The sequence below is a fragment of the Triturus cristatus genome, chromosome 2_2 (genome assembly GCF_964204655.1).
Source record: "Triturus cristatus chromosome 2_2, aTriCri1.1, whole genome shotgun sequence".
NCBI lineage: Eukaryota > Metazoa > Chordata > Amphibia > Caudata > Salamandridae > Triturus > Triturus cristatus.
Window position 1 is genome coordinate 158,067,919 of NC_140582.1, and position 72,089 is coordinate 158,140,007.

Sequence of the window (72,089 nt, forward strand, 5' to 3'; positions counted from 1 at the left end):
GGAGGACCTGGCTTGGCAGTTCGGGTTGGACTGTTCCCATGAGGCACAGGGTCAAGAATGATTTGCATATGGCTGGGTTCAAACTGGAATGGCATGGTGAGCAAAAAAACGATGGATGTAGGCCCAGATCTCTGTACTGGGGTGAATGTATGACATTGTTCTGCATTCTGTCCATCAATTGTTGTTTTTGCATTTGTCACCCTGAGTGGGACGGGAATGCTCAGACATGAGTCCCGTGCTCTCCATGCCACTGGAATCAAGCTGTCCTGGCTGAAGAGGGGTGAAACCCCGAAACCGGTCCTAAAATTCTTGTTTCCAGTCTAGGGAGGACCTGGCTTGGCAGTTCGGCCTGGACTGTCCCCATGAGGCACAGGGTCAAGACTGATTTGCATATAGCTGGGTTCAAACTGGAATGGCATGGTGAGTAAAAAAAAAACGATGGATTTAGGCCCAGATCTCTGTACTGGGGTGAATGTATGACATTGTTCTGCATTCTGTCCATCAATTGTTGTTTTTGCATTTGTCACCCCGAGTGGGAAGGGTATACTCAGACGTGAGTCCCGTGCTCTCCATGCCACTGGAATCAAGCTATCCTGGCTGAAGAGGGGTGAAACCCCGAAACCGGTCCTTGGATGCTTGTTTCCAGTCCAGGGAGGACCTGGCTTGGCAGTTTGGGCTGGACTGTTCCCACGAGGCACAGGGCCAAGACTGATTTGCATATGGTTGGGTTCAAACTTGAATGGCATGGTGAGCAAAAGAACGATGGATTTAGGCCCAGATCTCTGTACTGGGGTGAATGTATGGCATTGTTCTGCATTCTGTCCATCAATTGTTGTTTTTGCATTTGTCACCCCGAGTGAGACGGGTATGCTCAGACGTGAGTCCCGTGCTCTCCATGCCACTGGAATAAAGCTATCCTGGCTGAAGAGGGGTGAAACCCCGAAACCGGTCCTAGGATGCTTGTTTCCTGTCCAGGGAGGGACTGGCGTGGCAGTTCGGGCTGGACTGTTCCCATGAGGCACAGGGTCAAGACTGATTTGCAGATGGCTGGGTTCAAACTGGAATGGCATGGTGAGCAAAAGAACGATGGATTTAGGCCCAGATCTCTGTACTGGGGTGAATGTATGGCATTGTTGTGCATTCTGTCCATAAATTGTTGTTTTTGCTTGTGTCACCCTGAGTGGGATGGGTATGCTCAGACGTGAGCCCCGTGCTCTCCATGCCACTGGAATCAAGCTATCCTGGCTGAAGAGGGGTGAAACCCCGAAACCGGTCCTAGGATGCTTGTTTCCAGTCCAGGGAGGACCTGGCTTGGCAGTTCGGGCTAGACTGTTCCCATGAGGCACAGGGTCAAGACTGATTTGCATATGGCTGGGTTCAAACTGGAATGGCATGGTGAGCAAAAAAACGATGGATTTAGGCCCAAATCTCTGTACTGGGGTGAATGTATGACATTGTTCTGCATTCTGTCCATCAATTGTTGTTTTTGCATTTGTCACCCGAGTGGGACAGGTATGCTCAGACTTGAGTCCTGTGCTCTCCATGCCACTGGAATCAAGCTATCCTGGCTAAAGAGGGGTGAAACCCCGAAACCGGTCCTAGGATGCTTGTTTCCTGTCCAGGGAGGACCTGGCTTGGCAGTTCGGGCTGGACTGTTCCCATGAGGCACAGGGTCAAGACTGATTTGCATATGGCTGGGTTCAAACTGGAATGGCATGGTGAGCAAAAAAACAATGGATTTAGGCCCAGATCTCTGTACTGGGGTGAATGTATGACATTGTTCTGCATTCTGTCCATCAATTGTTGTTTTTGCATCTGTCACCCCGAGTGGGACGGGTATGCTCAGACGTGAGTCCCGTGCTCTCCATGTCACTGGAATCAAGCTATCCTGGCTGAAGAGGGGTGAAACCCCGAAACCGGTCCTAGGATGCTTGTTTCCAGTCCAGGGAGGACCTGGCTTGGCAGTTCGGGCTGGACTGTTCCCATTAGGCACAGGGTCAAGATTGATTTGCATATGGCTGGGTTCAAACTGGAATGGCATGGTGAGCAAAAAAACGATGGATTAAGGCCCAGATCGCTGTACTGGGGTGAATGTATGACATTGTTCTGCATTCTGTCCATCAATTTGTAGTTTTTGCATTTGTCACCCCGAGTGGGACGGGTACGCTCAGACGTGAGTCCCGTGCTCTCCATGCCACTGGAATCAAGCTATCCTGGCTGAAAAGGGGTGAAACCCTGAAACCAGTCCTAGGATGCTTGTTTCCAGTCCAGGGAGTACCTGGCTTGGCAGTTCCGGCTGGACTGTTCCCATGAGGCACAGGGTCAAGACTGATTTGCATAAGGCTGGGTTCAAACTGGAATGGCATGGTGAGCAAAAAAACGATGGATTTAGGCCCAGATGTCTGTACTGGGGTGAATGTATGACATTGTTCTGCATTCTGTCCATCAATTGTTGTTTTTGCATTTGTCACCCGAGTGGGACAGGTATGCTCAGACTTGAGTCCCGTGCTCTCCATGCCACTGGAATCAAGCTATCCTGGCTGAAGAGGGGTGAAACCCCGAAACCGGTCCTAGGATGCTTGTTTCCTGTCCAGGGAGGACCTGGCTTGGCAGTTCGGGCTGGACTGTTCCCATGAGGCACAGGGTCAAGACTGATTTGCCTATGGCTGGGTTCAAACTGGAACGGCATGGTGAGCAAAAAAACGATGGATTTAGGCCCAGATCTCTGTACCGGGGTGAATGTATGGCATTGTTCTGCATTCTGTCCATCAATTGTTGTTTTTGCATTTGTAACCCCGAATGGGACGGGTATGCTCAGACGTGAGTCCTGTGCTCTCCATGCCACTGGAATCAAGCTATACTGACTGAAGAGGGGTGAAACCCCGAAACCGGTCCTAGGATGCTTGTTTCCAGTCCAGGGAGGACCTGGCTTGGCAGTTCGGGCTGGACTGTTCCCATGAGGCACAGGGTCAAGACTGATTTGCATATGGCTGGTTTCAAACTGGAATGGCATGGTGAGACAAAAAAACAATGGATTTAGGCCCAGATCTCTGTACTGGGGTGAATGTATGACATTGTTCTGCATTCTGTCCATCATTTGTTGTTTTGCATTTGTCACCCCGAGTGGGACGGGTATGTTCAGACGTGAGTCCCATGCTCTCCATGCCACTGGAATCAAGCTATCCTGGCTGAAGAGGGGTGAAACCCCGAAACCGGTCCTAGGATGCTGGTTTCCAGTCCAGGGAGGACCTGGCTTGGCAGTTCGGGCTGGATTGTTCCCATGAGGCACATGGTCAAGACTGACTTGCATATGGCTGGGTTCAAACTGGAATGGCATGGTGAGCAAAACAAACAATGGATTTAGGCCCAGATCTTTCTGCTGGGGTGAATGTATGACATTGTTCTGCATTCTGTCCATGAATTGTTGTCTTTGCATTTGTCACCCCGAGTGGGACAGGTATGCTCAGACGTGAGTCCCATGCTCTCCATGCCACTGGAATCAACCTATCCTGGCTGAAGAGGGGTGAATCCCCGAAACCGGTCCTAGGATGCCTGTTTCCAGTCCAGGGAGGAACTGGCTTGGCAGTTCGGGTTGGACTGTTCCCATGAGGGACAGGGTCAAGAATGATTTGCATATGGCTGGGTTCAAACTGGAATGGCATGGTGAGCAAAAAAACGATGGATGTAGGCCCAGATCTCTGTACTGGGGTGAATGTATGACATTGTTCTGCATTCTGTCCATCAATTGTTGTTTTTGCATTTGTCACCCCGAGTGGGACGGGAATGCTCAGACATGAGTCCCGTGCTCTCCATGCCACTGGAATCAAGCTGTCCTGGCTGAAGAGGGGTGAAACCCCGAAACCGGTCCTAAAATTCTTGTTTCCAGTCCAGGGAGGACCTGGCTTGGCAGTTCGGCCTGGACTGTTCCCGCGAGGCACAGGGTCATGACTGATTTGCATATAGCTGGGTTCAAACTGGAATGGCATGGTGAGTAAAAAAAACCGATGGATTTAGGCCCAGATCTCTGTACTGGGGTGAATGTATGACATTGTTCTGCATTCTGTCCATCAATTGTTGTTTTTGCATTTGTCACCCCGAGTGGGAAGGGTATGCTCAGACGTGAGTCCCGTGCTCTCCATGCCACTGGAATCAAGCTATCCTGGCTGAAGAGGGGTGAAACCCCGAAACCGGTCCAAGGATGCTTGTTTCCAGTCCAGGGAGGACCTGGCTTGGCAGTTTGGGCTGGACTGTTCCCACGAGGCACAGGGCCAAGACTGATTTGCATATGGCTGGGTTCAAACTTGAATGGCATGGTGAGCAAAAGAACGATGGATTTAGGCCCAGATCTCTGTACTGGGGTGAATGTATGGCATTGTTCTGCATTCTGTCCATCAATTGTTGTTTTTGCATTTGTCACCCCGAGTGAGACGTGTATGCTCAGACGTGAGTCCCGTGCTCTCCATGCCACTGGAATCAAGCTATCCTGGCTGAAGAGGGGTGAAACCCCGAAACCGGTCCTAAAATGCTTGTTTCCTGTCCAGGAAGGACCTGGCTTGGCAGTTCCGGCTGGACTGTTCCCATGAGGCACAGGGTCAAGACTGATTTGCATATGGCTGGGTTCAAACTGGAATGGCATGGTGAGCAAAAAAACGATGGATTTAGGCCCAGATCTCTATACTGGGGTGAATGTATGACATTGTTCTGCATTCGGTCCATCAATTGTTGTTTTTGCATTTGTCACCCGAGTGGGACAGGTATGCTCAGACTTGAGTCCCGTGCTCTCCATGCCACTGGAATCAAGCTATCCTGGCTGAAGAGGGGTGAAACCCCAAAACCGGTCCTAGGATGCTTGTTTCCAGTCCAGGGAGGACCTGGCTTGGCAGTTCGGGCTGGACTGTTCCCATGAGGCACAGGGTCAAGACTGATTTGCATATGGCTGGGTTCACACTGGAATGGCATGGTGAGCAAAAAAACAATGGATTTAGGCCCAGATCTCTGTACTGGGGTGAATGTATGACATTGTTCTGCATTCTGTCCATCAATTGTTGTTTTTGCATCTGTCACCCCGAGTGGGACGGGTATGCTCAGACGTGAGTCCTGTGCTCTCCATGCCACTGGAATCAACCTATCCTGGCTGAAGAGGGGTGAAACCCCGAAACCGGTCCTAGGATGCCTGTTTCCAGTCCAGGGAGGACCTGGCTTGGCAGTTCGGGTTGGACTGTTCTCATGAGGCACAGGGTCAAGAATGATTTGCATATGGCTGGATTCAAACTGGAATGGCATGGTGAGCGAAAAAACCGATGGATGTAGGCCCAGATCTCTGTACTGGGGTGAATGTATGACATTGTTCTGCATTCTGTCCATCAATTGTTGTTTTTGCATTTGTCACCCGAGTGGGACAGGTATGCTCAGACTTGAGTCCCGTGCTCTCCATGCCACTGGAATCAAGCTATCCTGGCTGAAGAGGGGTGAAACCCCGACACCGGTCCTAGGATGCTTGTTTCTAGTCCAGGGAGGACCTGGCTTGGCCGTTCCGGCTGGACTGTTCCATGAGGCACAGGGTCAAGACTGATTTGCATATAGCTGGGTTCAAACTGGAATGGCATGGTGAGTAAAAAAAACCGATGGATTTAGGCCCAGATCTCTGTACTGGGGTGAATGTATGACATTGTTCTGCATTCGGTCCATCAATTGTTGTTTTTGCATTTGTCACCCCGAATGGGACGGGTATGCTCAGATGTGAGTCCCATGCTCTCCATGCCACTGGAATCAAGCTATCCTGGCCGAAAAGGGGTGAAACCCCGAAACCGGTCCTAGGATGCTTGTTTCCAGTCCAGGGAGGACCTGGCTTGGCAGTTTGGGCTGGACTGTTCCCACGAGGCACAGGGTCAAGACTGATTTGCATATGGCTGGGTTCAAACTGGAATGGCATGGTGAGAAAAAAAAAGATGGATTTAGGCCCAGATCTCTGTACTGGGGTGAATGTATGGCATTGTTCTGCATTCTGTCCATCAATTGTTGTTTTTGCATTTGTCACCCCGAGTGGGATGGGTATGCTCAGACGTGAGTCCCGTGCTCTCCATGCCACTGGAATCAAGCTATCCTGGCTGAAGAGGGGTAAAACCCCGAAACTGGTCCTAGGATGCTTGTTTCCAGTCCACGGAGGACCTGGCTTGGCAGTTCGGGCTGGACTGTTCCCATGAGGCACAGGGTCAGGACTGATTTGCATATGGTTGGGTTCAAACTGGAATGGCATGGTGAGCAAAACAACGATGGATTTAGGCCCAGATCTCTGTACTGGGGTGAATGTATGACATTGTTCTGCATTCTGTCCATCAATTGTTGTTTTTGCATTTGTCACACCGAGTGGGGCGGGTATGCTCAGACGTGAGTCCCGTGCTCTCCATGCCACTGGAATCAAGCTACCCTAGCTGAAGAGGGGTGAAACCCCGAAACCGGTCCTAGGGTGCTTGTTTCCAGTCCAGGGAGGACCTGGCTTGGCAGTTCGGGCTGGACTGTTCCTATTAGGCACAGGGTCAAGACAGATTTGCATATGGCTGGGTTCAAAGTTGAATGGCATGGTGAGCAAAAAAACGATGGATTAAGGCCCAGATCACTGTACTGGGGTGAATGTATGACATTGTTCTGCATTCTGTCCATCAATTTGTAGTTTTTGCATTTGTCACCCCGAGTGGGACGGGTACGCTCAGACGTGAGTCCCGTGCTCTCCATGCCACTGGAATCAAGCTATCCTGGCTGAAGAGGGGTGAAACCCCGAAACCGGTCATAGGATGCTTGTTTCCAGTCTAGGGAGGACCTGGCTTGGCAGTTCCGGCTGGACTGTTCCCATGAGGCACAGGGTCAAGACTGATTTGCATATGGCTGGGTTCAAACTGGAATGGCATGGTGAGCAAAAAAACGATGGATTTAGGCCCAGATCTCTGTACTGGGGTGAATGTATGACATTGTTCTGCATTCTGTCCATCAATTGTTGTTTTTGCATTTGTCACCCGAGTGGGACAGGTATGCTCAGACTTGAGTCCTGTGCTCTCCATGCCACTGGAATCAAGCTATCCTGGCTGAAGAGGGGTGAAACCCCAAAACTGGTCCTAGGATGCTTGTTTCCAGTCCAGGGAGGACCTGGCTTGGCAGTTCGGGCTGGACTGTTCCCATGAGGCACAGGGTCAAGACTGATTTGCCTATGGCTGGGTTCAAACTGGAATGGCATGGTGAGCAAAAAAACGATGGATTTTGGCCCAGATCTCTGTACCGGGGTGAATGTATGGCATTGTTCTGCATTCTGTCCATCAATTGTTGTTTTGCATTTGTCACCCCAAGTGGGACGGCTATGTTCAGACGTGAGTTCCGTGCTCTCCATGCCACTGGAATCAAGCTATCCTGGCTGAAGAGGGGTGAAACCCCAAAAATGGTCCTAGGATGCTTGTTTCCAGTCCAGGGAGGACCTGGCTTGGCAGTTCGGGCTGGACTGTTCCCATGAGGCACATGGTCAAGACTGACTTGCATATGGCTGGGTTCAAACTGGAATGGCATGGTGAGCAAAACAAACAATGGATTTAGGCCCAGATCTTTCTGCTGGGGTGAATGTATGACATTGTTCTGCATTCTGTCCATCAATTGTTGTTTTTGCATTTGTCACCCCGAGTGGGACGGGTATGCTCAGACGTGAGTCCCGTGCTCTTCATGCCACTGGAATCAACCTATCCTGGCTGAAGAGGGGTAAAACCCCGAAACCGGTCCTAGAATGCCTGTTTCCAGTCCAGGGAGGACCTGGCTTGGCAGTTCGGGTTGGACTGTTCCCATGAGGCACAGGGTCAAGAATGATTTGCATATGGCTGGGTTCAAACTGGAATGGCATGGTGAGCAAAAAAACGATGGATGTAGGCCCAGATCTCTGTACTGGGGTGAATGTATGACATTGTTCTGCATTCTGTCCATCAATTGTTGTTTTTGCATTTGTCACCCTGAGTGGGACGGGAATGCTCAGACATGAGTCCCGTGCTCTCCATGCCACTGGAATCAAGCTGTCCTGGCTGAAGAGGGGTGAAACCCCGAAACCGGTCCTAAAATTCTTGTTTCCAGTCTAGGGAGGACCTGGCTTGGCAGTTCGGCCTGGACTGTCCCCATGAGGCACAGGGTCAAGACTGATTTGCATATAGCTGGGTTCAAACTGGAATGGCATGGTGAGTAAAAAAAAACGATGGATTTAGGCCCAGATCTCTTTACTGGGGTGAATGTATGACATTGTTCTGCATTCTGTCCATCAATTGTTGTTTTTGCTTGTGTCACCCCGAGTGGGATGGGTATGCTCAGACGTGAGTCCCGTGCTCTCCATGCCACTGGAATCAAGCTATCCTGGCTGAAGAGGGGTGAAACCCCGAAACCGGTCCTTGGATGCTTGTTTCCAGTCCAGGGAGGACCTGGCTTGGCAGTTTGGGCTGGACTGTTCCCACGAGGCACAGGGCCAAGACTGATTTGCATATGGTTGGGTTCAAACTTGAATGGCATGGTGAGCAAAAGAACGATGGATTTAGGCCCAGATCTCTGTACTGGGGTGAATGTATGGCATTGTTCTGCATTCTGTCCATCAATTGTTGTTTTTGCTTGTGTCACCCTGAGTGAGACGGGTATGCTCAGACGTGAGTCCCGTGCTCTCCATGCCACTGGAATCAAGCTATCCTGGCTGAAGAGGGGTGAAACCCCGAAACCGGTCCTAGGATGCTTGTTTCCAGTCCAGGGAGGACCTGGCTTGGCAGTTCGGGCTAGACTGTTCCCATGAGGCACAGGGTCAAGACTGATTTGCATATGGTTGGGTTCAAACTGGAATGGCATGGTGAGCAAAATACCGATCGATTTAGGCCCAGATCTCTGTACTGGGGTGAATGTATGACATTGTTCTGCATTCTGTCCATCAATTGTTGTTTTTGCATTTGTCACCCCGAGTGGGGCGGGTATGCTCAGACGTGAGTCCCGTGCTCTCCATGCCACTGGAATCAAGCTATCCTGGCTGAAGAGGGGTGAAACCCCGAAACCGGTCCAAGGATCCTTGTTTCCAGTCCAGGGAGGACCTGGCTTGGCCGTTCCGGCTGGACTGTTCCCATGAGGCACAGGGTCAAGACTGATTTGCATATGGCTGGGTTCAAACTGGAATGGCATGGTGAGCAAAAAAACGATGGATTTAGGCCCAAATCTCTGTACTGGGGTGAATGTATGACATTGTTCTGCATTCGGTCCATTAATTGTTGTTTTTGCATTTGTCACCCGAGTGGGACAGGTATGCTCAGACTTGAGTCCTGTGCTCTCCATGCCACTGGAATCAAGCTATCCTGGCTGAAGAGGGGTGAAACCCCGAAACCGGTCCTAGGATGCTTGTTTCCTGTCCAGGGAGGACCTGGCTTGGCAGTTCGGGCTGGACTGTTCCCATGAGGCACAGGGTCAAGACTGATTTGCATATGGCTGGGTTCAAACTGGAATGGCATGGTGAGCAAAAAAACAATGGATTTAGGCCCAGATCTCTGTACTGGGGTGAATGTATGACATTGTTCTGCATTCTGTCCATCAATTGTTGTTTTTGCATCTGTCACCCCGAGTGGGACGGGTATGCTCAGACGTGAGTCCCGTGCTCTCCATGTCACTGGAATCAAGCTATCCTGGCTGAAGAGGGGTGAAACCCCGAAACCGGTCCTAGGATGCTTGTTTCCAGTCCAGGGAGGACCTGGCTTGGCAGTTCGGGCTGGACTGTTCCCATTAGGCACAGGGTCAAGATTGATTTGCATATGGCTGGGTTCAAACTGGAATGGCATGGTGAGCAAAAAAACGATGGATTAAGGCCCAGATCGCTGTACTGGGGTGAATGTATGACATTGTTCTGCATTCTGTCCATCAATTTGTAGTTTTTGCATTTGTCACCCCGAGTGGGACGGGTACGCTCAGACGTGAGTCCCGTGCTCTCCATGCCACTGGAATCAAGCTATCCTGGCTGAAGAGGGGTGAAACCCTGAAACCAGTCCTAGGATGCTTGTACCAGGCCAGGGAGTACCTGCCTTGCAAGTTCGGGCTGGACTGTTCCCATGAGGCACAGGGTCAAGACTGATTTGCATAAGGCTGGGTTCAAACTGGAATGGCATGGTGAGCAAAAAAACGATGGATTTAGGCCCAGATGTCTGTACTGGGGTGAATGTATGACATTGTTCTGCATTCTGTCCATCAATTGTTGTTTTTGCATTTGTCACCCGAGTGGGACAGGTATGCTCAGACTTGAGTCCCGTGCTCTCCATGCCACTGGAATCAAGCTATCCTGGCTGAAGAGGGGTGAAACCCCGAAACCGGTCCTAGGATGCTTGTTTCCAGTCCAGGGAGGACCTGGCTTGGCAGTTCGGGCTGGACTGTTCCCATGAGGCACAGGGTCAAGACTGATTTGCCTATGGCTGGGTTCAAACTGGAATGGCATGGTGAGCAAAAAAACGATGGATTTAGGCCCAGATCTCTGTACCGGGGTGAATGTATAGCATTGTTCTGCATTCTGTCCATCAATTGTTGTTTTTGCATTTGTCACCCCGAATGGGACGGGTATGCTCAGACGTTAGTCCTGTGCTCTCCATGCCACTGGAATCAAGCTATCCTGACTGAAGAGGGGTGAAACCCCGAAACCGGTCCTAGGATGCTTGTTTCCAGTCCAGGGAGGACCTGGCTTGGCAGTTCGGGCTGGACTGTTCCCATGAGGCACAGGGTCAAGACTGATTTGCATATGGCTGGTTTCAAACTGGAATGGCATGGTGAGACAAAAAAACAATGGATTTAGGCCCAGATCTCTGTACTGGGGTGAATGTATGACATTGTTCTGCATTCTGTCCATCATTTGTTGTTTTGCATTTGTCACCCCGAGTGGGACGGGTATGTTCAGACGTGAGTCCCGTGCTCTCCATGCCACTTGAATCAAGCTATCCTGGCTGAAGAGGGGTGAAACCCCGAAACCGGTCCTAGGATGCTTGTTTCCAGTCCAGGGAGGACCTGGCTTGGCAGTTCGGGCTGGATTGTTCCCATGAGGCACATGGTCAAGACTGACTTGCATATGGCTGGGTTCAAACTGGAATGGCATGGTGAGCAAAACAAACAATGGATTTAGGCCCAGATCTTTCTGCTGGGGTGAATGTATGACATTGTTCTGCATTCTGTCCATGAATTGTTGTCTTTGCATTTGTCACCCCGAGTGGGACAGGTATGCTCAGACGTGAGTCCCATGCTCTCCATGCCACTGGAATCAACCTATCCTGTCTGAAGAGGGGTGAATCCCCGAAACCGGTCCTAGGATGCCTGTTTCCAGTCCAGGGAGGAACTGGCTTGGCAGTTCGGGTTGGACTGTTCCAATGAGGCACAGGGTCAAGAATGATTTGCATATGGCTGGGTTCAAACTGGAATGGCATGGTGAGCAAAAAAACGATGGATGTAGGCCCAGATCTCTGTACTGGGGTGAATGTATGACATTGTTCTGCATTCTGTCCATCAATTGTTGTTTTTGCATTTGTCACCCCGAGTGGGACGGGAATGCTCAGACATGAGTCCCGTGCTCTCCATGCCACTGGAATCAAGCTGTCCTGGCTGAAGAGGGGTGAAACCCCGAAACCGGTCCTAAAATTCTTGTTTCCAGTCCAGGGAGGACCTGGCTTGGCAGTTCAGCCTGGACTGTTCCCATGAGGCACAGGGTCATGACTGATTTGCATATAGCTGGGTTCAAACTGGAATGGCATGGTGAGTAAAAAAAAACGATGGATTTAGGCCCAGATCTCTGTACTGGGGTGAATGTATGACATTGTTCTGCATTCTGTCCATCAATTGTTGTTTTTGCATTTGTCACCCCGAGTGGGAAGGGTATGCTCAGACGTGAGTCCCGTGCTCTCCATGCCACTGGAATCAAGCTATCCTGGCTGAAGAGGGGTGAAACCCCGAAACCGGTCCAAGGATGCTTGTTTCCAGTCCAGGGAGGACCTGGCTTGGCAGTTTGGGCTGGACTGTTCCCACGAGGCACAGGGCCAAGACTGATTTGCATATGGCTGGGTTCAAACTTGAATGGCATGGTGAGCAAAAGAACGATGGATTTAGGCCCAGATCTCTGTACTGGGGTGAATGTATGGCATTGTTCTGCATTCTGTCCATCAATTGTTGTTTTTGCATTTGTCACCCCGAGTGAGACGTGTATGCTCAGACGTGAGTCCCGTGCTCTCCATGCCACTGGAATCAAGCTATCCTGGCTGAAGAGGGGTGAAACCCCGAAACCGGTCCTAGGATGCTTGTTTCCTGTCCAGGAAGGACCTGGCTTGGCAGTTCCGGCTGGACTGTTCCCATGAGGCACAGGGTCAAGACTGATTTGCATATGGCTGGGTTCAAACTGGAATGGCATGGTGAGCAAAAAAACGATGGATTTAGGCCCAGATCTCTGTACTGGGGTGAATGTATGACATTGTTCTGCATTCGGTCCATCAATTGTTGTTTTTGCATTTGTCACCCGAGTGGGACAGGTATGCTCAGACTTGAGTCCCGTGCTCTCCATGCCACTGGAATCAAGCTATCCTGGCTGAAGAGGGGTGAAACCCCAAAACCGGTCCTAGGATGCTTGTTTCCTGTCCAGGGATGACCTGGCGTGGCAGTTCGGGCTGGACTGTTCCCATGAGGCACAGGGTCAAGACTGATTTGCATATGGCTGGGTTCAAACTGGAATGGCATGGTGAGCAAAAGAACGATGGATTTAGGCCCAGATCTCTGTACTGGGGTGAATGTATGGCACTGTTGTGCATTCTGTCCATCAATTGTTGTTTTTGCTTGTGTCACCCCGAGTGGGATGGGTATGCTCAGACGTGAGTCCCGTGCTCTCCATGCCACTGGAATCAAGCTATCCTGGCTGAAGAGGGGTGAAACCCCGAAACCGGTCCTAGGATGCTTGTTTCCAGTCCAGGGAGGACCTGACTTGGCAGTTCCGGCTGGACTGTTCCCATGAGGCACAGGGTCAGGACTGATTTGCATATGGTTGGGTTCAAACTGGAATGGCATGGTGAGCAAAAGAACGATGGATTTAGGCCCAGATCTCTGTACTGGGGTGAATGTATGGCATTGTTCTGCATTCTGTCCATCAATTGTTGTTTTTGCATTTGTCACCCCGAGTGAGACAGGTATGCTCAGACGTGAGTCCCGTGCTCTCCATGCCACTGGAATAAAGCTATCCTGGCTGAAGAGGGGTGAAACCCCGAAACCGGTCCTAGGATGCTTGTTTCCTGTTCAGGGAGGGACTGGCGTGGCAGTTCGGGCTGGACTGTTCCCATGAGGCACAGGGTCAAGACTGATTTGCAGATGGCTGGGTTCAAACTGGAATGGCATGGTGAGCAAAAGAACGATGGATTTAGGCCCAGATCTCTGTACTGGGGAAAATGTATGGCATTGTTGTGCATTCTGTCCATCAATTGTTGTTTTTGCTTGTGTCACCCCGAGTGGGATGGGTATGCTCAGACGTGAGTCCCGTGCTCTCCATGCCACTGGAATCAAGCTATCCTGGCTGAAGAGGGGTGAAACCCCGAAACCGGTCCTAGGATGCTTGTTTCCAGTCCAGGGAGGACCTGGCTTGGCAGTTCGGGCTGGACTGTTCCCATTAGGCACAGGGTCAAGATTGATTTGCATATGGCTGGGTTCAAACTGGAATGGCATGGTGAGCAAAAAAACGATGGATTAAGGCCCAGATCGCTGTACTGGGGTGAATGTATGACATTGTTCTGCATTCTGTCCATCAATTTGTAGTTTTTGCATTTGTCACCCCGAGTGGGACGGGTACGCTCAGACGTGAGTCCCGTGCTCTCCATGCCACTGGAATCAAGCTATCCTGGCTGAAGAGGGGTGAAATCCCGAAACCAGTCCTAGGATGCTTGTTTCCAGTCCAGGGAGTACCTGGCTTGGCAGTTCCGGCTGGACTGTTCCCATGAGGCACAGGGTCAAGACTGATTTGCATAAGGCTGGGTTCAAACTGGAATGGCATGGTGAGCAAAAAAACGATGGATTTAGGCCCAGATCTCTGTACTGGGGTGAATGTATGACATTGTTCTGCATTCTGTCCATCAATTGTTGTTTTTGCATTTGTCACCCGAGTGGGACAGGTATGCTCAGACTTGAGTCCCGTGCTCTCCATGCCACTGGAATCAAGCTATCCTGGCTGAAGAGGGGTGAAACCCCGAAACCGGTCCTAGGATGCTTGTTTCCTGTCCAGGGAGGACCTGGCTTGGCAGTTCGGAATGGACTGTTCCCATGAGGCACAGGGTCAAGACTTATTTGCCTATGGCTGGGTTCAAAGTGGAATGGCATGGTGAGCAAAAAAATGATGGATTTAGGCCCAGATCTCTGTACCGGGGTGAATGTATGGCATTGTTCTGCATTCTGTCCATCAATTGTTGTTTTTGCATTTGTCACCCCGAATGGGACGGGTATGCTCAGACGTGAGTCCTGTGCTCTCCATGCCACTGGAATCAAGCTATCCTGACTGAAGAGGGGTGAAACCCCGAAACCGGTCCTAGGATGCTTGTTTCCAGTCCAGGGAGGACCTGGCTTGGCAGTTCGGGCTGGACTGTTCCCATGAGGCACAGGGTCAAGACTGATTTGCATATGGCTGGGTTCAAACTGGAATGGCATGGTGAGACAAAAAAACAATGGATTTAGGCCCAGATCTCTGTACTGGGGTGAATGTATGACATTGTTCTGCATTCTGTCCATCATTTGTTGTTTTGCATTTGTCACCCCGAGTGGGACGGGTATGTTCAGACGTGAGTCCCGTGCTCCCCATGCCACTGGAATCAAGCTATCCTGGCTGAAGAGGGGTGAAACCCCGAAACCGGTCCTAGGATACTTGTTTCCAGTCCAGGGAGGACCTGGCTTGGCAGTTCGGGCTGGAATGTTCCCATTAGGCACATGGTCAAGACTGACTTGCATATGGCTGGGTTCAAATTGGAATGGCATGGTGAGCAAAACAAACAATGGATTTAGGCCCAGATCGTTCTGCTGGGGTGAATGTACGACATTGTTCTGCATTCTGTCCATGAATTGTTGTCTTTGCATTTGTCACCCCGAGTGGGACGGGTATGCTCAGACGTGAGTCCCATGCTCTCCATGCCACTGGAATCAACCTATCCTGGCTGAAAAGGGGTGAAACCCCGAAACCGGTCCTAGGATGCCTGTTTCCAGTCCAGGGAGGAACTGGCTTGGCAGTTCGGGTTGGACTGTTCCCATGAGGCACAGGGTCAAGAATGATTTGCATATGGCTGGGTTCAAACTGGAATGGCATGGTGAGCAAAAAAACGATGGATGTAGGCCCAGATCTCTGTACTGGGGTGAATGTATGACATTGTTCTGCATTCTGTCCATCAATTGTTGTTTTTGCATTTGTCACCCCGAGTGGGACGGGAATGCTCAGACATGAGTCCCGTGCTCTCCATGCCACTGGAATCAAGCTGTCCTGGCTGAAGAGGGGTGAAACCCCGAAACCGGTCCTAAAATTCTTGTTTCCAGTCCAGGGAGGACCTGGCTTGGCAGTTCGGCCTGGACTGTTCCCATGAGGCACAGGGTCAAGACTGATTTGCATATAGCTGGGTTCAAACTGGAATGGCATGGTGAGTAAAAAAAAAACGATGGATTTAGGCCCAGATCTCTGTACTGGGGTGAATGTATGACATTGTTCTGCATTCTGTCCATCAATTGTTGTTTTTGCATTTGTCACCCCGAGTGGGAAGGGTATGCTCAGACGTGAGTCCCGTGCTCTCCATGCCACTGGAATCAAGCTATCCTGGCTGAAGAGGGGTGAAACCCCGAAACCGGTCCAAGGATGCTTGTTTCCAGTCCAGGGAGGACCTGGCTTGGCAGTTTGGGCTGGACTGTTCCCACGAGGCACAGGGCCAAGACTGATTTGCATATGGCTGGGTTCAAACTTGAATGGCATGGTGAGCAAAAGAACGATGGATTTAGGCCCAGATCTCTGTACTGGGGTGAATGTATGGCATTGTTCTGCATTCTGTCCATCAATTGTTGTTTTTGCATTTGTCACCCCGAGTTGGATGGGTATGCTCAGACGTGAGTCCCGTGCTCTCCATGCCACTGGAATCAAGCTATCCTGGCTGAAGAGGGGTGAAACCCTGAAACCGGTCCTAGGATGCTTGTTTCCAGTCCAGGGAGGACCTGGCTTGGCAGTTCGGGCTGGACTGTTCCCATGAGGCACAGGGTCAAGACTGATTTGCATATGGTTGGGTTCAAACTGGAATGGCATGGTGAGCAAAACAACGATGGATTTAGGCCCAGATCTCTGTACTGGGGTGAATGTATGACATTCTTCTGCATTCTGTCCATCAATTGTTGTTTTTGCATTTGTCACCCCGAGTGAGACGTGTATGCTCAGACGTGAGTCCCGTGCTCTCCATGCCACTGGAATCAAGCTATCCTGGCTGAAGAGGGGTGAAACCCCTAAACCGGTCCTAGGATGCTTGTTTCCTGTCCAGGAAGGACCTGGCTTGGCAGTTCCGGCTGGACTGTTCCCATGAGGCACAGGGTCAAGACTGATTTGCATATGGCTGGGTTCAAACTGGAATGGCATGGTGAGCAAAAAAACGATGGATTTAGGCCCAGATCTCTGTACTGGGGTGAATGTATGACATTGTTCTGCATTCGGTCCATCAATTGTTGTTTTTGCATTTGTCACCCGAGTGGGACAGGTATGCTCAGACTTGAGTCCCGTGCTCTCCATGCCACTGGAATCAAGCTATCCTGGCTGAAGAGGGGTGAAACCCCAAAACCGGTCCTAGGATGCTTGTTTCCTGTCCAGGGAGGACCTGGCGTGGCAGTTCGGGCTGGACTGTTCCCATGAGGCACAGGGTCAAGACTGATTTGCATATGGCTGGGTTCAAACTGGAATGGCATGGTGAGCAAAAGAACGATGGATTTAGGCCCAGATCTCTGTACTGGGGTGAATGTATGGCATTGTTGTGCATTCTGTCCATCAATTGTTGATTTTGCTTGTGTCACCCCGAGTGGGATGGGTGTGCTCAGACGTGAGTCCCGTGCTCTCCATGCCACTGGAATCAAGCTATCCTGGCTGAAGAGGGGTGAAACCCCGAAACCGCTCCTAGGGTGCTTGTTTCCAGTCCAGGGAGGACCTGGCTTGGCAGTTCGGGCTGGACTGTTCCCATTAGGCACAGGGTCAAGATTGATTTGCATATGGCTGGGTTCAAACTGGAATGGCATGGTGAGCAAAAAAACGATGGATTACGGCCCAGATTGTTGTACTGGGGTGAATGTATGACATTGTTCTGCATTCTGTCCATCAATTTGTAGTTTTTGCATTTGTCACCCCCAGTGGGACGGGTACGTCAGACGTGAGTCCCGTGCTCTCCATGCCACTGGAATCAAGCTATCCTGGCTGAAGAGGGGTGAAACCCCGAAACCGGTCCTAGGATGCTTGTTTCCAGTCCAGGGAGGACCTGACTTGGCAGTTCGGGCTGGACTGTTCCCATGAGGCACAGGGTCAGGACTGATTTGCATATGGTTGAGTTCAAACTGGAATGGCATGGTGAGCAATACAACGATGGATTTAGGCCCAGATCTCTGTACTGGGGTGAATGTATGACATTGTTCTGCATTCTGTCCATCAATTGTTGTTTTTGCATTTGTCACCCCGAGTGGGACGGGTACGCTCAGACGTGAGTCCCATGCTCTCCATGCCATTGGAATCAAGCTATCCTGGCTGAAGAGGGGTGAAACCCCGAAACCGGTCCTAGGATGCTTGTTTCCAGTCCCGGGAGGACCTGGCTTGGCCGTTCCGGCTGGACTGTTCCCATGAGGCACAGGGTCAAGACTGATTTGCATATGGCTGGGTTCAAACTGGAATGGCATGGTGAGCAAAAAAACGATGGATTTAGGCCCAAATCTCTGTACTGGGGTGAATGTATGACATTGTTCTGCATTCTGTCCATCAATTGTTGTTTTTGCATTTGTCACCCGAGTGGGACAGGTATGCTCAGACTTGAGTCCTGTGCTCTCCATGCCACTGGAATCAAGCTATCCTGGCTGAAGAGGGGTGAAACCCCGAAACCGGTCCTAGGATGCTTGTTTCCTGTCCAGGGAGGACCTGGCTTGGCAGTTCGGGCTGGACTGTTCCCATGAGGCACAGGGTCAAGACTGATTTGCATATGGCTGGGTTCAAACTGGAATGGCATGGTGAGCAAAAAAACGATGGATTTAGGCCCAGATCTCTGTACTGGGGTGAATGTATGACATTGTTCTGCATTCTGTCCATCAATTGTTGTTTTTGCATCTGTCACCCCGAGTGGGACGGGTATGCTCAGACTTGAGTCCCGTGCTCTCCATGCCACTGGAATCAAGCTATCCTGGCTGAAGAGGGGTGAAACCCCGAAACCGGTCCTAGGATGCCTGTTTCCAGTCCAGGGAGGACCTGGCTTGGCAGTTCGGGTTGGACTGTTCTTATGAGGCACAGGGTCAAGAATGATTTGCATATGGCTGGGTTCAAACTGGAATGGCATGGTGAGCGAAAAAAACGATGGATGTAGGCCCAGATCTCTGTACTGGGGTGAATGTATGACATTGTTCTGCATTCTGTCCATCAATTGTTGTTTTTGCATTTGTCACCCGAGTGGGACAGGTATGCTCAGACTTGAGTCCCGTGCTCTCCATGCCACTGGAATCAAGCTATCCTGGCCGAAAAGGGGTGAAACCCCGAAACCGGTCCTAGGATGCTTGTTTCCAGTCCAGGGAGGACCTGGCTTGGCAGTTTGGGCTGGACTGTTCCCACGAGGCACAGGGTCAAGACTGATTTGCATATGGCTGGGTTCAAACTGGAATGGCATGGTGAGCAAAAGAACGATGGATTTAGGCCCAGATCTCTGTACTGGGGTGAATGTATGGCATTGTTTTGCATTCTGTCCATCAATTGTTGTTTTTGCATTTGTCACCCCGAGTGGGATGGGTATGCTCAGACGTGAGTCCCGTGCTCTCCATGCCACTGGAATCAATCTATCCTGGCTGAAGAGGGGTAAAACCCCGAAACCGGTCCTAGGATGCTTGTTTCCAGTCCACGGAGGACCTGGCTTGGCAGTTCGGGCTGGACTGTTCCCATGAGGCACAGGGTCAGGACTGATTTGCATATGGTTGGGTTCAAACTGGAATGGCATGGTGAGCAAAACAATGATGGATTTAGGCCCAGATCTCTGTACTGGGGTGAATGTATGACATTGTTCTGCATTCTGTCCATCAATTGTTGTTTTTGCATTTGTCACACCGTGTGGGGCGGGTATGCTCAGACGTGAGTCCCGTGCTCTCCATAACACTGGAATCAAGCTACCCTAGCTGAAGAGGGGTGAAACCCCGAAACCGGTCCTAGGGTGCTTGTTTCCAGTCCAGGGAGGACCTGGCTTGGCAGTTCGGGCTGGACTGTTCCCATTAGGCACAGGGTCAAGACAGATTTGCATATGGCTGGGTTCAAACTGGAATGGCATGGTGAGCAAAAAAACGATGGATTAAGGCCTAGATCACTGTACTGGGGTGAGTGTATGACATTGTTCTGCATTCTGTCCATCAATTTGTAGTTTTTGCATTTGTCACCCCTAGTGGGACGGGTACGCTCAGACGTGAGTCCCGTGCTCTCCATGCCACTGGAATCAAGCTATCCTGGCTGAAGAGGGGTGAAACCCCGAAACCGGTCCTAGGATGCTTATTTCCTGTCCAGGGAGGACCTGGCTTGGCAGTTCGGGCTGGACTGTTCCCATGAGGCACAGGGTCAAGACTGATTTGCCTATGGCTGGGTTCAAACTGGAATGGCATGGTGAGCAAAAAAACGATGGATTTAGGCCCAGATTTCTGTACCGGGGTGAATGTATGGCATTGTTCTGCATTCTGTCCATCAATTGTTGTTTTTGCATTTGTCACCCCGAATGGGACGGGTATGCTCAGACGTGAGTCCTGTGCTCTCCATGCCACTGGAATCAAGCTATCCTGACTGAAGAGGGGTGAAACCCCGAAACCGGTCCTAGGATGCTTGTTTCCGGTCCAGGGAGGACCTGGCTTGGCAGTTCCGGCTGGACTGTTCCCATGAGGCACAGGGTCAAGACTGATTTGCATATGGCTGGGTTCAAACTGGAATGGCATGGTGAGCAAAAAAACGATGGATTTAGGCCCAGATCTCTGTACTGGGGTGAATGTATGACATTGTTCTACATTCTGTCCATCAATTGTTGTTTTGCATTTGTCACCCCGAGTGGGACGGGTATGTTCAGACGTGAGTCCCGTGCTCTCCATGCCACTGGAATCAAGCTATCCTGGCTGAAGAGGGGTGAAACCCCGAAACCGGTCCTAGGAGGCTTGTTTCCAGTCCAGGGAGGACCTGGCTTGGCAGTTCGGGCTGGACTGTTCCCATGAGGCACATGGTCAAGACTGACTTGCATATGGCTGGGTTCAAACTGGAATGGCATGGTGAGCAAAACAAACAATGGATTTAGGCCCAGATCTTTCTGCTGGGGTGAATGTATGACATTGTTCTGCATTCTGTCCATTAATTGTTGTTTTTGCATTTGTCACCCCGAGTGGGACGGGTATGCTCAGACGTGAGTCCCGTGCTCTCCATGCCACTGGAATCAACCTATCCTGGCTTAAGAGGGGTGAAACCCCAAAACCGGTCCTAGGATGCCTGTTTCCAGTCCAGGGAGGACCTGGCTTGGCAGTTCGGGTTGGACTGTTCCCATGAGGCACAGGGTCAAGAATGATTTGCATATGGCTGGGTTCAAACTGGAATGGCATGGTGAGCAAAACAACGATGGATGTAGGCCCAGATCTCTGTACTGGGGTGAATGTATGACATTGTTCTGCATTCTGTCCATCAATTGTTGTTTTTGCATTTGTCACCCCGAGTGGGACGGGAATGCTCAGACATGAGTCCCGTGCTCTCCATGCCACTGGAATCAAGCTGTCCTGGCTGAAGAGGGGTGAAACCTCGAAACCGGTCCTAAAATTCTTGTTTCCAGTCCAGGGAGGACCTGGCTTGGCAGTTCGGCCTGGACTGTTCCCATGAGGCACAGGGTCAAGACTGATTTGCATATAGCTGGGTTCAAACTGGAATGGCATGGTGAGTAAAAAAAAAAACGATGGATTTAGGCCCAGATCTCTGCACTGGGGTGAATGTATGACATTGTTCTGCATTCTGTCCATCAATTGTTGTTTTTGCATTTGTCACCCCGAGTGGGAAGGGTATGCTCAGATGTGAGTCCCGTGCTCTCCATGCCACTGGAATCAAGCTATCCTGGCTGAAGAGGGGTGAAACCCCGAAACCGGTCCAAGGATGCTTGTTTCCAGTCCAGGGAGGACCTGGCTTGGCAGTTTGGGCTGGACTGTTCCCACGAGGCACAGGGCCAAGACTGATTTGCATATGGCTGGGTTCAAACTTGAATGGCATGGTGAGCAAAAGAACGATGGATTTAGGCCCAGATCTCTGTACTGGGGTGAATGTATGGCATTGTTCTGCATTCTGTCCATCAATTGTTGTTTTTGCATTTGTCACCCCGAGTTGGATGGGTATGCTCAGACGTGAGTCCCGTGCTCTCCATGCCACTGGAATCAAGCTATCCTGGCTGAAGAGGGGTGAAACCCTGAAACCGGTCCTAGGATGCTTGTTTCCAGTCCAGGGAGGACCTGGCTTGGCAGTTCGGGCTGGACTGTTCCCATGAGGCACAGGGTCAAGACTGATTTGCATATGGTTGGGTTCAAACTGGAATGGCATGGTGAGCAAAACAACGATGGATTTAGGCCCAGATCTCTGTACTGGGGTGAATGTATGACATTCTTCTGCATTCTGTCCATCAATTGTTGTTTTTGCATTTGTCACCCCGAGTGAGACGTGTATGCTCAGACGTGAGTCCCGTGCTCTCCATGCCACTGGAATCAAGCTATCCTGGCTGAAGAGGGGTGAAACCCCTAAACCGGTCCTAGGATGCTTGTTTCCTGTCCAGGAAGGACCTGGCTTGGCAGTTCCGGCTGGACTGTTCCCATGAGGCACAGGGTCAAGACTGATTTGCATATGGCTGGGTTCAAACTGGAATGGCATGGTGAGCAAAAAAACGATGGATTTAGGCCCAGATCTCTGTACTGGGGTGAATGTATGACATTGTTCTGCATTCGGTCCATCAATTGTTGTTTTTGCATTTGTCACCCGAGTGGGACACGTATGCTCAGACTTGAGTCCCGTGCTCTCCATGCCACTGGAATCAAGCTATCCTGGCTGAAGAGGGGTGAAACCCCAAAACCGGTCCTAGGATGCTTGTTTCCTGTCCAGGGAGGACCTGGCGTGGCAGTTCGGGCTGGACTGTTCCCATGAGGCACAGGGTCAAGACTGATTTGCATATGGCTGGGTTCAAACTGGAATGGCATGGTGAGCAAAAGAACGATGGATTTAGGCCCAGATCTCTGTACTGGGGTGAATGTATGGCATTGTTGTGCATTCTGTCCATCAATTGTTGATTTTGCTTGTGTCACCCCGAGTGGGATGGGTGTGCTCAGACGTGAGTCCCGTGCTCTCCATGCCACTGGAATCAAGCTATCCTGGCTGAAAAGGGGTGAAACCCCGAAACCGCTCCTAGGGTGCTTGTTTCCAGTCCAGGGAGGACCTGGCTTGGCAGTTCGGGCTGGACTGTTCCCATTAGGCACAGGGTCAAGATTGATTTGCATATGGCTGGGTTCAAACTGGAATGGCATGGTGAGCAAAAAAACGATGGATTACGGCCCAGATTGCTGTACTGGGGTGAATGTATGACATTGTTCTGCATTCTGTCCATCAATTTGTAGTTTTTGCATTTGTCACCCCCAGTGGGACGGGTACGTCAGACGTGAGTCCCGTGCTCTCCATGCCACTGGAATCAAGCTATCCTGGCTGAAGAGGGGTGAAACCCCGAAACCGGTCCTAGGATGCTTGTTTCCAGTCCAGGGAGGACCTGACTTGGCAGTTCGGGCTGGACTGTTCCCATGAGGCACAGGGTCAGGACTGATTTGCATATGGTTGAGTTCAAACTGGAATGGCATGGTGAGCAATACAACGATGGATTTAGGCCCAGATCTCTGTACTGGGGTGAATGTATGACATTGTTCTGCATTCTGTCCATCAATTGTTGTTTTTGCATTTGTCACCCCGAGTGGGACGGGTACGCTCAGACGTGAGTCCCATGCTCTCCATGCCATTGGAATCAAGCTATCCTGGCTGAAGAGGGGTGAAACCCCGAAACCGGTCCTAGGATGCTTGTTTCCAGTCCCGGGAGGACCTGGCTTGGCCGTTCCGGCTGGACTGTTCCCATGAGGCACAGGGTCAAGACTGATTTGCATATGGCTGGGTTCAAACTGGAATGGCATGGTGAGCAAAAAAACGATGGATTTAGGCCCAAATCTCTGTACTGGGGTGAATGTATGACATTGTTCTGCATTCTGTCCATCAATTGTTGTTTTTGCATTTGTCACCCGAGTGGGACAGGTATGCTCAGACTTGAGTCCTGTGCTCTCCATGCCACTGGAATCAAGCTATCCTGGCTGAAGAGGGGTGAAACCCCGAAACCGGTCCTAGGATGCTTGTTTCCTGTCCAGGGAGGACCTGGCTTGGCAGTTCGGGCTGGACTGTTCCCATGAGGCACAAGGTCAAGACTGATTTGCATATGGCTGGGTTCAAACTGGAATGGCATGGTGAGCAAAAAAACGATGGATTTAGGCCCAGATCTCTGTACTGGGGTGAATGTATGACATTGTTCTGCATTCTGTCCATCAATTGTTGTTTTTGCATCTGTCACCCCGAGTGGGACGGGTATGCTCAGACTTGAGTCCCGTGCTCTCCATGCCACTGGAATCAAGCTATCCTGGCTGAAGAGGGGTGAAACCCCGAAACCGGTCCTAGGATGCCTGTTTCCAGTCCAGGGAGGACCTGGCTTGGCAGTTCGGGTTGGACTGTTCTTATGAGGCACAGGGTCAAGAATGATTTGCATATGGCTGGGTTCAAACTGGAATGGCATGGTGAGCGAAAAAAACGATGGATGTAGGCCCAGATCTCTGTACTGGGGTGAATGTATGACATTGTTCTGCATTCTGTCCATCAATTGTTGTTTTTGCATTTGTCACCCGAGTGGGACAGGTATGCTCAGACTTGAGCCCCGTGCTCTCCATGCCACTGGAATCAAGCTATCCTGGCCGAAAAGGGGTGAAACCCCGAAACCGGTCCTAGGATGCTTGTTTCCAGTCCAGGGAGGACCTGGCTTGGCAGTTTGGGCTGGACTGTTCCCACGAGGCACAGGGTCAAGACTGATTTGCATATGGCTGGGTTCAAACTGGAATGGCATGGTGAGCAAAAGAACGATGGATTTAGGCCCAGATCTCTGTACTGGGGTGAATGTATGGCATTGTTTTGCATTCTGTCCATCAATTGTTTTTGCATTTGTCACCCCGAGTGGGATGGGTATGCTCAGACGTGAGTCCCGTGCTCTCCATGCCACTGGAATCAATCTATCCTGGCTGAAGAGGGGTAAAACCCCGAAACCGGTCCTAGGATGCTTGTTTCCAGTCCACGGAGGACCTGGCTTGGCAGTTCGGGCTGGACTGTTCCCATGAGGCACAGGGTCAGGACTGATTTGCATATGGTTGGGTTCAAACTGGAATGGCATGGTGAGCAAAACAATGATGGATTTAGGCCCAGATCTCTGTACTGGGGTGAATGTATGACATTGTTCTGCATTCTGTCCATCAATTGTTGTTTTTGCATTTGTCACACCGTGTGGGGCGGGTATGCTCAGACGTGAGTCCCGTGCTCTCCATAACACTGGAATCAAGCTACCCTAGCTGAAGAGGGGTGAAACCCCGAAACCGGTCCTAGGGTGCTTGTTTCCAGTCCAGGGAGGACCTGGCTTGGCAGTTCGGGCTGGACTGTTCCCATTAGGCACAGGGTCAAGACAGATTTGCATATGGCTGGGTTCAAACTGGAATGGCATGGTGAGCAAAAAAACGATGGATTAAGGCCTAGATCACTGTACTGGGGTGAGTGTATGACATTGTTCTGCATTCTGTCCATCAATTTGTAGTTTTTGCATTTGTCACCCCTAGTGGGACGGGTACGCTCAGACGTGAGTCCCGTGCTCTCCATGCCACTGGAATCAAGCTATCCTGGCTGAAGAGGGGTGAAACCCCGAAACCGGTCCTAGGATGCTTATTTCCTGTCCAGGGAGGACCTGGCTTGGCAGTTCGGGCTGGACTGTTCCCATGAGGCACAGGGTCAAGACTGATTTGCCTATGGCTGGGTTCAAACTGGAATGGCATGGTGAGCAAAAAAACGATGGATTTAGGCCCAGATTTCTGTACCGGGGTGAATGTATGGCATTGTTCTGCATTCTGTCCATCAATTGTTGTTTTTGCATTTGTCACCCCGAATGGGACGGGTATGCTCAGACGTGAGTCCTGTGCTCTCCATGCCACTGGAATCAAGCTATCCTGACTGAAGAGGGGTGAAACCCCGAAACCGGTCCTAGGATGCTTGTTTCCGGTCCAGGGAGGACCTGGCTTGGCAGTTCCGGCTGGACTGTTCCCATGAGGCACAGGGTCAAGACTGATTTGCATATGGCTGGGTTCAAACTGGAATGGCATGGTGAGCAAAAAAACGATGGATTTAGGCCCAGATCTCTGTACTGGGGTGAATGTATGACATTGTTCTACATTCTGTCCATCAATTGTTGTTTTGCATTTGTCACCCCGAGTGGGACGGGTATGTTCAGACGTGAGTCCCGTGCTCTCCATGCCACTGGAATCAAGCTATCCTGGCTGAAGAGGGGTGAAACCCCGAAACCGGTCCTAGGATGCCTGTTTCCAGTCCAGGGAGGACCTGGCTTGGCAGTTCGGGTTGGACTGTTCTTATGAGGCACAGGGTCAAGAATGATTTGCATATGGCTGGGTTCAAACTGGAATGGCATGGTGAGCGAAAAAAACGATGGATGTAGGCCCAGATCTCTGTACTGGGGTGAATGTATGACATTGTTCTGCATTCTGTCCATCAATTGTTGTTTTTGCATTTGTCACCCGAGTGGGACAGGTATGCTCAGACTTGAGTCCCGTGCTCTCCATGCCACTGGAATCAAGCTATCCTGGCCGAAAAGGGGTGAAACCCCGAAACCGGTCCTAGGATGCTTGTTTCCAGTCCAGGGAGGACCTGGCTTGGCAGTTTGGGCTGGACTGTTCCCACGAGGCACAGGGTCAAGACTGATTTGCATATGGCTGGGTTCAAACTGGAATGGCATGGTGAGCAATACAACGATGGATTTAGGCCCAGATCTCTGTACTGGGGTGAATGTATGGCATTGTTCTTCATTCTGTCCATCAATTGTTGTTTTTGCATTTGTCACCCCGAGTGGGACAGGTATGCTCAGACGTGAGTCCCATGCTCTCCATGCCACTGGAATCAACCTATCCTGTCTGAAGAGGGGTGAATCCCCGAAACCGGTCCTAGGATGCCTGTTTCCAGTCCAGGGAGGAACTGGCTTGGCAGTTCGGGTTGGACTGTTCCAATGAGGCACAGGGTCAAGAATGATTTGCATATGGCTGGGTTCAAACTGGAATGGCATGGTGAGCAAAAAAACGATGGATGTAGGCCCAGATCTCTGTACTGGGGTGAATGTATGACATTGTTCTGCATTCTGTCCATCAATTGTTGTTTTTGCATTTGTCACCCCGAGTGGGACGGGAATGCTCAGACATGAGTCCCGTGCTCTCCATGCCACTGGAATCAAGCTGTCCTGGCTAAAGAGTGGTGAAACCCCGAAACCGGTCCTAAAATTCTTGTTTCCAGTCCAGGGAGGACCTGGCTTGGCAGTTCGGCCTGGACTGTTCCCATGAGGCACAGGGTCATGACTGATTTGCATATAGCTGGGTTCAAACTGGAATGGCATGGTGAGTAAAAAAAAACGATGGATTTAGGCCCAGATCTCTGTACTGGGGTGAATGTATGACATTGTTCTGCATTCTGTCCATCAATTGTTGTTTTTGCATTTGTCACCCCGAGTGGGAAGGGTATGCTCAGACGTGAGTCCCGTGCTCTCCATGCCACTGGAATCAAGCTATCCTGGCTGAAGAGGGGTGAAACCCCGAAACCGGTCCAAGGATGCTTGTTTCCAGTCCAGGGAGGACCTGGCTTGGCAGTTTGGGCTGGACTGTTCCCACGAGGCACAGGGCCAAGACTGATTTGCATATGGCTGGGTTCAAACTTGAATGGCATGGTGAGCAAAAGAACGATGGATTTAGGCCCAGATCTCTGTACTGGGGTGAATGTATGGCACTGTTGTGCATTCTGTCCATCAATTGTTGTTTTTGCTTGTGTCACCCCGAGTGGGATGGGTATGCTCAGACGTGAGTCCCGTGCTCTCCATGCCACTGGAATCAAGCTATCCTGGCTGAAGAGGGGTGAAACCCCGAAACCGGTCCTAGGATGCTTGTTTCCAGTCCAGGGAGGACCTGACTTGGCAGTTCCGGCTGGACTGTTCCCATGAGGCACAGGGTCAGGACTGATTTGCATATGGTTGGGTTCAAACTGGAATGGCATGGTGAGCAAAAGAACGATGGATTTAGGCCCAGATCTCTGTACTGGGGTGAATGTATGGCATTGTTCTGCATTCTGTCCATCAATTGTTGTTTTTGCATTTGTCACCCCGAGTGAGACAGGTATGCTCAGACGTGAGTCCCGTGCTCTCCATGCCACTGGAATAAAGCTATCCTGGCTGAAGAGGGGTGAAACCCCGAAACCGGTCCTAGGATGCTTGTTTCCTGTTCAGGGAGGGACTGGCGTGGCAGTTCGGGCTGGACTGTTCCCATGAGGCACAGGGTCAAGACTGATTTGCAGATGGCTGGGTTCAAACTGGAATGGCATGGTGAGCAAAAGAACGATGGATTTAGGCCCAGATCTCTGTACTGGGGAAAATGTATGGCATTGTTGTGCATTCTGTCCATCAATTGTTGTTTTTGCTTGTGTCACCCCAAGTGGGATGGGTATGCTCAGACGTGAGTCCCGTGCTCTCCATGCCACTGGAATCAAGCTATCCTGGCTGAAGAGGGGTGAAACCCCGAAACCGGTCCTAGGATGCTTGTTTCCAGTCCAGGGAGGACCTGGCTTGGCAGTTCGGGCTGGACTGTTCCCATTAGGCACAGGGTCAAGATTGATTTGCATATGGCTGGGTTCAAACTGGAATGGCATGGTGAGCAAAAAAACGATGGATTAAGGCCCAGATCGCTGTACTGGGGTGAATGTATGACATTGTTCTGCATTCTGTCCATCAATTTGTAGTTTTTGCATTTGTCACCCCGAGTGGGACGGGTACGCTCAGACGTGAGTCCCGTGCTCTCCATGCCACTGGAATCAAGCTATCCTGGCTGAAGAGGGGTGAAATCCCGAAACCAGTCCTAGGATGCTTGTTTCCAGTCCAGGGAGTACCTGGCTTGGCAGTTCCGGCTGGACTGTTCCCATGAGGCACAGGGTCAAGACTGATTTGCATAAGGCTGGGTTCAAACTGGAATGGCATGTTGAGCAAAAAAACGATGGATTTAGGCCCAGATCTCTGTACTGGGGTGAATGTATGACATTGTTCTGCATTCTGTCCATCAATTGTTGTTTTTGCATTTGTCACCCGAGTGGGACAGGTATGCTCAGACTTGAGTCCCGTGCTCTCCATGCCACTGGAATCAAGCTATCCTGGCTGAAGAGGGGTGAAACCCCGAAACCGGTCCTAGGATGCTTGTTTCCTGTCCAGGGAGGACCTGGCTTGGCAGTTCGGAATGGACTGTTCCCATGAGGCACAGGGTCAAGACTTATTTGCCTATGGCTGGGTTCAAAGTGGAATGGCATGGTGAGCAAAAAAATGATGGATTTAGGCCCAGATCTCTGTACCGGGGTGAATGTATGGCATTGTTCTGCATTCTGTCCATCAATTGTTGTTTTTGCATTTGTCACCCACGAATGGGACGGGTATGCTCAGACGTGAGTCCTGTGCTCTCCATGCCACTGGAATCAAGCTATCCTGACTGAAGAGGGGTGAAACCCCGAAACCGGTCCTAGGATGCTTGTTTCCAGTCCAGGGAGGACCTGGCTTGGCAGTTCGGGCTGGACTGTTCCCATGAGGCACAGGGTCAAGACTGATTTGCATATGGCTGGGTTCAAACTGGAATGGCATGGTGAGACAAAAAAACAATGGATTTAGGCCCAGATCTCTGTACTGGGGTGAATGTATGACATTGTTCTGCATTCTGTCCATCATTTGTTGTTTTGCATTTGTCACCCCGAGTGGGACGGGTATGTTCAGACGTGAGTCCCGTGCTCCCCATGCCACTGGAATCAAGCTATCCTGGCTGAAGAGGGGTGAAACCCCGAAACCGGTCCTAGGATACTTGTTTCCAGTCCAGGGAGGACCTGGCTTGGCAGTTCGGGCTGGACTGTTCCCATTAGGCACATGGTCAAGACTGACTTGCATATGGCTGGGTTCAAATTGGAATGGCATGGTGAGCAAAACAAACAATGGATTTAGGCCCAGATCGTTCTGCTGGGGTGAATGTACGACATTGTTCTGCATTCTGTCCATGAATTGTTGTCTTTGCATTTGTCACCCCGAGTGGGACGGGTATGCTCAGACGTGAGTCCCATGCTCTCCATGCCACTGGAATCAACCTATCCTGGCTGAAAAGGGGTGAAACCCCGAAACCGGTCCTAGGATGCCTGTTTCCAGTCCAGGGAGGAACTGGCTTGGCAGTTCGGGTTGGACTGTTCCCATGAGGCACAGGGTCAAGAATGATTTGCATATGGCTGGGTTCAAACTGGAATGGCATGGTGAGCAAAAAAACGATGGATGTAGGCCCAGATCTCTGTACTGGGGTGAATGTATGACATTGTTCTGCATTCTGTCCATCAATTGTTGTTTTTGCATTTGTCACCCCGAGTGGGACGGGAATGCTCAGACATGAGTCCCGTGCTCTCCATGCCACTGGAATCAAGCTGTCCTGGCTGAAGAGGGGTGAAACCCCGAAACCGGTCCTAAAATTCTTGTTTCCAGTCCAGGGAGGACCTGGCTTGGCAGTTCGGCCTGGACTGTTCCCATGAGGCACAGGGTCAAGACTGATTTGCATATAGCTGGGTTCAAACTGGAATGGCATGGTGAGTAAAAAAAAAACGATGGATTTAGGCCCAGATCTCTGTACTGGGGTGAATGTATGACATTGTTCTGCATTCTGTCCATCAATTGTTGTTTTTGCATTTGTCACCCCGAGTGGGAAGGGTATGCTCAGACGTGAGTCCCGTGCTCTCCATGCCACTGGAATCAAGCTATCCTGGCTGAAGAGGGGTGAAACCCCGAAACCGGTCCAAGGATGCTTGTTTCCAGTCCAGGGAGGACCTGGCTTGGCAGTTTGGGCTGGACTGTTCCCACGAGGCACAGGGCCAAGACTGATTTGCATATGGCTGGGTTCAAACTTGAATGGCATGGTGAGCAAAAGAACGATGGATTTAGGCCCAGATCTCTGTACTGGGGTGAATGTATGGCATTGTTCTGCATTCTGTCCATCAATTGTTGTTTTTGCATTTGTCACCCCGAGTTGGATGGGTATGCTCAGACGTGAGTCCCGTGCTCTCCATGCCACTGGAATCAAGCTATCCTGGCTGAAGAGGGGTGAAACCCTGAAACCGGTCCTAGGATGCTTGTTTCCAGTCCAGGGAGGACCTGGCTTGGCAGTTCGGGCTGGACTGTTCCCATGAGGCACAGGGTCAAGACTGATTTGCATATGGCTGGGTTCAAACTGGAATGGCATGGTGAGCAAAAAAACGATGGATTACGGCCCAGATTGCTGTACTGGGGTGAATGTATGACATTGTTCTGCATTCTGTCCATCAATTTGTAGTTTTTGCATTTGTCACCCCCAGTGGGACGGGTACGTCAGACGTGAGTCCCGTGCTCTCCATGCCACTGGAATCAAGCTATCCTGGCTGAAGAGGGGTGAAACCCCGAAACCGGTCCTAGGATGCTTGTTTCCAGTCCAGGGAGGACCTGACTTGGCAGTTCGGGCTGGACTGTTCCCATGAGGCACAGGGTCAGGACTGATTTGCATATGGTTGAGTTCAAACTGGAATGGCATGGTGAGCAATACAACGATGGATTTAGGCCCAGATCTCTGTACTGGGGTGAATGTATGACATTGTTCTGCATTCTGTCCATCAATTGTTGTTTTTGCATTTGTCACCCCGAGTGGGACGGGTACGCTCAGACGTGAGTCCCATGCTCTCCATGCCATTGGAATCAAGCTATCCTGGCTGAAGAGGGGTGAAACCCCGAAACCGGTCCTAGGATGCTTGTTTCCAGTCCCGGGAGGACCTGGCTTGGCCGTTCCGGCTGGACTGTTCCCATGAGGCACAGGGTCAAGACTGATTTGCATATGGCTGGGTTCAAACTGGAATGGCATGGTGAGCAAAAAAACGATGGATTTAGGCCCAAATCTCTGTACTGGGGTGAATGTATGACATTGTTCTGCATTCTGTCCATCAATTGTTGTTTTTGCATTTGTCACCCGAGTGGGACAGGTATGCTCAGACTTGAGTCCTGTGCTCTCCATGCCACTGGAATCAAGCTATCCTGGCTGAAGAGGGGTGAAACCCCGAAACCGGTCCTAGGATGCTTGTTTCCTGTCCAGGGAGGACCTGGCTTGGCAGTTCGGGCTGGACTGTTCCCATGAGGCACAGGGTCAAGACTGATTTGCATATGGCTGGGTTCAAACTGGAATGGCATGGTGAGCAAAAAAACGATGGATTTAGGCCCAGATCTCTGTACTGGGGTGAATGTATGACATTGTTCTGCATTCTGTCCATCAATTGTTGTTTTTGCATCTGTCACCCCGAGTGGGACGGGTATGCTCAGACTTGAGTCCCGTGCTCTCCATGCCACTGGAATCAAGCTATCCTGGCTGAAGAGGGGTGAAACCCCGAAACCGGTCCTAGGATGCCTGTTTCCAGTCCAGGGAGGACCTGGCTTGGCAGTTCGGGTTGGACTGTTCTTATGAGGCACAGGGTCAAGAATGATTTGCATATGGCTGGGTTCAAACTGGAATGGCATGGTGAGCGAAAAAAACGATGGATGAAGGCCCAGATCTCTGTACTGGGGTGAATGTATGACATTGTTCTGCATTCTGTCCATCAATTGTTGTTTTTGCATTTGTCACCCGAGTGGGACAGGTATGCTCAGACTTGAGTCCCGTGCTCTCCATGCCACTGCAATCAAGCTATCCTGGCCGAAAAGGGGTGAAACCCCGAAACCGGTCCTAGGATGCTTGTTTCCAGTCCAGGGAGGACCTGGCTTGGCAGTTTGGGCTGGACTGTTCCCACGAGGCACAGGGTCAAGACTGATTTGCATATGGCTGGGTTCAAACTGGAATGGCATGGTGAGCAAAAGAACGATGGATTTAGGCCCAGATCTCTGTACTGGGGTGAATGTATGGCATTGTTTTGCATTCTGTCCATCAATTGTTGTTTTTGCATTTGTCACCCCGAGTGGGATGGGTATGCTCAGACGTGAGTCCCGTGCTCTCCATGCCACTGGAATCAATCTATCCTGGCTGAAGAGGGGTAAAACCCCGAAACCGGTCCTAGGATGCTTGTTTCCAGTCCACGGAGGACCTGGCTTGGCAGTTCGGGCTGGACTGTTCCCATGAGGCACAGGGTCAGGACTGATTTGCATATGGTTGGGTTCAAACTGGAATGGCATGGTGAGCAAAACAATGATGGATTTAGGCCCAGATCTCTGTACTGGGATGAATGTATGACATTGTTCTGCATTCTGTCCATCAATTGTTGTTTTTGCATTTGTCACACCGTGTGGGGCGGGTATGCTCAGACGTGAGTCCCGTGCTCTCCATAACACTGGAATCAAGCTACCCTAGCTGAAGAGGGGTGAAACCCCGAAACCGGTCCTAGGGTGCTTGTTTCCAGTCCAGGGAGGACCTGGCTTGGCAGTTCGGGCTGGACTGTTCCCATTAGGCACAGGGTCAAGACAGATTTGCATATGGCTGGGTTCAAACTGGAATGGCATGGTGAGCAAAAAAACGATGGATTAAGGCCTAGATCACTGTACTGGGGTGAGTGTATGACATTGTTCTGCATTCTGTCCATCAATTTGTAGTTTTTGCATTTGTCACCCCTAGTGGGACGGGTACGCTCAGACGTGAGTCCCGTGCTCTCCATGCCACTGGAATCAAGCTATCCTGGCTGAAGAGGGGTGAAACCCCGAAACCGGTCCTAGGATGCTTATTTCCTGTCCAGGGAGGACCTGGCTTGGCAGTTCGGGCTGGACTGTTCCCATGAGGCACAGGGTCAAGACTGATTTGCCTATGGCTGGGTTCAAACTGGAATGGCATGGTGAGCAAAAAAACGATGGATTTAGGCCCAGATTTCTGTACCGGGGTGAATGTATGGCATTGTTCTGCATTCTGTCCATCAATTGTTGTTTTTGCATTTGTCACCCCGAATGGGACGGGTATGCTCAGACGTGAGTCCTGTGCTCTCCATGCCACTGGAATCAAGCTATCCTGACTGAAGAGGGGTGAAACCCCGAAACCGGTCCTAGGATGCTTGTTTCCGGTCCAGGGAGGACCTGGCTTGGCAGTTCCGGCTGGACTGTTCCCATGAGGCACAGGGTCAAGACTGATTTGCATATGGCTGGGTTCAAACTGGAATGGCATGGTGAGCAAAAAAACGATGGATTTAGGCCCAGATCTCTGTACTGGGGTGAATGTATGACATTGTTCTACATTCTGTCCATCAATTGTTGTTTTGCATTTGTCACCCCGAGTGGGACGGGTATGTTCAGACGTGAGTCCCATGCTCTCCATGCCACTGGAATCAAGCTATCCTGGCTGAAGAGGGGTGAAACCCCGAAACCGGTCCTAGGAGGCTTGTTTCCAGTCCAGGGAGGACCTGGCTTGGCAGTTCGGGCTGGACTGTTCCCATGAGGCACATGGTCAAGACTGACTTGCATATGGCTGGGTTCAAACTGGAATGGCATGGTGAGCAAAACAAACAATGGATTTAGGCCCAGATCTTTCTGCTGGGGTGAATGTATGACATTGTTCTGCATTCTGTCCATTAATTGTTGTTTTTGCATTTGTCACCCCGAGTGGGACGGGTATGCTCAGACGTGAGTCCCGTGCTCTCCATGCCACTGGAATCAACCTATCCTGGCTTAAGAGGGGTGAAACCCCAAAACCGGTCCTAGGATGCCTGTTTCCAGTCCAGGGAGGACCTGGCTTGGCAGTTCGGGTTGGACTGTTCCCATGAGGCACAGGGTCAAGAATGATTTGCATATGGCTGGGTTCAAACTGGAATGGCATGGTGAGCAAAAAAACGATGGATTAAGGCCCAGATTGCTGTACTGGGGTGAATGTATGACATTGTTCTGCATTCTGTCCATCAATTTGTCGTTTTTGCATTTGTCACCCCGAGTGGGACGGGTATGCTCAGACGTGAGTCCCGTGCTCTCCATGCCACTGGAATCAAGCTATCCTGGCTGAAGAGGGGTAAAACCCCGAAACCGGTCCTAGGATGCTTGTTTCCAGTCCCGGGAGGACCCGGCTTGGCCGTTCCGGCTGGACTGTTCCCATGAGGCACAGGGTCAAGACTGATTTGCATATGGCTGGGTTCAAACTGGAATGGCATGGTGAGCAAAAAAACGATGGATTTAGGCCCAAATCTCTGTACTGGGGTGAATGTATGACATTGTTCTGCATTCTGTCCATCAATTGTTGTTTTTGCATTTGTCACCCCGAGTGGGACGGGAATGCTCAGACATGAGTCCCGTGCTCTCCATGCCACTGGAATCAAGCTGTCCTGGCTGAAGAGGGGTGAAACCCCGAAACCGGTCCTAAAATGCTTGTTTCCAGTCCAGGGAGGACCTGGCTTGGCAGTTCGGCCTGGACTATTCCCATGAGGCACAGGTTCAAGACTGATTTGCATATAGCTGGGTTCAAACTGGAATGGCATGGTGAGTAAAAAAAAACGATGGATTTAGGCCCAGATCTCTGTACTGGGGTGAATGTATGACATTGTTCTGCATTCGGTCCATCAATTGTTGTTTTTGCATTTGTCACCCCGAATGGGATGGGTATGCTCAGATGTGAGTCCCGTGCTCTCCATGCCACTGAAATCAAGCTATCCTGGCCGAAAAGGGGTGAAACCCCGAAACCGGTCCTAGGATGCTTGTTTCCAGTCCAGGGAGGACCTGGCTTGGCAGTTTGGGCTGGACTGTTCCCACGAGGCACAGGGTCAAGACTGATTTGCATATGGCTGGGTTCAAACTGGAATGGCATGGTGAGCAAAAGAACGATGGATTTAGGCCCAGATCTCTGTACTGGGGTGAATGTATGGCATTGTTCTGCATTCTGTCCATCAATTGTTGTTTTTGCATTTGTCACCCCGAGTGGGATGGGTATGCTCAGACGTGAGTCCCGTGCTCTCCATGCCACTGGAATCAAGCTATCCTGGCTGAAGAGGGGTAAAACCCCGAAACCGGTCCTAGGATGCTTGTTTCCAGTCCACGGAGGACCTGGCTTGGCAGTTCGGGCTGGACTGTTCCCATGAGGCACAGGGTCAGGACTGATTTGCATATGGTTGAGTTCAAACTGGAATGGCATGGTGAGCAAAACAACGATGGATTTAGGCCCAGATCCCTGTACTGGGGTGAATGTATGACATTGTTCTGCATTCTGTCCATCAATTGTTGTTTTTGCATTTGTCACACCGAGTGGAGCGGGTATGCTCAGACGTGAGTCCCGTGCTCTCCATGCCACTGGAATCAAGCTACCCTAGCTGAAGAGGGGTGAAACCCCGAAACCGGTCCTAGGGTGCTTGTTTCCAGTCCGGGGAGGACCTGGCTTGGCAGTTCGGGCTGGACTGTTCCCATGAGGCACAGGGTCAAGACTGATTTGCCTATGGCGGGGTTCAAACTGGAATGGCATGGTGAGCAAAAAAACGATGGATTTAGGCCCAGATCTCTGTACCGGGGTGAATGTATGGCATTGTTCTGCATTGTGTCCATCAATTGTTGTTTTGCATTTGTCACCCCGAGTGGGACGGGTATGTTCAGACGTGAGTCCTGTGCTCTCCATGCCACTGGAATAAAGCTATCCTGGCTGAAGAGGGGTGAAACCCCAAAACCGGTCCTAAAATTCTTGTTTCCAGTCCAGGGAGGACCTGGCTTGGCAGTTCGGGCTGGACTGTTCCCATGAGGCACAGGGTCAAGACTGATTTGCCTATGGCTGGGTTCAAACTGGAATGGCATGGTGAGCAAAAAAACGATGGATTTAGGCCCAGATCTCTGTACTGGGGTGAATGTATGACATTGTTCTGCATTCTGTCCATCAATTGTTGTTTTTGCATTTGTCACCCGAGTGGGACAGGTATGCTCAGACTTGAGTCCCGTGCTCTCCATGCCACTGGACTCAAGCTATCCTGGCTGAAGAGGGGTGAAACCCCGAAACCGGTCCTAGGATGCTTGTTTCCTGTCCAGGGAGGACCTGGCTTGGCAGTTCGGGCTGGACTGTTCCCATGAGGCACAGGGTCAAGACTGATTTGCCTATGGCTGGGTTCAAACTGGAATGGCATGGTGAGCAAAACAAACAATGGATTTAGGCCCAGATCTTTCTGCTGGGGTGAATGTATGACATTGTTCTGCATTCTGTCCATCAATTGTTGTTTTTGCATTTGTCACCCCGAGTGGGACGGGTATGCTCAGACGTGAGTCCCTGTGCTCTTCATGCCACTGGAATCAACCTATCCTAGCTGAAGAGGGGTAAAACCCCGAAACCGGTCCTAGGATGCCTGTTTCCAGTCCAGGGAGGACCTGGCTTGGCAGTTCGGCCTGGACTGTTCCAATGAGGCACAGGGTCAAGACTGATTTGCATATAGCTGGGTTAAAACTGGAATGGCATGGTGAGTAAAAAAAAACTATGGATTAAGGCCCAGATCTCTGTACTGGGGTGAATGTATGACATTGTTCTGCATTCTGTCCATCAATTGTTGTTTTTGCATTTGTCACCCTGAGTGGGATGGGAATGCTCAGACATGAGTCCCGTGCTCTCCATGCCACTGGAATCAAGCTGTCCTGGCTGAAGAGGGGTGAAACCCCAAAACCGGTCCTAAAATTCTTGTTTCCAGTCCAGGGAGGACCTGGCTTGGCAGTTCGGCCTGGACTGTTCCAATGAGGCACAGGGTCAAGACTGATTTGCATATAGCTGGGTTAAAACTGGAATGGCATGGTGAGTAAAAAAAAACGATGGATTTAGGCCCAGATCTCTGTACTGGGGTGAATGTATGACATTGTTCTGCATTCTGTCCATCAATTGTTGTTTTTGCATTTGTCACCCCGAGTGGGAAGGGTATACTCAGACGTGAGTCCCGTGCTCTCCATGCCACTGGAATCAAGCTATCCTGGCTGAAGAGGGGTGAAACCCCGAAACCGGTCCTAGGATGCTTGTTTCCAGTCCAGGGAGGACCAGGCTTGGCAGTTTGGGCTGGACTGTTCCCAAGAGGCACCTGGGCCAAGACTGATTTGCATATGGTTGGGTTCAAACTTGAATGGCATGGTGAGCAAAAGAACGATGGATTTAGGCCCAGATCTCTGTACTGGGGTGAATGTATGGCATTGTTCTGCATTCTGTCCATCAATTGTTGTTTTTGCATTTGTCACCCCGAGTGAGACGGGTATGCTCAGACGTGAGTCCCGTGCTCTCCATGCCACTGGAATAAAGCTATCCTGGCTGAAAGTGGTGAAACCCCGAAACCGGTCCTAGGATGCTTGTTTCCTGTCCAGGGAGGGACTGGCGTGGCAGTTCGGGCAGGACTGTTCCCATGAGGCACAGGGTCAAGACTGATTTGCATATGGCTGGGTTCAAACTGGAATGGCATGGTGAGCAAAAGAACGATGGATTTAGGCCCAGATCTCTGTACTGGGGTGAATGTATGGCATTGTTGTGCATTCTGTCCATCAATTGTTGTTTTTGCTTGTGTCACCCCGAGTGGGATGGGTATGCTCAGACGTGAGTCCCGTGCTCTCCATGCCACTGGAATCAAGCTATCCTGGCTGAAGAGGGGTGAAACCCCGAAACCGGTCCTAGGATGCTTGTTTCCAGTCCAGGGAGGACCTGGCTTGGCAGTTCGGGCTGGACTGTTCCCATGAGGCACAGGGTCAAGACTGATTTGCATATGGCTGGGTTCAAACTGGAATGGCATGGTGAGCAAAAAAACAATGGATTTAGGCCCAGATCTCTGTACTGGGGTGAATGTATGACATTGTTCTGCATTCTGTCCATCAATTGTTGTTTTTGCATCTGTCACCCCGAGTGGGACGGGTATGCTCAGACGTGAGTCCCGTGCTCTCCATGTCACTGGAATCAAGCTATCCTGGCTGAAGAGGGGTGAAACCCCGAAACCGGTCCTAGGATGCTTGTTTCCAGTCCAGGGAGGACCTGGCTTGGCAGTTCGGGCTGGACTGTTCCCATTAGGCACAGGGTCAAGATTGATTTGCATATGGCTGGGTTCAAACTGGAATGGCATGGTGAGCAAAAAAACGATGGATTAAGGCCCAGATCGCTGTACTGGGGTGAATGTATGACATTGTTCTGCATTCTGTCCATCAATTTGTAGTTTTTGCATTTGTCACCCCGAGTGGGACGGGTACGCTCAGACGTGAGTCCCGTGCTCTCCATGCCACTGGAATCAAGCTATCCTGGCTGAAGAGGGGTGAAACCCTGAAACCAGTCCTAGGATGCTTGTACCAGGCCAGGGAGTACCTGCCTTGCAAGTTCGGGCTGGACTGTTCCCATGAGGCACAGGGTCAAGACTGATTTGCATAAGGCTGGGTTCAAACTGGAATGGCATGGTGAGCAAAAAAACGATGGATTTAGGCCCAGATGTCTGTACTGGGGTGAATGTATGACATTGTTCTGCATTCTGTCCATCAATTGTTGTTTTTGCATTTGTCACCCGAGTGGGACAGGTATGCTCAGACTTGAGTCCCGTGCTCTCCATGCCACTGGAATCAAGCTATCCTGGCTGAAGAGGGGTGAAACCCCGAAACCGGTCCTAGGATGCTTGTTTCCAGTCCAGGGAGGACCTGGCTTGGCAGTTCGGGCTGGACTGTTCCCATGAGGCACAGGGTCAAGACTGATTTGCCTATGGCTGGGTTCAAACTGGAATGGCATGGTGAGCAAAAAAACGATGGATTTAGGCCCAGATCTCTGTACCGGGGTGAATGTATAGCATTGTTCTGCATTCTGTCCATCAATTGTTGTTTTTGCATTTGTCACCCCGAATGGGACGGGTATGCTCAGACGTTAGTCCTGTGCTCTCCATGCCACTGGAATCAAGCTATCCTGACTGAAGAGGGGTGAAACCCCGAAACCGGTCCTAGGATGCTTGTTTCCAGTCCAGGGAGGACCTGGCTTGGCAGTTCGGGCTGGACTGTTCCCATGAGGCACAGGGTCAAGACTGATTTGCATATGGCTGGTTTCAAACTGGAATGGCATGGTGAGACAAAAAAACAATGGATTTAGGCCCAGATCTCTGTACTGGGGTGAATGTATGACATTGTTCTGCATTCTGTCCATCATTTGTTGTTTTGCATTTGTCACCCCGAGTGGGACGGGTATGTTCAGACGTGAGTCCCGTGCTCTCCATGCCACTTGAATCAAGCTATCCTGGCTGAAGAGGGGTGAAACCCCGAAACCGGTCCTAGGATGCTTGTTTCCAGTCCAGGGAGGACCTGGCTTGGCAGTTCGGGCTGGATTGTTCCCATGAGGCACATGGTCAAGACTGACTTGCATATGGCTGGGTTCAAACTGGAATGGCATGGTGAGCAAAACAAACAATGGATTTAGGCCCAGATCTTTCTGCTGGGGTGAATGTATGACATTGTTCTGCATTCTGTCCATGAATTGTTGTCTTTGCATTTGTCACCCCGAGTGGGACAGGTATGCTCAGACGTGAGTCCCATGCTCTCCATGCCACTGGAATCAACCTATCCTGTCTGAAGAGGGGTGAATCCCCGAAACCGGTCCTAGGATGCCTGTTTCCAGTCCAGGGAGGAACTGGCTTGGCAGTTCGGGTTGGACTGTTCCAATGAGGCACAGGGTCAAGAATGATTTGCATATGGCTGGGTTCAAACTGGAATGGCATGGTGAGCAAAAAAACGATGGATGTAGGCCCAGATCTCTGTACTGGGGTGAATGTATGACATTGTTCTGCATTCTGTCCATCAATTGTTGTTTTTGCATTTGTCACCCCGAGTGGGACGGGAATGCTCAGACATGAGTCCCGTGCTCTCCATGCCACTGGAATCAAGCTGTCCTGGCTGAAGAGGGGTGAAACCCCGAAACCGGTCCTAAAATTCTTGTTTTCAGTCCAGGGAGGACCTGGCTTGGCAGTTCGGCCTGGACTGTTCCCATGAGGCACAGGGTCATGACTGATTTGCATATAGCTGGGTTCAAACTGGAATGGCATGGTGAGTAAAAAAAAACGATGGATTTAGGCCCAGATCTCTGTACTGGGGTGAATGTATGACATTGTTCTGCATTCTGTCCATCAATTGTTGTTTTTGCATTTGTCACCCCGAGTGGGAAGGGTATGCTCAGACGTGAGTCCCGTGCTCTCCATGCCACTGGAATCAAGCTATCCTGGCTGAAGAGGGGTGAAACCCCGAAACCGGTCCAAGGATGCTTGTTTCCAGTCCAGGGAGGACCTGGCTTGGCAGTTTGGGCTGGACTGTTCCCACGAGGCACAGGGCCAAGACTGATTTGCATATGGCTGGGTTCAAACTTGAATGGCATGGTGAGCAAAAGAACGATGGATTTAGGCCCAGATCTCTGTACTGGGGTGAATGTATGGCATTGTTCTGCATTCTGTCCATCAATTGTTGTTTTTGCATTTGTCACCCCGAGTGAGACGTGTATGCTCAGACGTGAGTCCCGTGCTCTCCATGCCACTGGAATCAAGCTATCCTGGCTGAAGAGGGGTGAAACCCCGAAACCGGTCCTAGGATGCTTGTTTCCTGTCCAGGAAGGACCTGGCTTGGCAGTTCCGGCTGGACTGTTCCCATGAGGCACAGGGTCAAGACTGATTTGCATATGGCTGGGTTCAAACTGGAATGGCATGGTGAGCAAAAAAACGATGGATTTAGGCCCAGATCTCTGTACTGGGGTGAATGTATGACATTGTTCTGCATTCGGTCCATCAATTGTTGTTTTTGCATTTGTCACCCGAGTGGGACAGGTATGCTCAGACTTGAGTCCCGTGCTCTCCATGCCACTGGAATCAAGCTATCCTGGCTGAAGAGGGGTGAAACCCCAAAACCGGTCCTAGGATGCTTGTTTCCTGTCCAGGGATGACCTGGCGTGGCAGTTCGGGCTGGAGTGTTCCCATGAGGCACAGGGTCAAGACTGATTTGCATATGGCTGGGTTCAAACTGGAATGGCATGGTGAGCAAAAGAACGATGGATTTAGGCCCAGATCTCTGTACTGGGGTGAATGTATGGCACTGTTGTGCATTCTGTCCATCAATTGTTGTTTTTGCTTGTGTCACCCCGAGTGGGATGGGTATGCTCAGACGTGAGTCCCGTGCTCTCCATGCCACTGGAATCAAGCTATCCTGGCTGAAGAGGGGTGAAACCCCGAAACCGGTCCTAGGATGCTTGTTTCCAGTCCAGGGAGGACCTGACTTGGCAGTTCCGGCTGGACTGTTCCCATGAGGCACAGGGTCAGGACTGATTTGCATATGGTTGGGTTCAAACTGGAATGGCATGGTGAGCAAAAGAACGATGGATTTAGGCCCAGATCTCTGTACTGGGGTGAATGTATGGCATTGTTCTGCATTCTGTCCATCAATTGTTGTTTTTGCATTTGTCACCCCGAGTGAGACAGGTATGCTCAGACGTGAGTCCCGTGCTCTCCATGCCACTGGAATAAAGCTATCCTGGCTGAAGAGGGGTGAAACCCCGAAACCGGTCCTAGGATGCTTGTTTCCTGTTCAGGGAGGGACTGGCGTGGCAGTTCGGGCTGGACTGTTCCCATGAGGCACAGGGTCAAGACTGATTTGCAGATGGCTGGGTTCAAACTGGAATGGCATGGTGAGCAAAAGAACGATGGATTTAGGCCCAGATCTCTGTACTGGGGAAAATGTATGGCATTGTTGTGCATTCTGTCCATCAATTGTTGTTTTTGCTTGTGTCACCCCGAGTGGGATGGGTATGCTCAGACGTGAGTCCCGTGCTCTCCATGCCACTGGAATCAAGCTATCCTGGCTGAAGAGGGGTGAAACCCCGAAACCGGTCCTAGGATGCTTGTTTCCAGTCCAGGGAGGACCTGGCTTGGCAGTTCGGGCTGGACTGTTCCCATTAGGCACAGGGTCAAGATTGATTTGCATATGGCTGGGTTCAAACTGGAATGGCATGGTGAGCAAAAAAACGATGGATTAAGGCCCAGATCGCTGTACTGGGGTGAATGTATGACATTGTTCTGCATTCTGTCCATCAATTTGTAGTTTTTGCATTTGTCACCCCGAGTGGGACGGGTACGCTCAGACGTGAGTCCCGTGCTCTCCATGCCACTGGAATCAAGCTATCCTGGCTGAAGAGGGGTGAAATCCCGAAACCAGTCCTAGGATGCTTGTTTCCAGTCCAGGGAGTACCTGGCTTGGCAGTTCCGGCTGGACTGTTCCCATGAGGCACAGGGTCAAGACTGATTTGCATAAGGCTGGGTTCAAACTGGAATGGCATGGTGAGCAAAAAAACGATGGATTTAGGCCCAGATCTCTGTACTGGGGTGAATGTATGACATTGTTCTGCATTCTGTCCATCAATTGTTGTTTTTGCATTTGTCACCCGAGTGGGACAGGTATGCTCAGACTTGAGTCCCGTGCTCTCCATGCCACTGGAATCAAGCTATCCTGGCTGAAGAGGGGTGAAACCCCGAAACCGGTCCTAGGATGCTTGTTTCCTGTCCAGGGAGGACCTGGCTTGGCAGTTCGGAATGGACTGTTCCCATGAGGCACAGGGTCAAGACTTATTTGCCTATGGCTGGGTTCAAAGTGGAATGGCATGGTGAGCAAAAAAATGATGGATTTAGGCCCAGATCTCTGTACCGGGGTGAATGTATGGCATTGTTCTGCATTCTGTCCATCAATTGTTGTTTTTGCATTTGTCACCCCGAATGGGACGGGTATGCTCAGACGTGAGTCCTGTGCTCTCCATGCCACTGGAATCAAGCTATCCTGACTGAAGAGGGGTGAAACCCCGAAACCGGTCCTAGGATGCTTGTTTCCAGTCCAGGGAGGACCTGGCTTGGCAGTTCGGGCTGGACTGTTCCCATGAGGCACAGGGTCAAGACTGATTTGCATATGGCTGGGTTCAAACTGGAATGGCATGGTGAGACAAAAAAACAATGGATTTAGGCCCAGATCTCTGTACTGGGGTGAATGTATGACATTGTTCTGCATTCTGTCCATCATTTGTTGTTTTGCATTTGTCACCCCGAGTGGGACGGGTATGTTCAGACGTGAGTCCCGTGCTCCCCATGCCACTGGAATCAAGCTATCCTGGCTGAAGAGGGGTGAAACCCCGAAACCGGTCCTAGGATACTTGTTTCCAATCCAGGGAGGACCTGGCTTGGCAGTTCGGGCTGGACTGTTCCCATTAGGCACATGGTCAAGACTGACTTGCATATGGCTGGGTTCAAATTGGAATGGCATGGTGAGCAAAACAAACAATGGATTTAGGCCCAGATCGTTCTGCTGGGGTGAATGTACGACATTGTTCTGCATTCTGTCCATGAATTGTTGTCTTTGCATTTGTCACCCCGAGTGGGACGGGTATGCTCAGACGTGAGTCCCATGCTCTCCATGCCACTGGAATCAACCTATCCTGGCTGAAAAGGGGTGAAACCCCGAAACCGGTCCTAGGATGCCTGTTTCCAGTCCAGGGAGGAACTGGCTTGGCAGTTCGGGTTGGACTGTTCCCATGAGGCACAGGGTCAAGAATGATTTGCATATGGCTGGGTTCAAACTGGAATGGCATGGTGAGCAAAAAAACGATGGATGTAGGCCCAGATCTCTGTACTGGGGTGAATGTATGACATTGTTCTGCATTCTGTCCATCAATTGTTGTTTTTGCATTTGTCACCCCGAGTGGGACGGGAATGCTCAGACATGAGTCCCGTGCTCTCCATGCCACTGGAATCAAGCTGTCCTGGCTGAAGAGGGGTGAAACCCCGAAACCGGTCCTAAAATTCTTGTTTCCAGTCCAGGGAGGACCTGGCTTGGCAGTTCGGCCTGGACTGTTCCCATGAGGCACAGGGTCAAGACTGATTTGCATATAGCTGGGTTCAAACTGGAATGGCATGGTGAGTAAAAAAAAAACGATGGATTTAGGCCCAGATCTCTGTACTGGGGTGAATGTATGACATTGTTCTGCATTCTGTCCATCAATTGTTGTTTTTGCATTTGTCACCCCGAGTGGGAAGGGTATGCTCAGACGTGAGTCCCGTGCTCTCCATGCCACTGGAATCAAGCTATCCTGGCTGAAGAGGGGTGAAACCCCGAAACCGGTCCTAGGATGCTTTTTTCCAGTCCAGGGAGGACCTGGCTTGGCAGTTTGGGCTGGACTGTTCCCACGAGGCACAGGGCCAAGACTGATTTGCATATGGCTGGGTTCAAACTTGAATGGCATGGTGAGCAAAAGAACGATGGATTTAGGCCCAGATCTCTGTACTGGGGTGAATGTATGGCATTGTTCTGCATTCTGTCCATCAATTGTTGTTTTTGCATTTGTCACCCCGAGTTGGATGGGTATGCTCAGACGTGAGTCCCGTGCTCTCCATGCCACTGGAATCAAGCTATCCTGGCTGAAGAGGGGTGAAACCCTGAAACCGGTCCTAGGATGCTTGTTTCCAGTCCAGGGAGGACCTGGCTTGGCAGTTCGGGCTGGACTGTTCCCATGAGGCACAGGGTCAAGACTGATTTGCATATGGTTGGGTTCAAACTGGAATGGCATGGTGAGCAAAACAACGATGGATTTAGGCCCAGATCTCTGTACTGGGGTGAATGTATGACATTCTTCTGCATTCTGTCCATCAATTGTTGTTTTTGCATTTGTCACCCGAGTGGGACAGGTATGCTCAGACTTGAGTCCCGTGCTCTCCATGCCACTGGAATCAAGCTATCCTGGCTGAAGAGGGGTGAAACCCCAAAACCGGTCCTAGGATGCTTGTTTCCTGTCCAGGGAGGACCTGGCGTGGCAGTTCGGGCTGGACTGTTCCCATGAGGCACAGGGTCAAGACTGATTTGCATATGGCTGGGTTCAAACTGGAATGGCATGGTGAGCAAAAGAACGATGGATTTAGGCCCAGATCTCTGTACTGGGGTGAATGTATGGCATTGTTGTGCATTCTGTCCATCAATTGTTGATTTTGCTTGTGTCACCCCGAGTGGGATGGGTGTGCTCAGACGTGAGTCCCGTGCTCTCCATGCCACTGGAATCAAGCTATCCTGGCTGAAGAGGGGTGAAACCCCGAAACCGCTCCTAGGGTGCTTGTTTCCAGTCCAGGGAGGACCTGGCTTGGCAGTTCGGGCTGGACTGTTCCCATTAGGCACAGGGTCAAGATTGATTTGCATATGGCTGGGTTCAAACTGGAATGGCATGGTGAGCAAAAAAACGATGGATTACGGCCCAGATTGCTGTACTGGGGTGAATGTATGACATTGTTCTGCATTCTGTCCATCAATTTGTAGTTTTTGCATTTGTCACCCCCAGTGGGACGGGTACGTCAGACGTGAGTCCCGTGCTCTCCATGCCACTGGAATCAAGCTATCCTGGCTGAAGAGGGGTGAAACCCCGAAACCGGTCCTAGGATGCTTGTTTCCAGTCCAGGGAGGACCTGACTTGGCAGTTCGGGCTGGACTGTTCCCATGAGGCACAGGGTCAGGACTGATTTGCATATGGTTGAGTTCAAACTGGAATGGCATGGTGAGCAATACAACGATGGATTTAGGCCCAGATCTCTGTACTGGGGTGAATGTATGACATTGTTCTGCATTCTGTCCATCAATTGTTGTTTTTGCATTTGTCACCCCGAGTGGGACGGGTACGCTCAGACGTGAGTCCCATGCTCTCCATGCCATTGGAATCAAGCTATCCTGGCTGAAGAGGGGTGAAACCCCGAAACCGGTCCTAGGATGCTTGTTTCCAGTCCCGGGAGGACCTGGCTTGGCCGTTCCGGCTGGACTGTTCCCATGAGGCACAGGGTCAAGACTGATTTGCATATGGCTGGGTTCAAACTGGAATGGCATGGTGAGCAAAAAAACGATGGATTTAGGCCCAAATCTCTGTACTGGGGTGAATGTATGACATTGTTCTGCATTCTGTCCATCAATTGTTGTTTTTGCATTTGTCACCCGAGTGGGACAGGTATGCTCAGACTTGAGTCCTGTGCTCTCCATGCCACTGGAATCAAGCTATCCTGGCTGAAGAGGGGTGAAACCCCGAAACCGGTCCTAGGATGCTTGTTTCCTGTCCAGGGAGGACCTGGCTTGGCAGTTCGGGCTGGACTGTTCCCATGAGGCACAGGGTCAAGACTGATTTGCATATGGCTGGGTTCAAACTGGAATGGCATGGTGAGCAAAAAAACGATGGATTTAGGCCCAAATCTCTGTACTGGGGTGAATGTATGACATTGTTCTGCATTCTGTCCATCAATTGTTGTTTTTGCATCTGTCACCCCGAGTGGGACGGGTATGCTCAGACTTGAGTCCCGTGCTCTCCATGCCACTGGAATCAAGCTATCCTGGCTGAAGAGGGGTGAAACCCCGAAACCGGTCCTAGGATGCCTGTTTCCAGTCCAGGGAGGACCTGGCTTGGCAGTTCGGGTTGGACTGTTCTTATGAGGCACAGGGTCAAGAATGATTTGCATATGGCTGGGTTCAAACTGGAATGGCATGGTGAGCGAAAAAAACGATGGATGTAGGCCCAGATCTCTGTACTGGGGTGAATGTATGACATTGTTCTGCATTCTGTCCATCAATTGTTGTTTTTGCATTTGTCACCCGAGTGGGACAGGTATGCTCAGACTTGAGTCCCGTGCTCTCCATGCCACTGGAATCAAGCTATCCTGGCCGAAAAGGGGTGAAACCCCGAAACCGGTCCTAGGATGCTTGTTTCCAGTCCAGGGAGGACCTGGCTTGGCAGTTTGGGCTGGACTGTTCCCACGAGGCACAGGGTCAAGACTGATTTGCATATGGCTGGGTTCAAACTGGAATGGCATGGTGAGCAAAAGAACGATGGATTTAGGCCCAGATCTCTGTACTGGGGTGAATGTATGGCATTGTTTTGCATTCTGTCCATCAATTGTTGTTTTTGCATTTGTCACCCCGAGTGGGATGGGTATGCTCAGACGTGAGTCCCGTGCTCTCCATGCCACTGGAATCAATCTATCCTGGCTGAAGAGGGGTAAAACCCCGAAACCGGTCCTAGGATGCTTGTTTCCAGTCCACGGAGGACCTGGCTTGGCAGTTCGGGCTGGACTGTTCCCATGAGGCACAGGGTCAGGACTGATTTGCATATGGTTGGGTTCAAACTGGAATGGCATGGTGAGCAAAACAATGATGGATTTAGGCCCAGATCTCTGTACTGGGGTGAATGTATGACATTGTTCTGCATTCTGTCCATCAATTGTTGTTTTTGCATTTGTCACACCGTGTGGGGCGGGTATGCTCAGACGTGAGTCCCGTGCTCTCCATAACACTGGAATCAAGCTACCCTAGCTGAAGAGGGGTGAAACCCCGAAACCGGTCCTAGGGTGCTTGTTTCCAGTCCAGGGAGGACCTGGCTTGGCAGTTCGGGCTGGACTGTTCCCATTAGGCACAGGGTCAAGACAGATTTGCATATGGCTGGGTTCAAACTGGAATGGCATGGTGAGCAAAAAAACGATGGATTAAGGCCTAGATCACTGTACTGGGGTGAGTGTATGACATTGTTCTGCATTCTGTCCATCAATTTGTAGTTTTTGCATTTGTCACCCCTAGTGGGACGGGTACGCTCAGACGTGAGTCCCGTGCTCTCCATGCCACTGGAATCAAGCTATCCTGGCTGAAGAGGGGTGAAACCCCGAAACCGGTCCTAGGATGCTTATTTCCTGTCCAGGGAGGACCTGGCTTGGCAGTTCGGGCTGGACTGTTCCCATGAGGCACAGGGTCAAGACTGATTTGCCTATGGCTGGGTTCAAACTGGAATGGCATGGTGAGCAAAAAACGATGGATTTAGGCCCAGATTTCTGTACCGGGGTGAATGTATGGCATTGTTCTGCATTCTGTCCATCAATTGTTGTTTTTGCATTTGTCACCCCGAATGGGACGGGTATGCTCAGACGTGAGTCCTGTGCTCTCCATGCCACTGGAATCAAGCTATCCTGACTGAAGAGGGGTGAAACCCCGAAACCGGTCCTAGGATGCTTGTTTCCGGTCCAGGGAGGACCTGGCTTGGCAGTTCCGGCTGGACTGTTCCCATGAGGCACAGGGTCAAGACTGATTTGCATATGGCTGGGTTCAAACTGGAATGGCATGGTGAGCAAAAAAACGATGGATTTAGGCCCAGATCTCTGTACTGGGGTGAATGTATGACATTGTTCTACATTCTGTCCATCAATTGTTGTTTTGCATTTGTCACCCCGAGTGGGACGGGTATGTTCAGACGTGAGTCCCGTGCTCTCCATGCCACTGGAATCAAGCTATCCTGGCTGAAGAGGGGTGAAACCCCGAAACCGGTCATAGGAGGCTTGTTTCCAGTCCAGGGAGGACCTGGCTTGGCAGTTCGGGCTGGACTGTTCCCATGAGGCACATGGTCAAGACTGACTTGCATATGGCTGGGTTCAAACTGGAATGGCATGGTGAGCAAAACAAACAATGGATTTAGGCCCAGATCTTTCTGCTGGGGTGAATGTATGACATTGTTCTGCATTCTGTCCATTAATTGTTGTTTTTGCATTTGTCACCCCGAGTGGGACGGGTATGCTCAGACGTGAGTCCCGTGCTCTCCATGCCACTGGAATCAACCTATCCTGGCTTAAGAGGGGTGAAACCCCAAAACCGGTCCTAGGATGCCTGTTTCCAGTCCAGGGAGGACCTGGCTTGGCAGTTCGGGTTGGACTGTTCCCATGAGGCACAGGGTCAAGAATGATTTGCATATGGCTGGGTTCAAACTGGAATGGCATGGTGAGCAAAACAACGATGGATGTAGGCCCAGATCTCTGTACTGGGGTGAATGTATGACATTGTTCTGCATTCTGTCCATCAATTGTTGTTTTTGCATTTGTCACCCCGAGTGGGACGGGAATGCTCAGACATGAGTCCCGTGCTCTCCATGCCACTGGAATCAAGCTGTCCTGGCTGAAGAGGGGTGAAACCTCGAAACCGGTCCTAAAATTCTTGTTTCCAGTCCAGGGAGGACCTGGCTTGGCAGTTCGGCCTGGACTGTTCCCATGAGGCACAGGGTCAAGACTGATTTGCATATAGCTGGGTTCAAACTGGAATGGCATGGTGAGTAAAAAAAAAAACGATGGATTTAGGCCCAGATCTCTGCACTGGGGTGAATGTATGACATTGTTCTGCATTCTGTCCATCAATTGTTGTTTTTGCATTTGTCACCCCGAGTGGGAAGGGTATGCTCAGATGTGAGTCCCGTGCTCTCCATGCCACTGGAATCAAGCTATCCTGGCTGAAGAGGGGTGAAACCCCGAAACCGGTCCAAGGATGCTTGTTTCCAGTCCAGGGAGGACCTGGCTTGGCAGTTTGGGCTGGACTGTTCCCACGAGGCACAGGGCCAAGACTGATTTGCATATGGCTGGGTTCAAACTTGAATGGCATGGTGAGCAAAAGAACGATGGATTTAGGCCCAGATCTCTGTACTGGGGTGAATGTATGGCATTGTTCTGCATTCTGTCCATCAATTGTTGTTTTTGCATTTGTCACCCCGAGTTGGATGGGTATGCTCAGACGTGAGTCCCGTGCTCTCCATGCCACTGGAATCAAGCTATCCTGGCTGAAGAGGGGTGAAACCCTGAAACCGGTCCTAGGATGCTTGTTTCCAGTCCAGGGAGGACCTGGCTTGGCAGTTCGGGCTGGACTGTTCCCATGAGGCACAGGGTCAAGACTGATTTGCATATGGTTGGGTTCAAACTGGAATGGCATGGTGAGCAAAACAACGATGGATTTAGGCCCAGATCTCTGTACTGGGGTGAATGTATGACATTCTTCTGCATTCTGTCCATCAATTGTTGTTTTTGCATTTGTCACCCCGAGTGAGACGTGTATGCTCAGACGTGAGTCCCGTGCTCTCCATGCCACTGGAATCAAGCTATCCTGGCTGAAGAGGGGTGAAACCCCTAAACCGGTCCTAGGATGCTTGTTTCCTGTCCAGGAAGGACCTGGCTTGGCAGTTCCGGCTGGACTGTTCCCATGAGGCACAGGGTCAAGACTGATTTGCATATGGCTGGGTTCAAACTGGAATGGCATGGTGAGCAAAAAAACGATGGATTTAGGCCCAGATCTCTGTACTGGGGTGAATGTATGACATTGTTCTGCATTCGGTCCATCAATTGTTGTTTTTGCATTTGTCACCCGAGTGGGACACGTATGCTCAGACTTGAGTCCCGTGCTCTCCATGCCACTGGAATCAAGCTATCCTGGCTGAAGAGGGGTGAAACCCCAAAACCGGTCCTAGGATGCTTGTTTCCTGTCCAGGGAGGACCTGGCGTGGCAGTTCGGGCTGGACTGTTCCCATGAGGCACAGGGTCAAGACTGATTTGCATATGGCTGGGTTCAAACTGGAATGGCATGGTGAGCAAAAGAACGATGGATTTAGGCCCAGATCTCTGTACTGGGGTGAATGTATGGCATTGTTGTGCATTCTGTCCATCAATTGTTGATTTTGCTTGTGTCACCCCGAGTGGGATGGGTGTGCTCAGACGTGAGTCCCGTGCTCTCCATGCCACTGGAATCAAGCTATCCTGGCTGAAGAGGGGTGAAACCCCGAAACCGCTCCTAGGGTGCTTGTTTCCAGTCCAGGGAGGACCTGGCTTGGCAGTTCGGGCTGGACTGTTCCCATTAGGCACAGGGTCAAGATTGATTTGCATATGGCTGGGTTCAAACTGGAATGGCATGGTGAGCAAAAAAACGATGGATTACGGCCCAGATTGCTGTACTGGGGTGAATGTATGACATTGTTCTGCATTCTGTCCATCAATTTGTAGTTTTTGCATTTGTCACCCCCAGTGGGACGGGTACGTCAGACGTGAGTCCCGTGCTCTCCATGCCACTGGAATCAAGCTATCCTGGCTGAAGAGGGGTGAAACCCCGAAACCGGTCCTAGGATGCTTGTTTCCAGTCCAGGGAGGACCTGACTTGGCAGTTCGGGCTGGACTGTTCCCATGAGGCACAGGGTCAGGACTGATTTGCATATGGTTGAGTTCAAACTGGAATGGCATGGTGAGCAATACAACGATGGATTTAGGCCCAGATCTCTGTACTGGGGTGAATGTATGACATTGTTCTGCATTCTGTCCATCAATTGTTGTTTTTGCATTTGTCACCCCGAGTGGGACGGGTACGCTCAGACGTGAGTCCCATGCTCTCCATGCCATTGGAATCAAGCTATCCTGGCTGAAGAGGGGTGAAACCCCGAAACCGGTCCTAGGATGCTTGTTTCCAGTCCCGGGAGGACCTGGCTTGGCCGTTCCGGCTGGACTGTTCCCATGAGGCACAGGGTCAAGACTGATTTGCATATGGCTGGGTTCAAACTGGAATGGCATGGTGAGCAAAAAAACGATGGATTTAGGCCCAAATCTCTGTACTGGGGTGAATGTATGACATTGTTCTGCATTCTGTCCATCAATTGTTGTTTTTGCATTTGTCACCCGAGTGGGACAGGTATGCTCAGACTTGAGTCCTGTGCTCTCCATGCCACTGGAATCAAGCTATCCTGGCTGAAGAGGGGTGAAACCCCGAAACCGGTCCTAGGATGCTTGTTTCCTGTCCAGGGAGGACCTGGCTTGGCAGTTCGGGCTGGACTGTTCCCATGAGGCACAGGGTCAAGACTGATTTGCATATGGCTGGGTTCAAACTGGAATGGCATGGTGAGCAAAAAAACGATGGATTTAGGCCCAGATCTCTGTACTGGGGTGAATGTATGACATTGTTCTGCATTCTGTCCATCAATTGTTGTTTTTGCATCTGTCACCCCGAGTGGGACGGGTATGCTCAGACTTGAGTCCCGTGCTCTCCATGCCACTGGAATCAAGCTATCCTGGCTGAAGAGGGGTGAAACCCCGAAACCGGTCCTAGGATGCCTGTTTCCAGTCCAGGGAGGACCTGGCTTGGCAGTTCGGGTTGGACTGTTCTTATGAGGCACAGGGTCAAGAATGATTTGCATATGGCTGGGTTCAAACTGGAATGGCATGGTGAGCGAAAAAAACGATGGATGTAGGCCCAGATCTCTGTACTGGGGTGAATGTATGACATTGTTCTGCATTCTGTCCATCAATTGTTGTTTTTGCATTTGTCACCCGAGTGGGACAGGTATGCTCAGACTTGAGCCCCGTGCTCTCCATGCCACTGGAATCAAGCTATCCTGGCCGAAAAGGGGTGAAACCCCGAAACCGGTCCTAGGATGCTTGTTTCCAGTCCAGGGAGGACCTGGCTTGGCAGTTTGGGCTGGACTGTTCCCACGAGGCACAGGGCCAAGACTGATTTGCATATGGCTGGGTTCAAACTTGAATGGCATGGTGAGCAAAAGAACGATGGATTTAGGCCCAGATCTCTGTACTGGGGTGAATGTATGGCACTGTTGTGCATTCTGTCCATCAATTGTTGTTTTTGCTTGTGTCACCCCGAGTGGGATGGGTATGCTCAGACGTGAGTCCCGTGCTCTCCATGCCACTGGAATCAAGCTATCCTGGCTGAAGAGGGGTGAAACCCCGAAACCGGTCCTAGGATGCTTGTTTCCAGTCCAGGGAGGACCTGACTTGGCAGTTCCGGCTGGACTGTTCCCATGAGGCACAGGGTCAGGACTGATTTGCATATGGTTGGGTTCAAACTGGAATGGCATGGTGAGCAAAAGAACGATGGATTTAGGCCCAGATCTCTGTACTGGGGTGAATGTATGGCATTGTTCTGCATTCTGTCCATCAATTGTTGTTTTTGCATTTGTCACCCCGAGTGAGACAGGTATGCTCAGACGTGAGTCCCGTGCTCTCCATGCCACTGGAATAAAGCTATCCTGGCTGAAGAGGGGTGAAACCCCGAAAACGGTCCTAGGATGCTTGTTTCCTGTTCAGGGAGGGACTGGCGTGGCAGTTCGGGCTGGACTGTTCCCATGAGGCACAGGGTCAAGACTGATTTGCAGATGGCTGGGTTCAAACTGGAATGGCATGGTGAGCAAAAGAACGATGGATTTAGGCCCAGATCTCTGTACTGGGGAAAATGTATGGCATTGTTGTGCATTCTGTCCATCAATTGTTGTTTTTGCTTGTGTCACCCCGAGTGGGATGGGTATGCTCAGACGTGAGTCCCGTGCTCTCCATGCCACTGGAATCAAGCTATCCTGGCTGAAGAGGGGTGAAACCCCGAAACCGGTCCTAGGATGCTTGTTTCCAGTCCAGGGAGGACCTGGCTTGGCAGTTCGGGCTGGACTGTTCCCATTAGGCACAGGGTCAAGATTGATTTGCATATGGCTGGGTTCAAACTGGAATGGCATGGTGAGCAAAAAAACGATGGATTAAGGCCCAGATCGCTGTACTGGGGTGAATGTATGACATTGTTCTGCATTCTGTCCATCAATTTGTAGTTTTTGCATTTGTCACCCCGAGTGGGACGGGTACGCTCAGACGTGAGTCCCGTGCTCTCCATGCCACTGGAATCAAGCTATCCTGGCTGAAGAGGGGTGAAACCCCGAAACCGGTCCTAGGATGCCTGTTTCCAGTCCAGGGAGGACCTGGCTTGGCAGTTCGGGTTGGACTGTTCCCATGAGGCACAGGGTCAAGACTGATTTGCATATGGCTGGGTTCAAACTGGAATGGCATGTTGAGCAAAAAAACGATGGATTTAGGCCCAGATCTCTGTACTGGGGTGAATGTATGACATTGTTCTGCATTCTGTCCATCAATTGTTGTTTTTGCATTTGTCACCCGAGTGGGACAGGTATGCTCAGACTTGAGTCCCGTGCTCTCCATGCCACTGGAATCAAGCTATCCTGGCTGAAGAGGGGTGAAACCCCGAAACCGGTCCTAGGATGCTTGTTTCCTGTCCAGGGAGGACCTGGCTTGGCAGTTCGGAATGGACTGTTCCCATGAGGCACAGGGTCAAGACTTATTTGCCTATGGCTGGGTTCAAAGTGGAATGGCATGGTGAGCAAAAAAATGATGGATTTAGGCCCAGATCTCTGTACCGGGGTGAATGTATGGCATTGTTCTGCATTCTGTCCATCAATTGTTGTTTTTGCATTTGTCACCCCGAATGGGACGGGTATGCTCAGACGTGAGTCCTGTGCTCTCCATGCCACTGGAATCAAGCTATCCTGACTGAAGAGGGGTGAAACCCCGAAACCGGTCCTAGGATGCTTGTTTCCAGTCCAGGGAGGACCTGGCTTGGCAGTTCGGGCTGGACTGTTCCCATGAGGCACAGGGTCAAGACTGATTTGCATATGGCTGGGTTCAAACTGGAATGGCATGGTGAGACAAAAAAACAATGGATTTAGGCCCAGATCTCTGTACTGGGGTGAATGTATGACATTGTTCTGCATTCTGTCCATCATTTGTTGTTTTGCATTTGTCACCCCGAGTGGGACGGGTATGTTCAGACGTGAGTCCCGTGCTCCCCATGCCACTGGAATCAAGCTATCCTGGCTGAAGAGGGGTGAAACCCCGAAACCGGTCCTAGGATACTTGTTTCCAGTCCAGGGAGGACCTGGCTTGGCAGTTCGGGCTGGACTGTTCCCATTAGGCACATGGTCAAGACTGACTTGCATATGGCTGGGTTCAAATTGGAATGGCATGGTGAGCAAAACAAACAATGGATTTAGGCCCAGATCGTTCTGCTGGGGTGAATGTACGACATTGTTCTGCATTCTGTCCATGAATTGTTGTCTTTGCATTTGTCACCCCGAGTGGGACGGGTATGCTCAGACGTGAGTCCCATGCTCTCCATGCCACTGGAATCAACCTATCCTGGCTGAAAAGGGGTGAAACCCCGAAACCGGTCCTAGGATGCCTGTTTCCAGTCCAGGGAGGAACTGGCTTGGCAGTTCGGGTTGGACTGTTCCCATGAGGCACAGGGTCAAGAATGATTTGCATATGGCTGGGTTCAAACTGGAATGGCATGGTGAGCAAAAAAACGATGGATGTAGGCCCAGATCTCTGTACTGGGGTGAATGTATGACATTGTTCTGCATTCTGTCCATCAATTGTTGTTTTTGCATTTGTCACCCCGAGTGGGACGGGAATGCTCAGACATGAGTCCCGTGCTCTCCATGCCACTGGAATCAAGCTGTCCTGGCTGAAGAGGGGTGAAACCCCGAAACCGGTCCTAAAATTCTTGTTTCCAGTCCAGGGAGGACCTGGCTTGGCAGTTCGGCCTGGACTGTTCCCATGAGGCACAGGGTCAAGACTGATTTGCATATAGCTGGGTTCAAACTGGAATGGCATGGTGAGTAAAAAAAAAACGATGGATTTAGGCCCAGATCTCTGTACTGGGGTGAATGTATGACATTGTTCTGCATTCTGTCCATCAATTGTTGTTTTTGCATTTGTCACCCCGAGTGGGAAGGGTATGCTCAGACGTGAGTCCCGTGCTCTCCATGCCACTGGAATCAAGCTATCCTGGCTGAAGAGGGGTGAAACCCCGAAACCGGTCCAAGGATGCTTGTTTCCAGTCCAGGGAGGACCTGGCTTGGCAGTTTGGGCTGGACTGTTCCCACGAGGCACAGGGCCAAGACTGATTTGCATATGGCTGGGTTCAAACTTGAATGGCATGGTGAGCAAAAGAACGATGGATTTAGGCCCAGATCTCTGTACTGGGGTGAATGTATGGCATTGTTCTGCATTCTGTCCATCAATTGTTGTTTTTGCATTTGTCACCCCGAGTTGGATGGGTATGCTCAGACGTGAGTCCCGTGCTCTCCATGCCACTGGAATCAAGCTATCCTGGCTGAAGAGGGGTGAAACCCTGAAACCGGTCCTAGGATGCTTGTTTCCAGTCCAGGGAGGACCTGGCTTGGCAGTTCGGGCTGGACTGTTCCCATGAGGCACAGGGTCAAGACTGATTTGCATATGGCTGGGTTCAAACTGGAATGGCATGGTGAGCAAAAAAACGATGGATTACGGCCCAGATTGCTGTACTGGGGTGAATGTATGACATTGTTCTGCATTCTGTCCATCAATTTGTAGTTTTTGCATTTGTCACCCCCAGTGGGACGGGTACGTCAGACGTGAGTCCCGTGCTCTCCATGCCACTGGAATCAAGCTATCCTGGCTGAAGAGGGGTGAAACCCCGAAACCGGTCCTAGGATGCTTGTTTCCAGTCCAGGGAGGACCTGACTTGGCAGTTCGGGCTGGACTGTTCCCATGAGGCACAGGGTCAGGACTGATTTGCATATGGTTGAGTTCAAACTGGAATGGCATGGTGAGCAATACAACGATGGATTTAGGCCCAGATCTCTGTACTGGGGTGAATGTATGACATTGTTCTGCATTCTGTCCATCAATTGTTGTTTTTGCATTTGTCACCCCGAGTGGGACGGGTACGCTCAGACGTGAGTCCCATGCTCTCCATGCCATTGGAATCAAGCTATCCTGGCTGAAGAGGGGTGAAACCCCGAAACCGGTCCTAGGATGCTTGTTTCCAGTCCCGGGAGGACCTGGCTTGGCCGTTCCGGCTGGACTGTTCCCATGAGGCACAGGGTCAAGACTGATTTGCATATGGCTGGGTTCAAACTGGAATGGCATGGTGAGCAAAAAAACGATGGATTTAGGCCCAAATCTCTGTACTGGGGTGAATGTATGACATTGTTCTGCATTCTGTCCATCAATTGTTGTTTTTGCATTTGTCACCCGAGTGGGACAGGTATGCTCAGACTTGAGTCCTGTGCTCTCCATGCCACTGGAATCAAGCTATCCTGGCTGAAGAGGGGTGAAACCCCGAAACCGGTCCTAGGATGCTTGTTTCCTGTCCAGGGAGGACCTGGCTTGGCAGTTCGGGCTGGACTGTTCCCATGAGGCACAGGGTCAAGACTGATTTGCATATGGCTGGGTTCAAACTGGAATGGCATGGTGAGCAAAAAAACGATGGATTTAGGCCCAGATCTCTGTACTGGGGTGAATGTATGACATTGTTCTGCATTCTGTCCATCAATTGTTGTTTTTGCATCTGTCACCCCGAGTGGGACGGGTATGCTCAGACTTGAGTCCCGTGCTCTCCATGCCACTGGAATCAAGCTATCCTGGCTGAAGAGGGGTGAAACCCCGAAACCGGTCCTAGGATGCCTGTTTCCAGTCCAGGGAGGACCTGGCTTGGCAGTTCGGGTTGGACTGTTCTTATGAGGCACAGGGTCAAGAATGATTTGCATATGGCTGGGTTCAAACTGGAATGGCATGGTGAGCGAAAAAAACGATGGATGTAGGCCCAGATCTCTGTACTGGGGTGAATGTATGACATTGTTCTGCATTCTGTCCATCAATTGTTGTTTTTGCATTTGTCACCCGAGTGGGACAGGTATGCTCAGACTTGAGTCCCGTGCTCTCCATGCCACTGCAATCAAGCTATCCTGGCCGAAAAGGGGTGAAACCCCGAAACCGGTCCTAGGATGCTTGTTTCCAGTCCAGGGAGGACCTGGCTTGGCAGTTTGGGCTGGACTGTTCCCACGAGGCACAGGGTCAAGACTGATTTGCATATGGCTGGGTTCAAACTGGAATGGCATGGTGAGCAAAAGAACGATGGATTTAGGCCCAGATCTCTGTACTGGGGTGAATGTATGGCATTGTTTTGCATTCTGTCCATCAATTGTTGTTTTTGCATTTGTCACCCCGAGTGGGATGGGTATGCTCAGACGTGAGTCCCGTGCTCTCCATGCCACTGGAATCAATCTATCCTGGCTGAAGAGGGGTAAAACCCCGAAACCGGTCCTAGGATGCTTGTTTCCAGTCCACGGAGGACCTGGCTTGGCAGTTCGGGCTGGACTGTTCCCATGAGGCACAGGGTCAGGACTGATTTGCATATGGTTGGGTTCAAACTGGAATGGCATGGTGAGCAAAACAATGATGGATTTAGGCCCAGATCTCTGTACTGGGGTGAATGTATGACATTGTTCTGCATTCTGTCCATCAATTGTTGTTTTTGCATTTGTCACACCGTGTGGGGCGGGTATGCTCAGACGTGAGTCCCGTGCTCTCCATAACACTGGAATCAAGCTACCCTAGCTGAAGAGGGGTGAAACCCCGAAACCGGTCCTAGGGTGCTTGTTTCCAGTCCAGGGAGGACCTGGCTTGGCAGTTCGGGCTGGACTGTTCCCATTAGGCACAGGGTCAAGACAGATTTGCATATGGCTGGGTTCAAACTGGAATGGCATGGTGAGCAAAAAAACGATGGATTAAGGCCTAGATCACTGTTCTGGGGTGAGTGTATGACATTGTTCTGCATTCTGTCCATCAATTTGTAGTTTTTGCATTTGTCACCCCTAGTGGGACGGGTACGCTCAGACGTGAGTCCCGTGCTCTCCATGCCACTGGAATCAAGCTATCCTGGCTGAAGAGGGGTGAAACCCCGAAACCGGTCCTAGGATGCTTATTTCCTGTCCAGGGAGGACCTGGCTTGGCAGTTCGGGCTGGACTGTTCCCATGAGGCACAGGGTCAAGACTGATTTGCCTATGGCTGGGTTCAAACTGGAATGGCATGGTGAGCAAAAAAACGATGGATTTAGGCCCAGATTTCTGTACCGGGGTGAATGTATGGCATTGTTCTGCATTCTGTCCATCAATTGTTGTTTTTGCATTTGTCACCCCGAATGGGACGGGTATGCTCAGACGTGAGTCCTGTGCTCTCCATGCCACTGGAATCAAGCTATCCTGACTGAAGAGGGGTGAAACCCCGAAACCGGTCCTAGGATGCTTGTTTCCGGTCCAGGGAGGACCTGGCTTGGCAGTTCCGGCTGGACTGTTCCCATGAGGCACAGGGTCAAGACTGATTTGCATATGGCTGGGTTCAAACTGGAATGGCATGGTGAGCAAAAAAACGATGGATTTAGGCCCAGATCTCTGTACTGGGGTGAATGTATGACATTGTTCTACATTCTGTCCATCAATTGTTGTTTTGCATTTGTCACCCCGAGTGGGACGGGTATGTTCAGACGTGAGTCCCATGCTCTCCATGCCACTGGAATCAAGCTATCCTGGCTGAAGAGGGGTGAAACCCCGAAACCGGTCCTAGGAGGCTTGTTTCCAGTCCAGGGAGGACCTGGCTTGGCAGTTCGGGCTGGACTGTTCCCATGAGGCACATGGTCAAGACTGACTTGCATATGGCTGGGTTCAAACTGGAATGGCATGGTGAGCAAAACAAACAATGGATTTAGGCCCAGATCTTTCTGCTGGGGTGAATGTATGACATTGTTCTGCATTCTGTCCATTAATTGTTGTTTTTGCATTTGTCACCCCGAGTGGGACGGGTATGCTCAGACGTGAGTCCCGTGCTCTCCATGCCACTGGAATCAACCTATCCTGGCTTAAGAGGGGTGAAACCCCAAAACCGGTCCTAGGATGCCTGTTTCCAGTCCAGGGAGGACCTGGCTTGGCAGTTCGGGTTGGACTGTTCCCATGAGGCACAGGGTCAAGAATGATTTGCATATGGCTGGGTTCAAACTGGAATGGCATGGTGAGCAAAAAAACGATGGATTAAGGCCCAGATTGCTGTACTGGGGTGAATGTATGACATTGTTCTGCATTCTGTCCATCAATTTGTCGTTTTTGCATTTGTCACCCCGAGTGGGACGGGTATGCTCAGACGTGAGTCCCGTGCTCTCCATGCCACTGGAATCAAGCTATCCTGGCTGAAGAGGGGTAAAACCCCGAAACCGGTCCTAGGATGCTTGTTTCCAGTCCCGGGAGGACCCGGCTTGGCCGTTCCGGCTGGACTGTTCCCATGAGGCACAGGGTCAAGACTGATTTGCATATGGCTGGGTTCAAACTGGAATGGCATGGTGAGCAAAAAAACGATGGATTTAGGCCCAAATCTCTGTACTGGGGTGAATGTATGACATTGTTCTGCATTCTGTCCATCAATTGTTGTTTTTGCATTTGTCACCCCGAGTGGGACGGGAATGCTCAGACATGAGTCCCGTGCTCTCCATGCCACTGGAATCAAGCTGTCCTGGCTGAAGAGGGGTGAAACCCCGAAACCGGTCCTAAAATGCTTGTTTCCAGTCCAGGGAGGACCTGGCTTGGCAGTTCGGCCTGGACTATTCCCATGAGGCACAGGTTCAAGACTGATTTGCATATAGCTGGGTTCAAACTGGAATGGCATGGTGAGTAAAAAAAAACGATGGATTTAGGCCCAGATCTCTGTACTGGGGTGAATGTATGACATTGTTCTGCATTCGGTCCATCAATTGTTGTTTTTGCATTTGTCACCCCGAATGGGATGGGTATGCTCAGATGTGAGTCCCGTGCTCTCCATGCCACTGAAATCAAGCTATCCTGGCCGAAAAGGGGTGAAACCCCGAAACCGGTCCTAGGATGCTTGTTTCCAGTCCAGGGAGGACCTGGCTTGGCAGTTTGGGCTGGACTGTTCCCACGAGGCACAGGGTCAAGACTGATTTGCATATGGCTGGGTTCAAACTGGAATGGCATGGTGAGCAAAAGAACGATGGATTTAGGCCCAGATCTCTGTACTGGGGTGAATGTATGGCATTGTTCTGCATTCTGTCCATCAATTGTTGTTTTTGCATTTGTCACCCCGAGTGGGATGGGTATGCTCAGACGTGAGTCCCGTGCTCTCCATGCCACTGGAATCAAGCTATCCTGGCTGAAGAGGGGTAAAACCCCGAAACCGGTCCTAGGATGCTTGTTTCCAGTCCACGGAGGACCTGGCTTGGCAGTTCGGGCTGGACTGTTCCCATGAGGCACAGGGTCAGGACTGATTTGCATATGGTTGAGTTCAAACTGGAATGGCATGGTGAGCAAAACAACGATGGATTTAGGCCCAGATCCCTGTACTGGGGTGAATGTATGACATTGTTCTGCATTCTGTCCATCAATTGTTCTTTTTGCATTTGTCACACCGAGTGGAGCGGGTATGCTCAGACGTGAGTCCCGTGCTCTCCATGCCACTGGAATCAAGCTACCCTAGCTGAAGAGGGGTGAAACCCCGAAACCGGTCCTAGGGTGCTTGTTTCCAGTCCGGGGAGGACCTGGCTTGGCAGTTCGGGCTGGACTGTTCCCATGAGGCACAGGGTCAAGACTGATTTGCCTATGGCGGGGTTCAAACTGGAATGGCATGGTGAGCAAAAAAACGATGGATTTAGGCCCAGATCTCTGTACCGGGGTGAATGTATGGCATTGTTCTGCATTGTGTCCATCAATTGTTGTTTTGCATTTGTCACCCCGAGTGGGACGGGTATGTTCAGACGTGAGTCCTGTGCTCTCCATGCCACTGGAATAAAGCTATCCTGGCTGAAGAGGGGTGAAACCCCAAAACCGGTCCTAAAATTCTTGTTTCCAGTCCAGGGAGGACCTGGCTTGGCAGTTCGGGCTGGACTGTTCCCATGAGGCACAGGGTCAAGACTGATTTGCCTATGGCTGGGTTCAAACTGGAATGGCATGGTGAGCAAAAAAACGATGGATTTAGGCCCAGATCTCTGTACTGGGGTGAATGTATGACATTGTTCTGCATTCTGTCCATCAATTGTTGTTTTTGCATTTGTCACCCGAGTGGGACAGGTATGCTCAGACTTGAGTCCCGTGCTCTCCATGCCACTGGACTCAAGCTATCCTGGCTGAAGAGGGGTGAAACCCCGAAACCGGTCCTAGGATGCTTGTTTCCTGTCCAGGGAGGACCTGGCTTGGCAGTTCGGGCTGGACTGTTCCCATGAGGCACAGGGTCAAGACTGATTTGCCTATGGCTGGGTTCAAACTGGAATGGCATGGTGAGCAAAACAAACAATGGATTTAGGCCCAGATCTTTCTGCTGGGGTGAATGTATGACATTGTTCTGCATTCTGTCCATCAATTGTTGTTTTTGCATTTGTCACCCCGAGTGGGACGGGTATGCTCAGACGTGAGTCCCTGTGCTCTTCATGCCACTGGAATCAACCTATCCTAGCTGAAGAGGGGTAAAACCCCGAAACCGGTCCTAGGATGCCTGTTTCCAGTCCAGGGAGGACCTGGCTTGGCAGTTCGGCCTGGACTGTTCCAATGAGGCACAGGGTCAAGACTGATTTGCATATAGCTGGGTTAAAACTGGAATGGCATGGTGAGTAAAAAAAAACTATGGATTAAGGCCCAGATCTCTGTACTGGGGTGAATGTATGACATTGTTCTGCATTCTGTCCATCAATTGTTGTTTTTGCATTTGTCACCCTGAGTGGGATGGGAATGCTCAGACATGAGTCCCGTGCTCTCCATGCCACTGGAATCAAGCTGTCCTGGCTGAAGAGGGGTGAAACCCCAAAACCGGTCCTAAAATTCTTGTTTCCAGTCCAGGGAGGACCTGGCTTGGCAGTTCGGCCTGGACTGTTCCAATGAGGCACAGGGTCAAGACTGATTTGCATATAGCTGGGTTAAAACTGGAATGGCATGGTGAGTAAAAAAAAACGATGGATTTAGGCCCAGATCTCTGTACTGGGGTGAATGTATGACATTGTTCTGCATTCTGTCCATCAATTGTTGTTTTTGCATTTGTCACCCCGAGTGGGAAGGGTATACTCAGACGTGAGTCCCGTGCTCTCCATGCCACTGGAATCAAGCTATCCTGGCTGAAGAGGGGTGAAACCCCGAAACCGGTCCTAGGATGCTTGTTTCCAGTCCAGGGAGGACCAGGCTTGGCAGTTTGGGCTGGACTGTTCCCAAGAGGCACCTGGGCCAAGACTGATTTGCATATGGTTGGGTTCAAACTTGAATGGCATGGTGAGCAAAAGAACGATGGATTTAGGCCCAGATCTCTGTACTGGGGTGAATGTATGGCATTGTTCTGCATTCTGTCCATCAATTGTTGTTTTTGCATTTGTCACCCCGAGTGAGACGGGTATGCTCAGACGTGAGTCCCGTGCTCTCCATGCCACTGGAATAAAGCTATCCTGGCTGAAAGTGGTGAAACCCCGAAACCGGTCCTAGGATGCTTGTTTCCTGTCCAGGGAGGGACTGGCGTGGCAGTTCGGGCAGGACTGTTCCCATGAGGCACAGGGTCAAGACTGATTTGCATATGGCTGGGTTCAAACTGGAATGGCATGGTGAGCAAAAGAACGATGGATTTAGGCCCAGATCTCTGTACTGGGGTGAATGTATGGCATTGTTGTGCATTCTGTCCATCAATTGTTGTTTTTGCATTTGTCACCCCGAGTGGGATGGGTATGCTCAGACGTGAGTCCCGTGCTCTCCATGCCACTGGAATCAAGCTATCCTGGCTGAAGAGGGGTGAAACCCCGAAACCGGTCCTAGGATGCTTGTTTCCAGTCCAGGGAGGACCTGGCTTGGCAGTTCGGGCTGGACTGTTCCCATCAGGCACAGAGTCAAGATTGATTTGCATATGGCTGGGTTCAAACTGGAATGGCATGGTGAGCAAAAAAACGATGGATTAAGGCCCAGATCGCTGTACTGGGGTGAATGTATGACATTGTTCTGCATTCTGTCCATCAATTTGTAGATTTTGCATTTGTCACCCCGAGTGGGACGGGTACGCTCAGACGTGAGTCCTGTGCTCTCCATGCCACTGGAATCAAGCTATCCTGGCTGAAGAGGGGTGAAACCCCGAAACCAGTCCTAGGATGCTTGTTTCCAGTCCAGGGAGGACCTGGCTTGGCAGTTCCAGCTGGACTGTTCCCATGAGGCACAGGGTCAAGACTGATTTGCATATGGCTGGGTTCAAACTGGAATGGCATGGTGAGCAAAAAAACTATGGATTTAGGCCCAGATCTCTGTACTGGGGTGAATGTATGACATTGTTCTGCATTCTGTCCATCAATTGTTGTTTTTGCATTTGTCACCCGAGTGGGACAGGTATGCTCAGACTTGAGTCCCGTGCTCTCCATGCCACTGGAATCAAGCTATCCTGGCTGAAGAGGGGTGAAACCCCGAAACCGGTCCTAGGATGCTTGTTTCCTGTCCAGGGAGGACCTGGCTTGGCAGTTCGGGCTGGACTGTTCCCATGAGACACAGGGTCAAGACTGATTTGCCTATGGCTGGGTTCAAACTGGAATGGCATGGTGAGCAAAAAAACGATGGATTTAGGCCCAGATCTCTGTACCGAGGTGAATGTATGGCATTGTTCTGCATTCTGTCCATCAATTGTTGTTTTTGCATTTGTCACCCCGAATGGGACGGGTATGCTCAGACGTGAGTCCTGTGCTCTCCATGCCACTGGAATCAAGCTATCCTGACTGAAGAGGGGTGAAACCCCGAAACCGGTCCTAGGATGCTTGTTTCCAGTCCAGGGAGGACCTGGCTTGGCAGTTCGGGCTGGACTGTTCCCATGAGGCACAGGGTCAAGACTGATTTGCATATGGCTGTGTTCAAACTGGAATGGCATGGTGAGCAAAAAAACGATGGATTTAGGCCCAGATCTCTGTACTGGGGTGAATGTATGACATTGTTCTGCATTCTGTCCATCAATTGTTGTTTTTGCATTTGTCACCCCGAATGGGACGGGTATGCTCAGACGTGAGTCCCGTGCTCCCCATGCCACTGGAATCAAGCTATCCTGGCTGAAGAGGGGTAAAACCCCGAAACCGGTCCTAGGATACTTGTTTCCAGTCCAGGGAGGACCTGGCTTGGCAGTTCGGGCTGGACTGTTCCCATTAGGCACATGGTCAAGACTGACTTGCATATGGCTGGGTTCAAACTGGAATGGCATGGTGAGCAAAACAAACAATGGATTTAGGCCCAGATCTTTCTGCTGGGGTGAATGTACGACATTGTTCTGCATTCTGTCCATGAATTGTTGTCTTTGCATTTGTCACCCCGAGTGGGACGGGTATGCTCAGACGTGAGTCCCATGCTCTCCATGCCACTGGAATCAACCTATCCTGGATGAAGAGGGGTGAAACCCCGAAACCGGTCCTAGGATGCCTGTTTCCAGTCCAGGGAGGAACTGGCTTGGCAGTTCGGGTTGGACTGTTCCCATGAGGCACAGGGTCAAGAATGATTTGCATATGGCTGGGTTCAAACTGGAATGGCATGGTGAGCAAAAAAACGATGGATGTAGGCCCAGATCTCTGTACTGGGTGAATGTATGACATTGTTCTGCATTCTGTCCATCAATTGTTGTTTTTGCATTTGTCACCCCGAGTGGGACGGGAATGCTCAGACATGAGTCCCGTGCTCTCCATGCCACTGGAATCAAGCTGTCCTGGCTGAAGAGGGGTGAAACCCCGAAACCGGTCCTAAAATTCTTGTTTCCAGTCCAGGGAGGACCTGGCTTGGCAGTTCGGCCTGGACTGTTCCCATGAGGCACAGGGTCAAGACTGATTTGCATATAGCTGGGTTCAAACTGGAATGGCATGGTGAGTAAAAAAAAAAACGATGGATTTAGGCCCAGATCTCTGTACTGAGGTGAATGTATGACATTGTTCTGCATTCTGTCCATCAATTGTTGTTTTTGCATTTGTCACCCCGAGTGGGAAGGGTATGCTCAGACGTGAGTCCCGTGCTCCCCATGCCACTGGAATCAAGCTATCCTGGCTGAAGAGGGGTGAAACCCCGAAACCGGTCCTAGGATACTTGTTTCCAGTCCAGGGAGGACCTGGCTTGGCAGTTCGGGCTGGACTGTTCCCATTAGGCACATGGTCAAGACTGACTTGCATATGGCTGGGTTCAAACTGGAATGGCATGGTGAGCAAAACAAACAATGGATTTAGGCCCAGATCTTTCTGCTGGGGTGAATGTACGACATTGTTCTGCATTCTGTCCATGAATTGTTGTCTTTGCATTTGTCACCCCGAGTGGGACGGGTATGCTCAGACGTGAGTCCCATGCTCTCCATGCCACTGGAATCAACCTATCCTGGATGAAGAGGGGTGAAACCCCGAAACCGGTCCTAGGATGCCTGTTTCCAGTCCAGGGAGGAACTGGCTTGGCAGTTCGGGTTGGACTGTTCCCATGAGGCACAGGGTCAAGAATGATTTGCATATGGCTGGGTTCAAACTGGAATGGCATGGTGAGCAAAAAAACGATGGATGTAGGCCCAGATCTCTGTACTGGGTGAATGTATGACATTGTTCTGCATTCTGTCCATCAATTGTTGTTTTTGCATTTGTCACCCCGAGTGGGACGGGAATGCTCAGACATGAGTCCCGTGCTCTCCATGCCACTGGAATCAAGCTGTCCTGGCTGAAGAGGGGTGAAACCCCGAAACCGGTCCTAAAATTCTTGTTTCCAGTCCAGGGAGGACCTGGCTTGGCAGTTCGGCCTGGACTGTTCCCATGAGGCACAGGGTCAAGACTGATTTGCATATAGCTGGGTTCAAACTGGAATGGCATGGTGAGTAAAAAAAAAAACGATGGATTTAGGCCCAGATCTCTGTACTGAGGTGAATGTATGACATTGTTCTGCATTCTGTCCATCAATTGTTGTTTTTGCATTTGTCACCCCGAGTGGGAAGGGTATGCTCAGACATGAGTCCCGTGCTCTCCATGCCACTGGAATCAAGCTATCCTGGCTGAAGAGGGGTGAAACCCCGAAACCGGTCCAAGGATGCTTGTTTCCAGTCCAGGGAGGACCTGGCTTGGCAGTTTGGGCTGGACTGTTCCCACGAGGCACAGGGCCAAGACTGATTTGCATATGGCTGGGTTCAAACTTGAATGGCATGGTGAGCAAAAGAACGATGGATTTAGGCCCAGATCTCTGTACTGGGGTGAATGTATGGCATTGTTCTGCATTCTGTCCATCAATTGTTGTTTTTGCATTTGTCACCCCGAGTTGGATGGGTATGCTCAGACGTGAGTCCCGTGCTCTCCATGCCACTGGAATCAAGCTATCCTGGCTGAAGAGGGGTGAAACCCTGAAACCGGTCCTAGGATGCTTGTTTCCAGTCCAGGGAGGACCTGGCTTGGCAGTTCGGGCTGGACTGTTCCCATGAGGCACAGGGTCAAGACTGATTTGCATATGGTTGGGTTCAAACTGGAATGGCATGGTGAGCAAAACAACGATGGATTTAGGCCCAGATCTCTGTACTGGGGTGAATGTATGACATTGTTCTGCATTCGGTCCATCAATTGTTATTTTTGCATTTGTCACCTGAGTGGGACAGGTATGCTCAGACTTGAGTCCCGTGCTCTCCATGCCACTGGAATCAAGCTATCCTGGCTGAAGAGGGGTGAAACCCCAAAACCGGTCCTAGGATGCTTGTTTCCTGTCCAGGGAGGACCTGGCGTGGCAGTTCAGGCTGGACTGTTCCCATGAGGCACAGGGTCAAGACTGATTTGCATATGGCTGGGTTCAAACTGGAATGGCATGGTGAGCAAAAGAACGATGGATTTAGGCCCAGATCTCTGTACTGGGGTGAATGTATGGCATTGTTGTGCATTCTGTCCATCAATTGTTGATTTTGCTTGTGTCACCCCGAGTGGGATGGGTGTGCTCAGACGTGAGTCCCGTGCTCTCCATGCCACTGGAATCAAGCTATCCTGGCTGAAGAGGGGTGAAACCCCGAAACCGGTCCTAGGATGCTTGTTTCCAGTCCAGGGAGGACCTGACTTGGCAGTTCGGGCTGGACTGTTCCCATGAGGCACAGGGTCAGGACTGATTTGCATATGGTTGGGTTCAAACTGGAATGGCATGGTGAGCAAAACAACAATGGATTTAGGCCCAGATCTCTGTACTGGGGTGAATGTATGACATTGTTCTGCATTCTGTCCATCAATTGTTTTTTTTGCATTTGTCACCCCGAGTGGGGCGGGTATGCTAAGACGTGAGTCCCGTGCTCTCCATGCCACTGGAATAAAGCTATCCTAGCTGAAGAGGGGTGAAACCCCGAAACCGCTCCTAGGGTGCTTGTTTCCAGTCCAGGGAGGACCTGGCTTGGCAGTTCGGGCTGGACTGTTCCCATTAGGCACAGGGTCAAGATTGATTTGCATATGGCTGGGTTCAAACTGGAATGGCATGGTGAGCAAAAAAACGATGGATTACGGCCCAGATTGCTGTACTGGGGTGAATGTATGACATTGTTCTGCATTCTGTCCATCAATTTGTAGTTTTTGCATTTGTCACCCCCAGTGGGACGGGTACGCTCAGACGTGAGTCCCGTGCTCTCCATGCCACTGGAATCAAGCTATCCTGGCTGAAGAGGGGTGAAACCCCGAAACCGGTCCTAGGATGCTTGCTTCCAGTCCAGGGAGGACCTGACTTGGCAGTTCGGGCTGGACTGTTCCCATGAGGCACAGGGTCAGGACTGATTTGCATATGGTTGAGTTCAAACTGGAATGGCATGGTGAGCAATACAACGATGGATTTAGGCCCAGATCTCTGTACTGGGGTGAATGTATGACATTGTTCTGCATTCTGTCCATCAATTGTTGTTTTTGCATTTGTCACCCCGAGTGGGACGGGTACGCTCAGACGTGAGTCCCATGCTCTCCATGCCACTGGAATCAAGCTATCCTGGCTGAAGAGGGGTGAAACCCCGAAACCGGTCCTAGGATGCTTGTTTCCAGTCCCGGGAGGACCTGGCTTGGCCGTTCCGGCTGGACTGTTCCCATGAGGCACAGGGTCAAGACTGATTTGCATATGGCTGGGTTCAAACTGGAATGGCATGGTGAGCAAAAAAACGATGGATTTAGGCCCAAATCTCTGTACTGGGGTGAATGTATGACATTGTTCTGCATTCTGTCCATCAATTGTTGTTTTTGCATTTGTCACCCGAGTGGGACAGGTATGCTCAGACTTGAGTCCTGTGCTCTCCATGCCACTGGAATCAAGCTATCCTGGCTGAAGAGGGGTGAAACCCCGAAACCGGTCCTAGGATGCTTGTTTCCTGTCCAGGGAGGACCTGGCTTGGCAGTTCGGGCTGGACTGTTCCCATGAGGCACAGGGTCAAGACTGATTTGCATATGGCTGGGTTCAAACTGGAATGGCATGGTGAGCAAAAAAACGATGGATTTAGGCCCAGATCTCTGTACTGGGGTGAATGTATGACATTGTTCTGCATTCTGTCCATCAATTGTTGTTTTTGCATCTGTCACCCCGAGTGGGACGGGTATGCTCAGACTTGAGTCCCGTGCTCTCCATGCCACTGGAATCAAGCTATCCTGGCTGAAGAGGGGTGACACCCCGAAACCGGTCCTAGGATGCCTGTTTCCAGTCCAGGGAGGACCTGGCTTGGCAGTTCGGGTTGGACTGTTCTTATGAGGCACAGGGTCAAGAATGATTTGCATATGGCTGGGTTCAAACTGGAATGGCATGGTGAGCGAAAAAAACGATGGATGTAGGCCCAGATCTCTGTACTGGGGTGAATGTATGACATTGTTCTGCATTCTGTCCATCAATTGTTGTTTTTGCATTTGTCACCCGAGTGGGACAGGTATGCTCAGACTTGAGTCCCGTGCTCTCCATGCCACTGGAATCAAGCTATCCTGGCCGAAAAGGGGTGAAACCCCGAAACCGGTCCTAGGATGCTTGTTTCCAGTCCAGGGAGGACCTGGCTTGGCAGTTTGGGCTGGACTGTTCCCACGAGGCACAGGGTCAAGACTGATTTGCATATGGCTGGGTTCAAACTGGAATGGCATGGTGAGCAAAAGAACGATGGATTTAGGCCCAGATCTCTGTACTGGGGTGAATGTATGGCATTGTTTTGCATTCTGTCCATCAATTGTTGTTTTTGCATTTGTCACCCCGAGTGGGATGGGTATGCTCAGACGTGAGTCCCGTGCTCTCCATGCCACTGGAATCAATCTATCCTGGCTGAAGAGGGGTAAAACCCCGAAACCGGTCCTAGGATGCTTGTTTCCAGTCCACGGAGGACCTGGCTTGGCAGTTCGGGCTGGACTGTTCCCATGAGGCACAGGGTCAGGACTGATTTGCATATGGTTGGGTTCAAACTGGAATGGCATGGTGAGCAAAACAATGATGGATTTAGGCCCAGATCTCTGTACTGGGGTGAATGTATGACATTGTTCTGCATTCTGTCCATCAATTGTTGTTTTTGCATTTGTCACACCGAGTGGGGCGGGTATGCTCAGACGTGAGTCCCGTGCTCTCCATGCCACTGGAATCAAGCTACCCTAGCTGAAGAGGGGTGAAACCCCGAAACCGGTCCTAGGGTGCTTGTTTCCAGTCCAGGGAGGACCTGGCTTGGCAGTTCGGGCTGGACTGTTCCCATTAGGCACAGGGTCAAGACAGATTTGCATATGGCTGGGTTCAAACTGGAATGGCATGGTGAGCAAAAAAACGATGGATTAAGGCCCAGATCACTGTACTGGGGTGAGTGTATGACATTGTTCTGCATTCTGTCCATCAATTTGTAGTTTTTGCATTTGTCACCCCTAGTGGGACGGGTACGCTCAGACGTGAGTCCCGTGCTCTCCATGCCACTGGAATCAAGCTATCCTGGCTGAAGAGGGGTGAAACCCCGAAACCGGTCCTAGGATGCTTATTTCCTGTCCAGGGAGGACCTGGCTTGGCAGTTCGGGCTGGACTGTTCCCATGAGGCACAGGGTCAAGACTGATTTGCCTATGGCTGGGTTCAAACTGGAATGGCATGGTGAGCAAAAAAAACGATGGATTTAGGCCCAGATTTCGGTACCGGGGTGAATGTATGGCATTGTTCTGCATTCTGTCCATCAATTGTTGTTTTTGCATTTGTCACCCCGAATGGGACGTGTATGCTCAGACGTGAGTCCTGTGCTCTCCATGCCACTGGAATCAAGCTATCCTGACTGAAGAGGGGTGAAACCCTGAAACCGGTCCTAGGATGCTTGTTTCCGGTCCAGGGAGGACCTGGCTTGGCAGTTCCTGCTGGACTGTTCCCATGAGGCACAGGGTCAAGACTGATTTGCATATGGCTGGGTTCAAACTGGAATGGCATGGTGAGCAAAAAAACGATTGATTTAGGCCCAGATCTCTGTACTGGGGTGAATGTATGACATTGTTCTACATTCTGTCCATCAATTGTTGTTTTGCATTTGTCACCCCGAGTGGGTCGGGTATGTTCAGACGTGAGTCCCGTGCTCTCCGTGCCACTGGAATCAAGCTATCCTGGCTGAAGAGGGGTGAAACCCCGAAACCGGTCCTAGGAGGCTTGTTTCCAGTCCAGGGAGGACCTGGCTTGGCAGTTCGGGCTGGACTGTTCCCATGAGGCACATGGTCAAGACTGACTTGCATATGGCTGGGTTCAAACTGGAATGGCATGGTGAGCAAAACAAACAATGGATTTAGGCCCAGATCTTTCTGCTGGGGTGAATATATGACATTGTTCTGCATTCTGTCCATTAATTGTTGTTTTTGCATTTGTCACCCCGAGTGGGACGGGTATGCTCAGACGTGAGTCCCGTGCTCTCCATGCCACTGGAATCAACCTATCCTGGCTTAAGAGGGGTGAAACCCCAAAACCGGTCCTAGGATGCCTGTTTCCAGTCCAGGGAGGACCTGGCTTCGCAGTTCGGGTTGGACTGTTCCCATGAGGCACAGGGTCAAGAATGATTTGCATATGGCTGGGTTCAAACTGGAATGGCATGGTGAGCAAAACAACGAT